The sequence below is a fragment of the Artemia sp. Qi Xiang Cuo genome, chromosome 10 (assembly GCF_049724085.1).
Source record: "Artemia sp. Qi Xiang Cuo chromosome 10, ASM4972408v1, whole genome shotgun sequence".
Lineage (NCBI taxonomy): Eukaryota > Metazoa > Arthropoda > Branchiopoda > Anostraca > Artemiidae > Artemia > Artemia sp. Qi Xiang Cuo.
The window spans coordinates 55,515,862-55,587,950 of record NC_142803.1 but is presented as its reverse complement, the minus strand read 5'-3'; the positions used below and the strand labels follow the sequence as shown (position 1 = coordinate 55,587,950).

At 35.7% G+C, this 72,089-nt stretch overlaps 3 protein-coding genes across 4 annotated transcripts; 1 reads left to right on the top strand and 2 right to left on the bottom strand.

Annotated features, from left to right (window-relative positions):
• Positions 1 to 28,205: 28,205 nt before the first annotated feature.
• LOC148947912 (uncharacterized) lies at positions 28,206 to 29,833 on the bottom strand. The gene has a single exon (XM_089095136.1). It carries the CDS (start codon positions 29,831 to 29,833, stop codon positions 28,292 to 28,294), a length of 1,542 nt encoding a protein of 513 aa, XP_088951262.1. The 3' UTR covers positions 28,206 to 28,291.
• On the bottom strand, positions 29,777 to 49,940 carry LOC148947911 (transcription and mRNA export factor ENY2-like). 2 transcript variants are annotated; one of them, XM_089095138.1, is made up of 4 exons: positions 49,875 to 49,940; positions 40,645 to 40,710; positions 32,921 to 33,066; positions 29,777 to 29,915 (listed from the first exon to the last, which is right to left on the bottom strand). In XM_089095138.1, exons 1-4 carry the CDS (start codon positions 49,883 to 49,885, stop codon positions 29,839 to 29,841), a joined length of 300 nt encoding a protein of 99 aa, XP_088951264.1. In that variant the 5' UTR covers positions 49,886 to 49,940; the 3' UTR covers positions 29,777 to 29,838. The 2 variants fall into 2 exon arrangements, with proteins under 2 accessions (XP_088951264.1, XP_088951263.1); XM_089095137.1 differs by lacking the exon at positions 49,875 to 49,940 and adding an exon at positions 49,703 to 49,799.
• An 18,759-nt stretch (positions 49,941 to 68,699) lies between these two features.
• LOC148947910 (uncharacterized) lies at positions 68,700 to 69,323 on the top strand. Its single transcript, XM_089096042.1, has one exon. The coding sequence runs from the start codon at positions 68,700 to 68,702 to the stop codon at positions 69,321 to 69,323; it is 624 nt and encodes a 207-aa protein (XP_088952168.1).
• Positions 69,324 to 72,089: the final 2,766 nt, after the last annotated feature.

Genomic DNA, 72,089 nt, shown 5'->3' with positions numbered 1-72,089 from the left:
ACGTTAGACTGTCGTTTTCAACAACCATGCAAATTTTCTCAGGCTCGCAGCTTTTGATGGGTAGTACTACTCTTGGATTTTGAATCAGCATAAAAAGCCAATTTTTTTTATGTAGCTATTATTATCAAAATTCTGTTTTCAAGAGAAAATGAAAATTGAGCCGGGTCGCTTTTTATTTACAGCTCGTCACCATGAACTGTTTGACAAAAAAAGATTCTAAGGTGCCCTAATTTTAAAATGATAGGGCACCAAAAGGTATCCTATTATTGTAACAGCAATATTTCTGGCCAATCCAAATTTCAACAGGATATATCATTCTTACCTTTCACCGACATACTTTTTCATTTGAGTTTTCTTTCATGATCAAGGAAGGGATTGTCACTTCCCTTTATCTTTTGGTGAAAACACCAAAAAGGGTATTTTCGAAAATCTTCCAGAATCGGCAACCCTGATAGACAGTTTTATACGTCACTTGTGGAGTCGTTTCCCCAAAATGTCTGCTTAAAAATCTTAGATACCCCTGGCCAAATATCCGTAAAACCCTGAGCTCAACAATGCGTAAAAAAAACCTACCTTTCTTTGAAGATTTATATATGAATCATTCTGTTTAAAATGAACAGTTCTTAATAAGCTTTGGCCCACATCCTTGGGGTTTCACGGATTTGGCTGGTTTTGGTGACATTCTTTTTTGATATTATGTAAAAGAAAACTTTCCGACAAAGGATTTTTTTTAACAAAAGTAAAGACCATATTAAATTTAAGATCAGAAGAAATAGAAATCTACAATAGCCCAAACTCAAAACGATCAGAAAGAACTATAAAAGAATGAATGAAACTAAAAACGAACAGAAATTAAATAAACAATCATAGCAAACAAACATACAATATGTACTAATATTAATTAATAAATAAATCTTAAAACAAGCGAAATTTGAACTTTATATGCGGCTCAATATTGAGACGGGGAAAAACAACTAAAAACAAGAGTTTGGGTATTGTCTCCTTCTCTCACCGTAAAAGTGTAAAACCTACGAGGGGGAGGGGGTTCGGCCATGGAGGCACTGCCCATGGTCAGGTCAGTTCCAATGATTTTTGGAATAAAATATGGTTAATAAGTTGTTTGTTTTGGGTAGGAGGGGTCTGGCCATGGAGGAGGACCAAGGGTAAGCTCCCAAAATTTTTGGAACAAAATATAGTTAATGTTTTTTTTTTTGGGGGGGGGGGGTCGGGCCATGGAGGGTGGACCAGGGGTTAGATCCCATGATTTATCATAGATATTTTTTCGGAAGGGGAGATCGGGTCATGGAGGATCAGGAAACAGGTCCCCCCAGGGCATAACATACAACGCTTGCCCCTAGACTCTGGGGGGCTGTGTTGACCATGGAGTTTTGGTTATCTGATCTTTAGACTTATTTTAAACAAATGGCTAACTTTAAAATTTGATCGGATGGATTTGGAGTAAAGACAACAGGGAGCTAGTTGCCCTCGGTCCCCTTTGAATCTTAAAAAGAGAACTAGAACTTTCAATTTCCCATAGAATGAGCCCCTCCGAAGTTTATACAACCACCCCTTCCATAAAAACCTTACTTGCCCCGGGGCATAAGTTAAAACCTTCCCCGTGCTCTGGGGGAGGGGGGGTATATTGACCCATAATCTTTTGTTATCGGATCCTTGGACTATTTCAAAGAAAATGGCAATCCCACTATTTTGATTAGTTGTATTTGGGAGAAGAGGGCGTGTGTCTGGGGAGGGGGGGGGTAAAAATCCCAGATCAGTATTGACTCTTAAAAAGGTAACTAGAACTCTCAATTTCCAATCAAATGAGCCACCTCTGAAGTTCATGCGATCTTCCCTTACATGAAAGTCTTATATACACCCGAGACATAACCTACAACACTTGCCCTTAGGTTCTGGAAGAGGGAGGTTGTCGACCCTGGAGTTTTTTTTATGTATATATAAACTATTTTGAATAAAACGGCTATCTCAAAATTTAAATCGGATGAATTTGGGGAAAAGGGCCTTGGAGGGGGGGGGGGCTAGTTGCCCTCCGATCTCTTTTCACTCTTAAAAAGGGCACTAGAAATTCCGATTTATAATCGAATGAGCCCCTTCAGAAGTTTGTACTACCATCCCTTCCATAAAAACCTTATATGCCCCGGAGACATATTTCACAACACTTGCGCCCGGTTCTGGGGGGCTCTGTTACCCCAAGAGTTTTTATTATATTATCTTTGGTCTATTTTGAACAAAATGGCTATATAAAAAAATTGCATCCGGGTAAAATATGGTTGGTGGGGGGGGGGGGGCGAGTTGCCATCGGATTACTTTTGATGCTTAAAAAGGGAACTAAAACTTTGAATTTCTAATCGTTTAAGTTCACTCCGAAGGTCATATGACCACCTCTTTCACAATAACTTTATATGCACCGGGGATAAAGTTAAAACCCTCCCCGCGAGTTCTTGGGGTAATACCCCCCCAACCCCCCGAACCCTCCCCGGATAATACCCCCGGAACATCTACACATGCAAAATTGAGTAGGCAATGAGAAATAAGACAAATAAAAATAATTTCCTATAGGAATTCTGTCAAATTTCCCCAGTCTAATATTTCCCCTGGAAAGTTCACCAGGGGATGGGCAAATTTATTAAACTTAGACATATCCCAAAAATATCGGGGGGGGGGGGTCATTTTATCTCCAAAAGCATAGTTTTAGGACTTTTCAACTATGCTGAACAAAGTTACCTATCTAAAAAATTTTATAAAACAATCTTGGGGGAAAAGGGCGTGGGAGGGGGGTCAGCTGCTTTCCAATCTTTTCGGTCATTTAAAAAGGACACTAGAACTTTTAATTTCCGTTCAAATGATCCCTGTCCCGATGTTCAAGGACCATTGGTTCGAAACAATTAATCCGTATATGAAAGGGCCTGTCCCTTACTCAACACCTCGCTCTTTACGCTAAAGTTTGACTCTGTCTCACAACTTTATTTTTTTAAACAATAAAAAACTTTAGCGTAAATAGCGAGGCGTTGAGGAGGAGACAGCCCCTTTCATATACGGAATAATTTCTGTTCGTTTAAGTTTTAATGTCGCTCCTTACTTTCAGTTAAAAAAAACTTGTTTTTTTTTAGTTAATTATTAGGTAAAGACGATGGGTGCCTTGAAGATGTTAAAAGTAGAATAGCCAAGGCACAGGGTGTTTTTTTACAATTGAAAAAAGCTTAGAAGTACAGGAAAATAAGTGTACTCACCAAGATTAGAATATTGGAAGGTACAGTGATGACAGTGGTCAAATACGGTTCTGAAGCATGGGCGAAGTTCTGAAGCATTAATTAATTTTGAACTAAATGATGGGTTTGGGGAAAAAGGGCGTGGGGGGCTAAATAACCTTCGATCTCTTTTGACTCTTTAAAAATGAACTAAAACTTTTTATTTTCAATCAAATGAGCCCTCTCTGAAGTTTATACGAGCATCCCTTCTATAAGAACAATATATATCCCCAGAGTATAACTTAGAACGCCTTTCCCTGGGCTAATTGGCCTTCGATCTCTGTTGACTCTACAAAAGTGAACTAGACATTTCAATTTTAAATGAAATGAGCCCTCTCTGAAGTTTATACGATCATCCCTTCTAGAATAACCATATATCCCCCCAGGGCATAAATTACAACGTTTGTCCCCGGGCCCTGGAAATTTTGTCAACCCAGAAGTTTTAATATCTGATGTTTGAACTATTTTGTATTTAATTTGATGTTATTTATGGATTAAATTTTTTTTTGATGAATTTGGGGAAAAGGGCGGGGCGGGGGGGGGAAGTTAACCTCCGATCTATTTTGACTCTTAAAAAGTGAACTTAAACTTACACTTTTCAAACAAATGAGCCCTCTTTGAAGTTTATACGACCATCCCTTCCATAAGAACCATAAATGCCCCCAGGGCATAACTTACAACGCCTGTCCCAGGCCCTGGGGGTTTTTTGACACCAGAGTTTTTGTTATCTAACCTTTTAACTGTTTTTAACAAAAGGGCTACCTCAAAATTTTTATTTGATCCATTTGGGGGGAAAAGGACGTGGGGAGGACTAGCTGCCCCCCGATCCCTTTTGACTCTTGAAAAGTGAACTGCAACTTTCATTTTCTAATCAAATGAGCCCTCTATGAAGTTTATACGAATATCCCTTCCATAACAACCAAATACTCCCAGGGCATAACTTACAACGCCTGTTCCTGGGCTCTGTGGGGTTGTGTCGATACCGGTGTTTTTTTTCAATCAGAACTTTGAACTATTTCTAACAAAATGTCTATTTCAAAATTTTTATTTGATGCATTTGGGGTGAAAGGGGTGGGGAAGTAGGCTAGCTTCCCTTCGATTATTTTTGACTTGGAAAAAGTGAACTAGAACTTTCAATTTCCAATCAAATGAGCCCTCTTTCAAGTTTATACGAGTATCCCTTACATAAGAACCTTACATGCCTCCAGGGCACAGCTTACAACGCCTGCCCTCGGGCTCCAGTGTTTTTTAATCTAAACCTTGAACTATTTCTAACACAATGTCTATCTCAAAACTTTTATCTGATACATTTGGGGAAAAGCGTGCGCGGGGGGGGGGGCTAGTTTCCCGCTTATAAATTTTGTCTTATAAAAATTTATCTATAACTTACAATTTCCAATCAAAAGAGCTTTCGTAGAAGTTTCTAGGAGCATCCCTTCCATAACAATTTTATCTGATGCAATGGCTACCTCAAATCTATCAGATGTATTTGTTGAAAAAGGGATTGGGAGGGGGGCTAGTTGCCGTCCGATAACCTTTGACTCTTAAAAAGAACCTTAGAGATCTCGATTTCCAATTAAATGAGCCCCTTTTGAAGGTTATACGATGACCCTTTCTATGTGAAGTGCCTCTTGGAAAAATAAATGGAGTGTGGGGGAGGCTAGCTGCCCTCCGATCACTTTTTACTCATAAAAAGTAAATTACAACTTTCAATTTTCAACCAAATTTGCCCTCTATAAAGTCTACGTGGGCATCCCTCCCTTGCCAACCATATATGCCCCCAGGGCCACAATTAAAAAGCCCCCCCCCCGAGCCTGGGGGCTATTTTGAAATAAAAGTTTTTGTTATATGACCTCTGAGCTAGTCTTAACAAAATGTCTATCTCATCATTTTCATCTGATGTATTTAGGGCGTGGAGAGGCGGTGGCTAGTTGCTCTCCAACCTCTTTTGAATCTTAAAAAATGAACGAGAACTTTCAATTTCCATTCAAATGACCCCTTTCCGAAGTTTATACGAGCATCCCTTTTGACTATTAAAAAGTGAGCTCGAACTTTCAATTTCCAATCAAATGAGCCCTCTCTGAAGTTTGACTGAGCATCCCTTTCATAAAAACCATATATGCCCCAGGGCATAACTTACGCCTGCCCCCGGGCCCTGGGGGGTTTTGACGACACCTGAGTTTTTGTTATCTGACTTTTGAACAATTTTTAACTTAATGGCTATCTCAGATTTTTATTGGATTTATTTGGGGAAAAAGAGGTGTGGGGCGGGCTAGTTGCCCTCCAATCTCTTTTGACTCTAAAAACTGAGCTAGAACTTTCAATTTCCAATCAAATAAGCCTTCTGAAGTTTTTATGAGCACCCCTTCAATAAGAGCTATATATTCCCCCAGGGCATAACTTACAACGCGTGCCCTCGGGCCCTGGGGGGCTGTGTTCCCCGAAGTTTTCGTTATATGGTCTTCGAACTATTAAAAAAAATGGCTATCTCAAAGTTCTTATCGGATGGGTTTGAGGAAAAAAGGGCTTGGAGGGGGGGGGTGGGGGCTAGGTGCCCTCCAATCTCTTTTGACTCTTAAAAAGTGGAATAGAACATTCAATTTCCAATCCAATGAGCCCTCTTTGAATTTAATAAGAGCATCCCTTCCATAAGAGCCATATATGCCCCCAGGGCATAACTTACAACGCCTACCCCCGGGTCCTGGGGGGCTGTGTCGACACCGGAGTTTTTGATATCTGAACTTTGAACTATGTTTAACAAAATTTCTATCTCAAAATTTTCATCTAATATATTTTGGGCGTGGTGAGGCGGGGGCTAGCTGCTCTCCAACCTCTTTTAAATTTTTTAAAAATGAACGTGAACTTTCAATTTCCATTTAAAAGAACCCTCTGTGAATTTTATACGAGCATCCCCTTTAAATATTAGAAAGTGACCTCGAACCTTCAATTTCCAATAAAATGAGCTCTCTCAAAAGTTTTTACGATCATCCCTTTCAAAAGGGTCATATATGCCCCAGGCCATAACTTACAACGCCTGCCTCCGGGCCCTGGAGGATTGTGACGACATCTGAGCTTTTGTTATCTGACTTTTGAGAAATTTTTAACTTAATGGCTATCTCAAAATTTTTATTGGATTTATTTGCGGAAAAAGGGGCGCGGGGGGTAAGTTGCCCTCTAATCTCTTTTGACTCTAAAAACTGAACTAGAACTTTCAATTTCCAATCAAATGAGCCCTCTGAAGTTTTTAGGAGCATCCCTTCAATATGAACCATACATTCCTCCAGGGCATAACTTGTAACGCCTCTCCTCGGGCCCTGGGGGGCTGTGTCTTTCCCGGAGCTTTTGTTATATGGTCTTCGAACTATTTAAAAAATGGCTATCTCAGAGTTCTTATCAGATGGGTTTGAGGAAAAAAGGGTGTGGAGGAAGGGGGAGCTAGGTGCTCTCCAATCTCTTTTGACTCTTAAAAAGTGAACTAGAACTTTCAATTTCCAATGAAATGAGCCCTCTTTGAAGTTAATAAGAGCATCCTTTCCATGAGAACCATATATTCCCCCCGGTCAGAACTTACAACGCCTGCCCCCGGGTCCTGAGGGGTTGTATCGGCCATAGAGTTTTTGTTATCTTATCTTTTAACTCTTTTTAACAAAAAAGCTATCTCAAAATTTTTATCGGACGCATTTGGGTAAAAAAGGGTTTAGGGGGGGGGGGATCTGATTGCCCTCCGATATCTTTTGAAGCTTAAACAGTGAACGAGAACTTTCCATTTCCAATCAAATGAGCCACCTCTGAAGTTTATACGAGCATTCCTTCCATAAGAACCATATATGCCCACAGGGCATGACTTATAACCCTTGCCCTGAAGACTGTGGGGGAGTGTCCTGCTCAAAGAGATAATTTCCAAAACTTTCAACTACGTTGAACAAAATGGCTATCTCAAAATTTTGATTGGATGTCTTTGGGGAAACGGTGGGCGTAAAAGGGATGTTAGTTGCCTTCCAATCACTTTCGACTATTAAAAAGAGAACTCTCCATTTAAATTTCCAAATTTCAATGAGCCCTTTCTGAAGTTTCTGCGACAACGCTTCGCTTTCTATAAAAACCTTATAAGCCCCCAGGGCATAATTTAGAACGCTTGTCCTGAGGGCTGTGGGGGAGTATCCTCCTCAAAAATAATACAGTACTGAGTGGGAATTAAATTTCCTAATTTATGCAGAGCATTTTTAAAAGCTAAACGCTTTCCAGGTAAAACATCATCACAGAGTAGATTAGGTTGCAAAATGTGATATTCTTCGTTTAATTAAAAACGATCAGAATTAATTAGTTCATTATAAATGGGGCTTAAATAGGTTTCTCCCGTGTCTCTATTGAGAGCTACCTTTCAGTGAATGTACTTTTTTGTCTCAACTGCCTCCCTGAGTACTTGGATGAGACCTTTAACAGGGGCAATATTGCAACGGGGCGACGGACTGTATTTAGTACTGTATTGTACTGTAATAGTACTGTATTTTTTATTCAATTACCCTTTCACCGTTACATGGAAAGGGCCGTCAAATTTTAGTTGTTCTTTGTTTTAAGGTTTGAAATTTCTTTTATAGTATCCTTGGATTTTTATTAGCCAGTGTGGTCTCAGAAATTATTTATATTAATTTCGCACTCAGAGAGCACTTTGCCAGAGTTTTAAAGCAGCTTTACAGCAATTTCCCGATCAGTAAAGTGCGTGACAAATTTGTTTAATTGGTAGTACCATAAAGGTTTGCAGCCAAACTGTATCATCTGGCAGCCAGAATGAAAAGTCAGTCAGTAAAATGACTACCCACTAGGTAAAATTGACCACCCCCTCAAAAAATTTGTCTAGAAATGCCTCTACCTCTATGTATATATTTTTATGATTTTCAAGCATTAATTCTGCGTGGACTATTTTAATACAAACAGTACGAACCTCGCCCAAAAAACAGAAAAAAAAACCAGCAAAATATATGGTCAAGTTAGAAATAAACTTCTGATTAACAAAATAAGGCAATGTTGAAAAAGGAGAGGTTATTAAATATTTACAAAATAAATATATCTCATATAAGTAAAGTCACTATCATAAATAGACACGGGTCCAAGCCTTTTGAAATGTGGTGGGGCTCGGAAAATTACCCGGGAGATTCTTTCCTAATCTTAGAAGAGGATCTCTCCCTGTGTGTAGCTATTGACATCTAGGGGTTGCCCATTTCCCACCACCTGATGTACTTCTTAGGGTAGTACGTGCGTCGCACAGTTCTGTCACGCTTGGCCCAGTCGCTCAACGCTTGGTACAGTTTCGCCACGTTATGCGCCACATTATGCACCACCTGGTGTACGTGATTCCTGAAACTGGGTGATTCTTTGATTGTCATAATGACGATTTGGCTTAGCAAATAATGCTTGAGAACATAGAGATCAAACTTTTAACACGCTCGCGAATTAAGGAAAACAAATGTCACCTTTTTTTTACTAATGAGATCATTCATATCTTCCAGGGATGATGGCATTAAATTTTAAGAGTCGTGGAAAGTTAAACGAAGTCTTATTGAACTTCCAATTTTACAATCCACAACAGGTTTATAGCTTAAAGCAAATCCGGCTGCATGAGAACCCGTCTCAAAAGATGCTTTTTGCCCCCACGTTTCAAATACTCGAGCAGTATTTTAAAATTGTGGCGACCAAAGTCGTCAATAAACATGTAAAAAAAAACCATTTCTATGTAATTTTCTTCACATTAAAAAAAAAGATTTAATTTTTTTCCCAAAATATGATTGCATCAAATCATAGGAGTCGTGGAAAGTTAAACGAGGGCTTATTGAACTTCCAATTTTACAATCCACAACAGGTTTATAGCTTAAAGCAAATCCGGCTGCATGAGAACCCGTCTCAAAAGATGCTTTTTGCCCCCACGTTTCAAATACTCGAGCAGTATTTTAAAATTGTGGCGACCAAAGTCGTCAATAAACATGTAAAAAAAACCGTTTCTATGTAATTTTCTTCACATTAAAAAAAAAAGATTAATTTTTTTCCCAAAATAAGATTGCATCAAATCATAGGAGTCGTGGAAAGTTACAAGGTGGCGCAAATCCCAATTGAACAATCCAGTGCCAATTTATGGTTAAAAACGAATTAGCGTGCATGAGGGTCCATCTCAAACTTTCAAAAGGTACTCTTTGCCCAAACAAGATTTACGTTTAAAGTATTTTAGCAGTATTATTATAATTGTGGTGACCAAAGTCTTAATTAAGATTGCCCCCAAAATAGAAATTTACGACTTTTTTCCTTCACAAATACTGTCAAAATTTATAGAGCCGTTTATAAATAAGAAACAATTTAGTTACTGACATGATTTTTTATCCAGGAAGGATTACAGAAAGAAAGTGACCTGAGCGACAGGAGCAGATGAGTATTCCCTCAGCTCTTTTTCTCAAGAGTGCTTTAACTGTCCACATTATGAGTAAAAACAGAGGAGATAGGTCGACAAAACAAACTTCCCCTAACATTTTATTGGAACCAGGTGTTAGGTGCCGATCTGAATTGCTGAAATTGCTATACTTCTAATAATGATGAAGTTACACGATACATCTGAGATGAAAGTACGGAGATTGACTTGAGTTTTACATACTATACCACCTGCCACAAAGCTTTTCAGGGGAAATACGTCTCTTTTAAAATACCTGCAGTTAAATCTTGACGTCTTCAAAATATACTCAGCACAATGACGAATTTTATACAAAAAAAAAAGAAAAGAAACCTACACATGATTTAGCTAGGAGGAACGACGGTCCCCGGGCCCAGCCTCAGAGAAGGGCAGAAAACTAAGTTTTTTTCTATTTTGTTTACTTTTTTTGTGTAGTGATGGTGGGGTGGGTTACAAAACTGACATTGTACTCGGGTGCTGAAAACCTACGCCTCTATGTTGAAATCTCATTAACTCATTGAGTTTCTAACAATTCTTCAGAAATGATTTGGATGCAACTAGATAATTAGTTTAGAGTAGCCCCTCCCTCCATTTTGTTATCAACATCAGATGTTACAAAATATGTCCCCTGGTTATTTACATCATAAATTGCAAAGAATTTACACTGAGAAAACTACTTTTCTCTAAATGCACACCCCCCGATCAGTCTGAACCCCCCCCCCCCCACGTATATCCTGAAAACCTTCCCAACAAATCGTACTATGCATCAGGGAGGAGCACCACCCCCTCCTATCCCCAAATTTTAACGTAAAGCTTTATTGAAACCATTTTAGAATGTGACAAATATAACTATTCAGTAATTGTAAGTCTTTTATTCAATAATTGTCTTTCAAAACAATTCAAGTAAAAATCTGAAACTTGAAACCTCTCAACTGAAACATTCAACATTTCAGTTGAAACATTTCAACTGAAAGAGTTACAATTCTGTCATACAAGAGTTGAGTAACAGCAATCGTTCTTGAAGCAATAACAATCTTGAAGAAAAATTTAAACTCTAGCGCGGGAACCATAGAAGCGGGTGGGGACAGCACCCGCACCTACACTGCATGTAGGGTCTAAATACATTCGTTCAGAATACAGGTGATGATGGAGTAAATGGTGCTAGTGTCGAAAAAACACCAGCGTCATCTAAAATTTGGCATTTCTTGGCATTACTTTCAAACTCAGCAATTGTGTTTTTTTCCAAAAAGTAAGATTACACCTATTTAGCACCTACATTGCACGTAGGGTCTAAATACGTTTGTTCAGAATAAAAGAAATTATGGAGTAAACGGTGCTAGTGCCAAAAAACAACACCAGCGTCATCTAAAGTTTGGCGTTTCTTAGCATTACTTTCAAACTTTGCAAATGTCTTTTCAGAAAGTGAGATCACACTTATTAATACCCTAATTTTGCCTTATTATTACACTGAAAAACGCCAAATGCTAGATAGGAACGGCGATTTTCCGACACTAGCGCCGGTTTCCATTCTTATATCTCACCCCATACTCTTTGGTGCTCTCTTAGAAAGTTGAAAAATAATGACCAATCAGCAATTACTGCTACTAGAATTGTTGTTTTTTTTATGCTAATTCGACATATTGTTACCCATCAAAAGCTACGAGTCAGAAAAAATTTATCTGGTTTCGGAAAAGGGGGAAAACTCCCCCAATAAGTCAAGCTATCTAAATCAAAATAACATCATCAGATTCAGCATATCCAAGAGCCCTACTATGGAGTTTTCAAGCTCCTATGTCCAAAAACGTAGATTTTACATTTTTTTTTGCCCGAAGAAAGATCACGGATACGTGTTTTCTTTCCCAGGGGCGTTCATCGAACCAAAGGTCCTAGAAGATCGGAAGAGGGTTCATCCAAATGTAAATAAAAAGTTCTAACGTCCTTTTTAAGTGACCAAAAGGATTGGAGGACAACATGACCCCTCCCATACCCTCTTACCCCCCAAAAGACATCCGATCAAAATTTAGAAATAGCCATTTGATTCAGCATAGTTGAAAGGTCCAATGAATATACTTGTGAGGATGATATGACTCCTAATAGTCCCTGGGGAACGGGCTATAATTTACACAATTTCCCCATTGTTCACATATAGCATTCGTTATTGGGAAATATACGGACATTTTTTTGGCGGAACAGTCAGAAATTAAATTTGAATAACAAGTTTTTTTTAACTGAAAGTAACGAGCACCATTACAACTTAAAACGAACAGGAATGATTTTATATAAGGGGGGCTGAACTTTAATACTTTAGCTTTAAGAGCGAGGGTCAAGGAAGATACAGCCTCCATCATATATAGGCCGCTCGAAAAAGGGCTAAAAACACCTTTTTTCTCCAGACCAGCCCGTAAGATCTTGGGCCAAGGAAACCGCCCTGGATGCAAAATTTACGTTAAGGGCACAGGCCCCAAAACTGTTCTCTGATTAGCTTGAATCTTCTATAAGAAACTCATTGGTTCAAAACGGGCCCCGGTTTGCACCCTCCCCGAAATAATACCTCAAAATTGAGGTCCAAACAAAGGACACAACACTTTTTTCTGATTGGCTTGGAATTTCCATGGCTCTGTGTCTCGGCTATGAGGAGTAGGGGACTGCGCGTTTCTTATGGAAAGGATATTAGTGGAACCGAAAACGGATGAACAATCTGGTTGTCCCCTGGTGTTGAAATTTACATTCCCCAACCTAATATAAAAAAAAATGATTTGAGATTAAGGTACCCGCAAAAATCGCCCAAAAAGGCTCCAAAAAAAATTCTGATGAGCTTTTTTTTCTGACATGGCTTTCTTAAGGTTTGTGAAAGCAGTAGCTCTTATTTGTGGTAATTTCTACTCGTTTAATTCGCTTTAATTTCTATTCGGTTTTGGATCTATTCATCACTAACAGCAGTACATACTATCTTTGTGGTGAATGTGATTAAGCATTCATTAATTTATTTACTAATGTGATTCCACTTATGCATAATACTACTACTACTAACAACTGACTGCAGGACCAATCCGTATGAGGGCAACACAGCTAGGCAAACTCATTGTCCATCCCAAACTATTCAAAGCCTCCCTCTTTACACCCTCTTAAGAAGTTCTGATTTCCCTTAAATTTTTCCTTACATCCTCCCACCCCCATTCAGGTACTACCGGCTTTTCCTTTAGCCGACAAGGACGATCTTTGGCAATCTGTCATCCTTCATCCGTTGAACGTGTCCTAGCCATCATCCTTTCTCTCATTATAGCCCTAGAAAGCAGAATTGAACCAAATTTTGCTTACATCTGTAAAGTATTTAACATCAATTCTAGAAACTTTTCCGGGTATCTCATTTCTTAGTTAGTTGGGGATTTATGTGTCAACGATACCGATCCAGGGGGGAGCTCTTGGGACTAAAGCTAGTCGTGGGAAAGTGGTCGTTCCCAGGCCTGGAACTTCCGTTCCAGGAAGGTTACATTCTTCGCTCATTTCTAAAGACAGTCCATCTTTCGCCTCCGTCGTAGCTAGTTGTTCTTGTGCTACCTTATTTTCTCTATGTGTATTCTCACGTTATTTAATAAAGACCATGTACCAACGTTTATCGTCTATCTTTGGAATTTACGTAAACCATTACATCTGCCAATATAAAAGGGCATATACAGTCGACGTAAATAGAGGTTTACAGAGTGGTGGCAAGCGGTTAAGACTAGTGGAGCATATATCACTAGGGGAAAACCTCCAAGTGACATTTGAGTGACCGTTATAAGTACTTACGACATCTTACGCTACATACTGGCAACATATTGAAGAGCTATTTCGCCCGCTACCAAAATTGCTTGTGATATTGAACGGCAAATACTACAAAAGACTGATAAAAAGGCATCGAAATGTTATGAGGTATTGAACTTTTTTCTATTCAAAGCGCCTTCTTGAGAAACACTTTCTTTTAAATGAACATTTTGAAATAGGCTGTTACACAATGCCTAATATGGATTTCCTCGCGATAGCTTCTACATACTAATTCAAATTTCTACAACTGAGAGTCTCCGGTTGATTTCTACCTTCACTTAGCCATTCTACGTTTGGTGTGTTTTTTTACATGATTTTATACAGTCGACGTGTGATCTACATTTGACAGTTTCCAAACAAAATTTAACATTGTGAATTCGATAATCGAAAATTAATTCTCAATTGTGACTCCATTTGACGCTAGTGATTTAATTGAGACCAACTGCAATTGGATGTAAGACAGACGACCTTTCGTAAGTGATTTAGCACGACTAAACAACCCAGTAAATTTTATTAGACCCTTCTTGTTAAAGGTGAAGTATATTGCCCAAAACCTGGCGTCCGTAATTAAAGAGCTGTGTTTAAAACAAATATTTAAATTTTTAGAATAACTGCTTTTCAAATTTTAATCTCAATATGTCAGTTTTTATTCCTATTCTCGATCCGGCGGAAACTGGATATAACAAAAAGGTTGCTTTTGATTTTGTAAAACAGTGGAGGGAGATGGCATATTTCCACCTCTTTTATTTGACTCAAATGATCCTGATTTCGATCAAGATGAACTTTATGATTACCTTCAAAAGATCAAGACATGGGTCCCAACAAACCCTCCAACTCCCCTGAGAACCACCCCAATTAATCCTCCAATAGAACAGCCTCAACAGTCCCGAGTAATAGGATCGCTAATTGACCCTTTTTTTTAGTAATAATGCCACTCACAAAGTCAGAAAGTGGAAAATTAATTAAGTTTGTTACAAAATTTGTTACAAAGTTACAAAAATTGAGTTTGTTGCAAAGTTACAAAAATTTCAGTTGTTGTTAAATTGGTCTGATTCAAAAGCTTTGCGTCATTTTTGGCCCATGGTTTGTTTCGATCCTTTTTTGGGAATCTGGATCCCACGATTATAAATTTGTCAAGTTTAAAAGGTGGATTACTTGTAGTATATACCCCAGGCAAAATAGTAGGCAAAATGGTTGCAGAGTTTTTAGGCGTGGCTCAATTTAAGGATGAAAGGGTATATCCATTCTATAGAAGGATGCAAAAATTAGGAAGGTCATTTAGGGTGTCCTTAGAAGCCAGGGATGATGGTGTAGTTCTTGGAAGATTTGCTCTAAATTTATTCAAGGAGTGGACCAGACCGTCCTACAAACGGTATTTGTTGGAGAATAGTGCAGAATTTTTTTTGTTAAGGTGATGCGTATAAGGTTGCAATACAATATGAACAGATAGAACAGATAGTTGGGAAAGAAGTAACGTCTTCTTTTTCCGATGCGCTGACGAATTTCTTCCGAATTTCTTTCTGCGCTGACGAGGGTGAAATTTGGACTCAATGATAATGAGAAGGCACTGCGAGATGGTACTGATTCCTCGCAGGGCGGTTTGGCTACCCAGGAAAAGGGAGCTGGTTTTGAAGTCCCGTGGGATGGTACTGATGCCTCACGGGATGGGTTTTTTGTTGCACTGCGAGATGGTACTGATTCCTCGCAGGGTGGTTTGGCTACCCAGGAAAAGGGCGCTGGTTTTAAGGTCCCGTGGGATGGTACTGATGCCTCACGGGATGGTTTTTTTGTGGCACTGCGAGATGGTACTGATTCCTCGCAGGGTGGTTTGGCTACCCAGGAAAAGGGAGCTGGTTTTAAGGGCCCGTGTGTGGGTACTGTTGCCTCATGGGATTTTTTTTTGTTGTTGCACTTCGAGATATTACGGATTCTTCGCCGTTTAGTTTGGCGACCCAGTAAAATGGCGGGGGTTGTAATGGAACGTGGGAGGTTACTGATGCCGCAGTGAATGGTTTTTTTTTTTTCACTGCGAGATGGTACTGAGTCCTCGCAGGGCGGTTTGGCTACCCAGGAAAAGGGAGCTGGTGTTGAGGTCCCGTGGGATGGTACTGATGCCTCACGGGATGGGTTTTTTGTTGCACTGCGAGATGGTACTGATTCCTCGCAGGGCGGTTTGGCTACCCAGGGAGAGGGAGCTGGTTGTAATATCACGCGAGATGAGGTTGATGCCTCACGGGATGGTTTTAATGCGTAGCGCTAATAGTTATGTAGAGATATCAACAGTAGTACTGCCATTTGTCGAACCACAAGTTAGTAGAGAAAAACCAAATAGGTCTAAACCGAGGCGTTCCACAGCAATAAAACCCCGAGGATTTTATTGGGAATAATATCTTAACGTCATTGCTGCATGGTATGATTTTTAAAGTTTCTGCACTTTCTTTTATTTGTCGCTGGTATTTTCAGGAATAATTAGCCTTTCCCGGTCATTCCTTTTGCCCTAATCCAAAGTTTATACATAATCCCAACTTTCCTTGTCCTTATCAAATTCAGGGGTAAGGGGAACAAGTCTATTTTAAAGTATACAAAGAAAAATGAAGTGTTAAAATATCCAGTTTCTGACTTCTGTTGTTAGTGTGGTTCGTTTATACTATGTAAGTTTTTACTTATGCAAGTATTGTGTAGTGTTTGTATTATGTAATTGTTTACTAGTTCATGCTGTAGAATGTTAGTAGGTGAGAAGTGAATAATTTGGGAAGGCAATGTTTTGAATTCAATTAAAGTTTGAGGGTTTAATGAGAAGGGGATAAGCCAAATTTGGGAAATTTAACTTAAAACAGGGGGAGAATCTGTAAAGTATTTAACATCAATTCGAGAAGCTTTTCCGGGTATCTCATTTCGTAGTTAGTTGGGGATTTATGTGTCAACGATAGCGGTCCAGGGGGGAGCTCTTGGGACTAAAGCTAGTCGTGGGAAAGTGGTCGTTCCCAGGCCTGGAACTTCCGTTCCAGGAAAGTTACATTCTTCGCTCATTTCTAAAGGCAGTCTATCTTTCGCCTCCGTCGTAGCTAGTTGTTCTTGTGCTACCTTATTTTCTCTATGTGTATTCTCACGTTATTTAATAAAGACCATGTACCAACGTTTATCGTCTATCTTTGGAATTTACGTAAACCATTACATCTGCCAATATAAAAGGGCATATACAGTCGACGTAAATAGAGGTTTACACAGCTTAGTGTTTGAAATACAGTAGGCGGTCAGTCAGACAGGTACACAAAACAATCATTAGGCAATTTCTCTGGAAAACATCTAACAAATCCTCCTCCGTCTTTCAGAGCACCCACACTTTGGAACCATAAATGACCACTGTCATCACTGTAGCTTCCAATAGTCTAATCTTGGTTCACAGACTTATCTTCCTATTCTTCCAAACTTTTTTTCAACTGTGAAAAAACACCCTGGGCCTTGGCTGTTTTACTTTTAACATCTTCACTGCGCCCACCGTCTTTAATGCTATTTAGGTAGGCAAAGCCATTCCCCTCATCGATCTTCTTGTTACACAAAATCACCTCTTTACCTTCACTTATTCCCAGTCTTAGTGACTTCGTCTTCTTAACGTTAATTTTACATCTATTTTTGAACCCTGAGCTCTCACTACCTTCAAAAATTCATTCATTTTCCCAACATTTTTATCTAGGACGCTCGAATCATCAGTATAATCCAAGTTTAGGAGAGTTCTATCTCCCCCCTCTCCACATTTGATTCCATACTCTCCCATAGCCTTTACTGTGCTCCTTAGGACACAGTCTGTTAAAATGATCTATGCAAATGGAGATGGAACGCAACCCTGCTTAACTCCAGATTAAATACGAAACCAGCTACTAACCTCATTTCCTACATTAAACGCAGCAATGTTATTCTCTTCCGTAGCACTAATCACTTGAATGTATTTATCTGGTATACCTTACAAGGATAAGACCTTCGCTAAAGCTCTTCTATTGGCTGCATAAAGCGCTTGCTCATAATCTATAAAACTGAGGACTAAATGAGTCTGATGGCTCACACTTCTGAATTATTAATCTAAGAGTGAAAATTTAGTCGCTACATCCTCTCTCCTTCCTAAGACCACACTGTTCTTTTCTGAAAGCTTCACCTACAGCATTTACAACATAAGTCCAAAAATAATCATCATACTAAGCAATTTACTTCCTACAGAAACCAAGCTAATGCCTCTGTATTTACCAAACCCCTTCTTATCACCTTTCTTAAAGAGGTGTTTAAATAAAAAAAAATTTCTAAAATCGTTATGTTCTTTCCCCTTTTCAAAAATCATATTCATAATCTTTAACTTCAAAACCGCCATATTCAAAAACTCATTCACCACACTATCAGCACTTGGGGCCTTATTATTTTTTAGTCCTTTTAGTGCTGTCACTAATTCTTTCTCACATAATATATCGCCCTTCACTTCAAAAGTGTCACAAAGTTTTTCATTCTTTTCTTGTAACTTCATCACGGTATAGCACGTTTTCAAAACGTTCGGCTCATCTCTCTTTAACTGTTTCCTTATCACTAATTTTGGCCCCATTCCTACCTTTAACTGGGATAAGTCCAGAATGACTGTCCTCTCTCAATTTTTTAACATAACAGAGCAATATTTATTGCTCTGGCTGCAACTTCCAGATCTTCAGCAAATTTTTCCATGGTCTCCACTCCACACCTCCTAATTTATATTTTAACACTTTGTCCACTTCCCTTACATTCCTCTTATTTTCATATGATCTATCACTCAGATAATTCTTGTACAAGCGACTTCTCTACTAAACTTAAATTACTTTCACTAGTATTCCCAGCTGCCTTCCTAACTTTCTTCTCTAAGGCACCATCAGTTACTTCATAAACTATTTTCCTGAAATTATTCAATCCATCTTCTACATTGTCAAATTTTAGATTCTCTATTTAGAATCCAACTGTTCCTGAAAAGCTTATCTCAAATTCTCACCCTGGAGTCTACCAACGTCACAACTTCCTGGAAGGTGGCTACCCTTCCTAAATTTCAGTTTTAGATTAACCCAAGACGCTACTAGATGACGATCAACAATCGTTACTCATAGTATTTCGTTTATTTATTCATAGTAATTTCTGCTAACTTTGAGCTTGAACTTTTATACGACCTAATTTCTGTTCGTTTCAGGTTTTAACACGGTTCTTCACTTTTCTTTGAAAAACTTCATTTTTGAAAAATGTTCTTTAGACTATTTTAGTTTAAAATTAATTAAAAAATTTTCTATTACCAAATCAAACCATCTTCCCTTTAGAGTTAGATTTTGTAAAAAAAAAAAAAAAAAAAAAAAAAAAAAAAAAAAAAGTGTCTATTTTATACTTGATAACTTTAATTCAAAAATAGGTCGAAAAAAAGACCAAAATTACTGCCTGGGCTTGGCAAACACATAGACAGAGAACGGAACAGTGTTTTATTGGCATTTATCTATTTTATAAAATGCCAATAAAACAGAATTGCAAAGCATGTGTATGTAATTTATTCATCTCTGAATTGAATTTTATTCTCTTTAAAAGAGTTGAGCCGTGGTCTTTTAAATTTATACAGTGCTTATAATATAAAAACAAATATATAGTGCGTGTTTATTCATCATTAAATCAATTTCTCTTCCCATTAGAACATCCAGATCTCATCTTAAAAGAAAATACCATGTCTGTATGTTTTTTATATAATGCTTACAATATATAAGAAAACAAAACAAAAACATATTGCTGGTATAATTGATTCATCACCTTAAACTACAGCTTGAAGCAATCTAAGGATTTTCAGATCAATGAATCAACTTTTCTTCCCTTTGAAAGAGTTAAACAAGATCTGGTCAAAAAGCTACAACATATGACCTTGATTTATCAACACTTAGTAAAAAAATACTAGTAAAGACTAAAGTAAGACTAAAATAAGACTAGTAAAAAGACTAAAAAGACTAAAGAAAGACTATTAAAAAAATATTTGTTTTCATGTGATTAATTTTCTTTACTTTTGCCTGCTGCCAATTTTTTTTTAATTTAATTTTTTTTTTTTTTTTTTATAGATGTTGTGATTCACTGTAGTTTGATAAAGCTTATTTAGTGAACTCTCCTTTTTTTTCTTGTTTTTTTATAGATGTTGTGATTCACTGTAGTTTGATCAAGATTATTTAGTGAACTCTCCTTTTTTTTTTCTTTTTTTTTTTTCGTTTTATGAAGCAAATGCTTTACATGTTAAAAGTTCAAATGCTTATGTTTATATGTTTAAATATTAATGTTATGTTTATATTGTTTAAATCTTAAGCGTTTAAATGTTTAGTTGATCTTTTCATAATCGCTCATAATTGTGGGGATTTGTAGATTGTTATGTAATTATTTTACTGGTATATGGAAAATAAATATATCTATCTATCTATCTATCTACTTAAAACCAGGGACGTAGCCAGGATTTTTGGGAGGGGGGGGGATTCGCGATTAAATCGGATTTCCTTTCGAGTCTGAGAAAATTTGCCCAGTTTTTCAAAAAGGGAGGAAAGACCCCCAAAACATCAAGTGATCTTAATGAAAATCACACTATCCGATTCAGAGTACACAAGAACCCTACTGTAGAAGTTTCAAGCTTCTATACACAGAAATGTGGAATTTTGCCAGAAGACAGATCACGGATGCGTCTTTATTTGTTGTTATTTTTTCCAGGGGTGATCATATCGAACCAGTAATCGTAGAAGATCGGGAGATGACTCATTTGATCGGAAATAAAAAGGTCTAGTGCCCTTTCTAAGTGACCAAAAATATTGAAGGGCAGCTAGCCCCTCCTCCCCCGCTCATTTTCCCCCAAAGTCACCCGATAAAAATTTTGAGAGGGCCATCTTTTTCAGCATAGTCAAAAAACCTAATAACTATGTCTTTGAGGATGACTTAAGCCCCACAGTCCCCGGGGGAAGGTCAGATATTTATGAGCTTTGTCCATTGTTTACATATAGCATTGGTTATTATACAGACGTTTTCAGGTGTGATTTTTCTAGTAGAGGGAAAGGGGTACGTGGGAGGGTTTTTCCACGGAGGGAAGGGAATTTCCCAAGGAGGTGGAGCCGGATTTCCCAGCATTATTAAAAAAATGATCAGAAATTAAATTAAAAAACAAGTTTTTTCCACTGAAAGTAAGGAGCAACATAAAAACTTAAAACGAACAAAAATTATTAGGTATATAAGGGGGGTCGCCCCCTCGCTCTTTACGCTAAGTTTCCTTTAGTACTTTTACAAGAGCTTTTTATTCTAATTAAATGGCTTTTGTGATTCAGGAGTCACCAAACAGTCCGTGATAACGAAATGTAAGTAATGATCGTCTCGGCTCAATAGTAACCAAAACTCTAAAAACGGAATTTTGATTTCAATAGACACATAAAAAAAACAGCTTATTATGCTGATTCCAAATATATAAGATTTGTCATGTCTAATGCTACCGATCAAAATTTAAGAGCCTCAAAAAAATTGCCTGATTTTTGAAATAGAGGGGAAACACTCCCTAAAATTCACCCACCCCCCCCCCCTAATGATACCCATGAAAAAGTTACGAGCCTGAAAAATTTTGCTCAACTTTTGAAAAAGAGGGGAAACACCCTAAACATCTAGTGATCTTAATGAAAATCACACCATCAGGTTCAGAGTACCCGAGAACCCTACTGTAGAAGTTTCAAGCTCCTATATACAAAAATGTGGATTTTGCTATTTTTGCCAGAAGACAGATCACGGATGCGTATTTATTTATTTTTTTTTTCAGGGGTAATCGTATTCAAGTGATGATCCTAGAAGATCGGGAGAGGGCGCATTCGAACGGAAATTACAAGTTCTAGTGTCTTTTTAAGCGACAAAAAATTGGAGGGCATCTGGCCCCCCTCTAATGCCAACCGATTTCCCAAAGTTATCTGATCCAAATTCTCGGATGGGCATATTGTTTAGCATAGTTAAAAGACCAAATAAATATGTACTTAGGTGTAAAATGACCCCCCCCCCCCACAGTCCGTGGGGAGAGGCCTGTAAGTTATGAAATTTGCCCATTGCTCACGTATAGTACTTGTTATTGGGAAGTATACAGACATTCTTCGAAGGGGGGTATTTTGTTCTTGGAGTGGATTTCCATTGGGAAAATTTTCCTTGGAGGGAAGTTTCCGTGGGGGGAGGGGGAATTTTCCAGGGGAAATTTTAGACTGGAGGAATTTGACGGAATTCCTCCACGAAATTCTTTTTAATTGTCTTACATTCTATCTGCCTACTCAATTGCGCATGTGGAGATGTTCCGGAGGAAATATCCGGGGGCTATTTTGCGCGTATTTTGATTTCTGGAAAAAATATTTCGACGGAAGATGGCATTTCCGCAGTGATCGAGAGCCTTTTTCAAATTAAAGTAGGCTAAGGATAATTTTTCAGATTGAATCGTCCGCAAGAAATTTTGCGGGGAGGGAACTTGACGGGGGGGGGGGGGTGTAATTTACGTTGTATGAAATTTTCACGGAGACATGTCCCGTGAGGGGGGGGGGTATATTTCATGAAAGCTGAGCCGGATTTACGGCATTATTTGAAAAACGAACATAAATTAAATAAAAAAGCAAGTTTTTTTAGTTGAAAGTAAGGAGCAACATTAAAACCCATAACAAACAGAAATTGTTCCGTATATGAAGGGTTTCCCCCTCCTCAATATCTTGCTCTTTACGCTAAAGTTTGACTGTTTGTCCCAATTTTTTAAGAACAGCTACTGAAACACAGGGACAGGGGCCGTTTAATTAGAATAGGAAGCTTTTTTAAAAGTGCTAAAACCTTTAGCGTAAAGAACAAGGTATTGAGGAGGGAAAAACCATTCATATACGGAATAATTTCTGTTCCTTTTGAGTTTTAATGTTGCTCCTTACTTTCAATTAAAACAAATTACTTTTTTGCATTTAATTCATAATCAGAACGAATTTTTCCCTTCGAATGTTAAACCAGATAGCCACCGTATCATCAAATTGGTTGTTAGGTATTTGGTGTTAATTCTTCTACTTTTAGCTTTTATTGAATGTTATTCATCTTTTAATTTTGTCTTGTTGGAACGTTTTTTCACATTGACTCTCCGCGTTTTTTTTTTCTTTTATTTTTTCTTTGTGCCAATTAGTGAGTGACTCGTATTTGGTTATTATGTATTTTGTTTTAATTATTATGCTTTTAGCTTTTATTTAATTTTATTAATCTTTTAATTTTGTTTTTTGTTGTTTTTTTTTTTCACATTGACTCTCCGCGATTTTTTTGTTTCGTTGTACCAATTAGTGAGGGACTCACATTTGATTATTAGGTATTTGGTTTTAATTCTTCTACTTTTAGCTTTTATTGAATTTTATTCATCTTTTAATTTTGTTTTTGTTGGTTTGTTTTTTCACATTGACTCTCCACTTTTTTTTGTTTCTTTGTATCAATTTGTGAGTGACTGGCATTTGGTTGTTAGGTATTTGGTGTTAATTCTTATAATTTTAGCTTTTATTGAATGTTATTCATATTTTAATTTTTTATTGTTGGAACGTTTTTTAAAATTGACTCTCCGCGTTTTTTTTTTCTTTTCTTTTTTACTTGTGCCAATTAGTGAGTGACTCGTATTTGGTTATTAGGTATTTGGTTTTAATTCTTCTGCTTTTAGCTTTTATTGAATTTTATTCATTTTTTAATTTTGTTTTTTTTTGGTTTTTTTTTTCACATTGACTCTCCGCGATTTTTTTGTTTCGTTGTACAAATTAATGAGTGACTCGTATTTGATTGTTGGGTATTTGGTTTTAATTCTTCTACTTTTGGCTTTTACTGAATTTTATTCATCTTTTAATTTTGTTTTTATTGGTTTGTTTTTTCACATTTACTCTCCACTTTTTTTTTTTATTTGTGCCAATTAGTGATTGACTGGCATTTGGTTGTTCGGTATTTGGTTTTAATTCTTCTACTTTTAGCTTTTATTGAATTTTATTCATCTTTTAATTTTATTTTTGTTGGTTCGTTTTTTCACTTTGACTCTACACGTTTTTTTTTGTTTCTTTGTGCCAATTAGTGAGTGACTAGCATTTGGTTGTTCGGTATTTGGTTTTAATTCTTCTACTTTTAGCTCTTATTGAATTTTATTCATTTTTTAATTTTTTTTTTGTTGGTTTGTTTTTTCACATTGACTCTCCGCAATTTTTTTGTTTCTTTGTGCCAATTAGTGATTGGTTGGCATTTGGTTGTTCGGTATTTGGTTTTAATTCTTCTACTTTTAGCTTTTATTGAATTTTATTCATCTTTTAATTTTATTTTTGTTGGTTCGTTTTTTCACTTTGACTCTACACGTTTTTTTTGTTTCTTTGTGCCAATTAGTGAGTGACTAGCATTTGGTTGTTAGGTATTTGGTTTTAATTCTTATACTTTTAGCTCTTATTGAATTTTATTAATTTTTTAATTTTGTTTTTTGTTGGTTTGTTTTTTCACATTGACTCTCCGCGATTTTTTTGTTTCGTTGTACCAATTAATGAGGGACTCGCATTTGATTATTAGGTATTTGGTTTTAATTCTTCTACTTTTAGCTTTTATTGAATTTTATTCATCTTTTAATTTTGTTTTAGTTGGTTTGTTTTTTCACATTGACTCTCCACGTTTTTTTTGTTTCTTTGTATCAATTGGTGAGTGACTGGCATTTGTTTGTTAGGTATTTAGTGTTAATTCTTCTACTTTTATCTTTTATTGAATTTTATTCATCTTTTAATTTTGTCTTGTTGGAACGTTTTTTCACATTGACTCTCCGTGTTTTTTTTTTTTTTTTGTGCCAATTAGTGAGTGACTCGTATTTGGTTCTTAGGTATTTGGTTTTAATTCTTCTACTTTTAGCTTTTATTGAATTTTATTCATCTTTTAATTTTGTTTTAGCTGGTTTGTTTTTTCACATTGACTCTACACGTTTTTTTTTTGTTTATTTGTGCCAATTAGTGTTTGACTGGCATTTGGCTGTTCGGTATTTGGTTTTCATTCTTCTACTTTTAGCTTTTATTGAATTTTATTCATCTTTTAATTTTATTTTTGTTGGTTAGTTTTTTCACATTGACTCTCCGCGTTTTTTTCTTTGTGCCAATTAGTGACTGACTCGCATTTTGTTGTTAGGTTTTTGGTTTTAATTCTTCTACTTTTAGCTTTTATTGAATTTAATTCATCTTTTAATTTTGTTTTTGCTGGTTTGTTTTTTCACATTGACTCTACACGTTTTTTTTTGTTTCTTTGTGCCAATTAGTGATTGACTGGCATTTGGTTGTTCGGTATTTGGTTTTAATTCTTCTACTTTTAGCTTTTATTGAATTTTATTCATCTTTTAATTTTATTTTTGTTGTTTCGTTTTTTCACATTGACTCTCCGAGTTTTGTTTTTGTTTCTTTGTGCCAATTGGCGACTGACTCGCATTTGGTTGTTAGGTTTTTGGTTTTAATTCTTCTACTTTTAGCTTTTATTGAATTTAATTCATCTTTTGATTTTGTTTTTGCTGGTTTGTTTTTTCACATTGACTCTACACGTTTTTTTTTTTTGTTTCTTTGTGCCAATTAGTGAGTGACTGGCATTTGGTTGTTCGGTATTTGGTTTTAATTCTTCTACTTTTAGCTCTTATTGAATTTTATTCATTTTTTAATTTTATTTTTGTTGGTTCGTTTTTTCACATTGACTCTCCGCGTTTTTTTCTTTTTGTTTCTTTGTGCCAATTAGCGAGTGACTCGCATTTGGTTGTTAGGTATTTGGTTTTAATTCTTCTACTTTTTTTATTCATCTTTTAATTTTATTTTTGTTGGTTCGTTTTTTCACATTGACTCTCCGCGTTTTGTTTTTGTTTCTTTGTGCCAATTAGTGACTGACTAGCATTTGGTTGTTAGGTACTTGGTTTAAATTCTTCTACTTTTAGCTTTTATTGAATTTAATTCATCTTTTAATTTTGTTTTTGCTGTCTTGTTTTTTCACATTGACTCTACACGTTTTTTTTTGTTTCTTTGTGCCAATTAGTGAGTGACTGGCATTTGGTTGTTCGGTATTTGGTTTTAATTCTTCTACTTTTAGCTCTTATTGAATTTTATTCATTTCTTAATTTTATTTTTGTTGGTTCGTTTTTTAACATTGACTCTCAGCGTTTTTTTTGTTTCGTTGTACCAATTAGTGAGGGACTCGCATTTGATTATTAGGTATTTGGTTTTAATTCTTCTACTTTTAGCTTTTACTGAATTTTATTCATCTTTTAATTTTGTTTTAGTTGGGTTGTTTTTTCATATTGACTCTCCACATTTTTTTTTTGTTTCTTTGTGCCAATTAGTGATTGACTGGCATTTGGTTGTTCGGTATTTGGTTTTAATGCTTCTACTTTTAGCTTTTATTGAATTTTATTCATCTTTTAATTTTATTTTTGTTGGTTCGTTTTTTCACATTGACTCTCCGCGTTTTGTTTTTGTTTCTTTGTGCCAATTAGTGACTGACTCGCATTTGGTTGTTAGGTTTTTGGTTTTAATTCTTCTACTTTTAGCTTTTATTGAATTTAATTCATCTTTTAATTTTTTTTTGCTGGTTTGTTTTTTCACATTGACTCTCCGAGTTTTGTTTTTGTTTCTTTGTGCCAATTGGTGACTGACTCGCATTTGGTTGTTAGGTTTTAATTCTTCTACTTTTAGCTTTTATTGAATTTAATTCATCTTTTAATTTTGTTTTTGCCGGCTTGTTTTTTCACATTGACTCTACACGTCTTTTTTTTTTTTTCTTTGTGCCAATTAGTGATTGACTGGCATTTGGTTGTTCGGTATTTGGTTTTAATTCTTCTAATTTTATCTCTTATTGAATTTTATTCATTTTTTAATTTTATTTTTGTTGGTTCGTTTTTTTCACATTGACTCTCCGCGTTTTTTTCTTTTTGTTTGTTTGTGCCAATTAGCGAGTGACTCGCATTTGGTTGTTAGGTATTTGGTTTTAATTCTTCTACTTTTTTTATTCATCTTTTAATTTTATTTTTGTTGGTTCGTTTTTCACATTGACTCTCAGCGTTTTGTTTTTGTTTCTTTGTGCCAATTAGTGACTGACTAGCATTTAGTTATTAGGTATTTGGTTTTAATTCTTCTACTTTTAGCTTTTATTGAATTTAATTCATCTTTTAATTTTGTTTTTGCTGGCTTGTTTTTTCACATTGACTCTACACGTTTTTTTTTGTTTCTTTTTACCAATTAGTGAGTGACTCGCCTTTGGTTGTTGGGTATTTGGTTTTAATTCTTCTACTTTTAGCTCTTATTGAATTTTATTCATTTCTTAATTTTATTTTTGTTGGTTTGTTTTTTCACATTGACTCTACACGATTTTTTTTTTCGTTGTACCAATTAATGAGTGACTCGTATTTGATTGTTGGGTATTTTGTTTTAATTATTATACTTTTGGCTTTTACTCAATTTTATTCATCTTTTAATTTTGTTTTAATTGGTTTGTTTTTTCACATTTAATCTCCACATTTTTTTTTGTTTCTTTGTGCCAATTAGTGATTGACTGGCATTTGGTTGTTCGGTATTTGGTTTTCATTCTTATACTTTTAGGTTTTATTGAATTTTATTCATATTTTAATTTTATTTTTGTTGGTTAGTTTTTTCACATTGACTCTCCGCGTTTTGTTTTTGTTTCTTTGTGCCAATTAGCGACTGACTCGCATTTGGTTGTTAGGTTTTAATTCTTCTACTTTTAGCTTTTATTGAATTTAATTCATCTTTTGATTTTCTTTTTGCTGGTTTGCTTTTTCACATTGACTCTACACGTTTTTTTTTTGTTTCTTTGTGCCAATTAGTGTTTGACTGGCATTTGGTTGTTCGGTACTTGGTTTTAATTCTTCTACTTTTAGCTTTTATTGAATTTTATTCATCTTTTAATTTTATTTTTGTTGGTTAGTTTTTTCACATTGACTCTCCGCGTTTTGTTTTTGTTTCTTTGTGCCAATTGGTGACTGACTCGCATTTGGTTGTTAGGTTTTTGGTTTTAATTCTTCTACTTTTAGCTTTTATTGAATTTAATTCATCTTTTAATTTTGTTTTTGCCGGCTTGTTTTTTCACATTGACTCTACACGTTTTTTTTTTAGTTGTACCAATTAGTGAGTGACTCGCATTTGATTGTTGGGTATTTGGTTTTAATTCTTCTAGTTTTGGCGTTTATTGAATTTTATTCATCTTTAAAAAACATTTTTATTAAGTTTTTATTGGTTTGTTTTTTCACATTGACTCTCCACGTTTTTTTTTTGTTTCTTTGTGCCAATTAGTGATTGACTGGCATTTGGTTGTTCGGTATTTGGTTTTAATTCTTCTACTTTTAGCTTTTATTGAATTTTATTCATCTTTTAATTTTATTTTTGTTGGTTCGTTTTTTCACATCGACTCCGCGTTTTTTTTTTTGTTTCTTCGTCTGTTTTTGGCATTTCCTTAAAAAAATTTTGTTCGTGCTGAAGAAGAGAGGCAGTTATCCTTTCGGAATATTTGTTTTACGTTTGTTCAGCATTCACGTATGGCTTTAAAAAAAACTATTTTTGATTGTTTTTTCTTTATATTAGGACAGGCCAATGTGGTTCAAGAAATTATCATAGTCCTTGCATAATTTATTCGCCAGGAAAACAAATTTTCGTCCCTTCAAGAGAGTTAAACCACCGTTATTAATTTATTTATTTTATTAATTTATTGATAATTAATTTATTGAATGCTTATATCACTAAAACAAATACATAGTTTGCATAATTTATTCATCATCAAAACGAATTTTCTTCCCTTCAAAAGAGTTAAGCATAATTTCTTTTTGTTTTCGCTTCGCTGCCCAGCTTGGATGTAAATTCTCTTCCACTTGAACCCCAACAGGCTTCTCAATTTTTCTAAACTTTTCAGTTTTTACTCCCTTACTTTTATCTCGAAAATTCTTAAGCTTAAAATCGTTCCTTCCATCAAGCGTAACAAAAGTCGAATCAGGTTTTTTACTACTCCGACGGTCTACGTCAAATCGATTCACGATAGATTTTTTGCCAGGTGTAGGAGCTTCAGTATCATTATCCACGCTTCCGCCAAGGAAAAACGCATCTGTTGGGACATGGTTCTCCCTTTCACTAAGCCCTACGCCCTTTTTACTTACTATATCATCAATAGTGTCACTATGAAGCTCATCTAAATGCAAGCGTTTTACCGTAAGAGCGCCTTCACTGCGCTCAATAACGGAGTCTTTTGACAAAAGTGATTTCCAGTCAATATTTGTTTTGTCATTACGAGGTGTCTTCTTCTTAATTAGTTTTGCTTTAACAGAATTTTTAAGAATCTCTAATTTCGACTGAAAGCCAATATCACTTTCATCAGAGCCACTAGCAATGTTCTCACATTTCTTTGAAGAATCTTCAACATCAGAATAACTTATTTCAGAGGGCGGTTTGCGAACATAAAGCCCGGCTTCAACTGTTTCCTCGTTACTGCTTGTATCATCACCTTCAGAATCTCCTGAATTTTCAGCATCAGAGTGACTTGTTTCAGATGGCGGCTTGCGAACAAAAAGACCGGCTTCAATTGCTTCCTCGCCACTGCTTACATCATAAGCATCGCTAGCATCCCCCTTACTCTCATTTTTATTTTCTTTTCTGAACTTTATATGCTTTTCAGAAGCGTTTATTTTATCAAGATGGTTTTGTGATGTCAGCTTTATTTTCGGAATCATTTTTTCAATACTTATATTATTGATCAGGTTTTCACTATTTGCATTATTTTCGTTCTTTCCTTTTTTCTTGGAGTAACGAACTCCCAAGGCCTTAACAAGCATAAGAACGCGTTCTTTTTTCACGTTATACCATTCATAAAACAAAGTGACTTTACTCTGAACAAATTTATGTGCAGAAAGCCTCGCCAGAGCCCTCTGTTCGGTCGACATTAATTGCATTTGCTTTTGCAATTCCGATGGCGTTAGCTTTGAACAAAGCGCAAATTTAGAGACTAAGTCTGGATGCACCTTTTTCATCACTTGAAGCTCTTCAACTAATCTTTCAGCACGTCGGTGGTACTTCCCTGCGTCTGCCCCTTTTTTAGAACGCCATTTTGGCAAAGTCTTAGACACTTTGTTAATTACCCATAAGCGAGCTCTATTCACATCTTTTCTCATATTAACTATATAACAATTCACATCTAACTTAGTCAATTCATTTAGGACAATTTCCTTAACATTGTCTTTTTTATTTAAATTACAAGATGGTGCAGGTGGCAAATCGTCAAGAGGAGACCCAGACGCGGCAGCTACATCATCCGTAGTCATTATCCCTATGCACTCGTTTGCTCGATTAAAAAGGCTTTGATCTTATCCAACAGTTCACGCTTGACAGAATCGGGAATACTCGCTAAAATACAAATTCAAGAATAAAAACCAGCCCGAATATATATTTACAGTAACAGTTAGGCATTCAAAGTCTTAGATAAGTCCAAGGTTGATAAATATGGTATTGGAAAAAAACCTTTATCAGGTTACCAAAAACAAGATCGGTTAAATCGGGAAATATTAGTGATTCATCTGCATATTCGCGGCGCAACCAAATTCGCACAATTTTTACGGTGAGAATTAGAGTGACGGTAAAAACGAAGGTAAAAGGGTGAGCCTGCGATTTAGGAACAGAGAGGGAGGGTGGGGATTAAAATCAAAAAAATCTAATTGTCACAGCAAAATTTGCAACGTTGTATAACGATAATGTCAAACACCACTTACTTTATTTGAATAGAACATCCAAATTCAAAATAAAGAAAAAAAAACATACTTGGTCTACCTAAAAGACTTTAGACCCCCCCCCCTTTGAAAGAGAATTTTAAATTAAAAATGATAGTTTGACGTGATTAAAATTTTATGACTTGGTTGTTTGGGACACACTTCGAAAACCTCAAACAGCTCTCTGCATAACTGCACAAGAGGGCAGTCTAAGCTAGACCCCCCTCTTGTGCAGTTGAATGTCTCATTTTCTGAATTTAATGCCTGTTATGGATTGTGACTTAATTTTATCTATATTAATAAATCCTTTAAATTTAATTTAATTATCGTTCTATCCAATATAATTAATTAATAAAATCAACTTACAGCATAAACTAAAATGATTAAATTAAATAATTACGCATCAATTAAATTCTGGATCGCTGCCAGGTTCTTCACATAATAAATGGCCCTTTAAATTCATTTGGTAGTTTGAGGGTGTGTTTCTCAAATCAATTACCCTTAACTACTTGTCATTATTTCTAGCCTAAAATGGCAGGCAACAAGAAATTTAGGCGCTAAAATGCTTATTTTGCATAAAAAGGGCTAGTATTTCAAGCCGTTCTGCATTATTGGCAATACAGATTGCTTATATTTTTTTCTTAATTGTTATTGTTGTTGACTTGGATACTAACAAATAATGTTGTTGATACTAGCAAATAATGAATCCTCATTAATTATAATTCAATTGTGGAACACACATTGAGCCTTGATGTTATTCAGTTGTAGGTGTTTTTTATCCATTGAACTTAAGTTTATCTATATTAGACACATGCTTCGAAGTTAATTTAAATATTGTTTAAGCCACAAGTTAATTAATAGAACTGAATTATAACTTGAATCGAAATAATTAAATTTAAATTACGTCATAACTTAATGTCATCTAGATTTGACTTAGCCAATAAATTTAATTTAAATATTAATCTATACCAAACCATTAAGTTCAATTTGAATTATATCCATTGAACCACTAAGCCCTTAATTAAATTAAGGAGTATGGTCAATTTTTTACAGGAAAACAGCCCTTTAAATTATTAAGCAATTCGAGTCTGAATCTTAACCAATTCGAAATACTAAATGTTTCACTTTAAAAATATTGTGTTTTTTTATTCGTCTTCACAAAGGAATATAGATTTTACATATCCTTCGAATTTAACTTAGAGACTAGTCTATACAAGAAAATGAATTAAATCAAATTCAGGGTCGCTAAAAAAAAAATTCACTTTCTTTAATGATTGTGGCTTTTTTACTTTTTTGGAACTTGATGCTTTCTCAACTGGCTTAAATTAAAATAATTAAACTCAAATTGAATATAATTCACGGCGGTTATCTAATTGCAGGGTTCGGACAGGTCGGATAGTTTCAAATTATAGGCTCTGTCCTATTTTTATAGGATTTCCCGGGCCAAAATATAGGATTCGGAAGTCCTCGGGATCAGAGGTGTGGTAAATGGCGTGAAATGCCTGGTCACGTAAATTCGTCATTGCTTGATGAGGGCCAATATCGAACAGGTATCTGCAACTCTTTCATGCCAGTGTTGTTGGTTGTCTCGTCATATTCTAGTACAAAATATGACTGAATGTCCTTCACAAGCATTTGCTTACAGTATGGATCCAGCGCATCAGTGATCAGATACGTGAGTTTCTTCGCACATAGGGATATTCCATCGGGGATCTTACCCGGGAACATCGCATGGAAGGTTGCGACAATATGGTCTAAAGAGTTACCAGATATGGAACTCTGTACCGTCTAAAGTGCCCATATCAACTCAGCTTTATAAGCGGCATCACGCTCACAAAACATGTTTGTACCAACTAATGGTTTATCCTTGGTTGTTTCATTAACTCGAGATTGTCCGGTCAGGTGAAGCTGTAGTGGATGTAGTTGAGTAGTAACTGCGGCTTTGTGTTCTGCAGATTGTATATGTTGGTTTAGCTGCGCACTTGGTAGGCCCCATACGAAATTACCAAGCATCACCTACAAAATAGCATCCCGCGATTAAAAGGCCATAAAATGAAAAAATGTGGATATGTCCGAAACTGAGCCGTATTCGCATCAGCCTTTTATAGCGCTCGTTCAGCCAGGAAATGCATAAGCCACAAGAAAGAACTCCAGTCTCATTAAGCAGAGACTGCTAGTCTATATACTGATCTTTGCTCATTTCGGACAGGCCCAACACGACAAAAACAAAACATAGGCTACTAAGTCAGCACAACAGCCTAGCCCAGGCAGAAGCAGCTTACTAAGCCCAACACAAAGCATTAGTTAATTTCAAACAGGTCAACAGCTGTAATTAATTACCGATCTACAACGAAAGACACCACAGGGTACAAGCAGTCAAAAGCAAAGAAAAGCACATCTTGGCTTACCTAACGAGCACTGAAAATTGCAAATCATGAGCAATGTTCTTAGCACTCTTCAGCCGAAAATATAGGAATAACAGGATTTTAGCCAAAATATAGGCATTTTATTGGAATGCATTAAAATATAGGAATTTATAGGCGAGTCTGAACCCTGCATTGTGATAGAATATTTTGCACTTCGCAAGATTTAGTCTGATGATCCATCTACAAAAAAAGGTCAAAAATAACTTAAGAAAACAATCACCTCTAGCTTCTTTCGTAATTTCCCCAATCAAAGAGTCGACAGTGACGTTATCTACACCAGTCTTCTGTATCTTCTCCCTGCAGAGGAGTTTCATGCGATCACGCCAGCCACACTCGATCAATCTAGATCTCAACAGGTCTTTGAGTCTGCAATAACAGACACATTAGTTTCATTGCTAATCCAGATAACTCGATTATTCTAGATACCTCAATCTGGATCAATCTAGATAACTAGATCAATCTAGATCTCAACAGGTGTCTAAAACAGCAACCACAGACACATCATCTTTATCAATTTTAACACTAATTTAGATCCGTCTAGAAAACTCAGTCTTGATCAATTTAGATCTCAACCAGTCTCTCAGTCTCTTAGTCTGCAACGACAGGTACATTAATTCTATCATCAATCTCGACAAATCGTTCAATCTATATAACTCAAAAAATTCATATAACTCGATCTCTATTAATCACACATTTAGTTTTATCATTAATTTTATATTGATCAATCTAGATAGCTCAATCTTGATCTCAACAGGTCTTTGAGTCTAAAACCAGAGACACATTAATGGTAATCAATCTAAAAAACTCAATCTCGATCAATCCAGATCTCAACGGGTCTTTAAGTCTGCAACAACAGACACATTATTTTATCAGTAATCTTGATCAATCTAGACAACTCGTTCGATCTTAACTCGATCAACCCCGATAACTCAGACTTGATCAATCTTGATCTCAACAGATCTTTGATTCTGCAACCATAGATGTATTAATTTTATCATCAATCTAGATCAATCTATATCTCAACCGGTCTTTGAGTCTGCAATAAGATACACATTAATTTTACGATCAATATCGATCAAACACTAAATCACCATGACATCTTGGTGCTTTGTCAGAATTTTTTTCCTGGTAGGGGAGGGAGTCAAACGATAAAAAAAATCAATTAAAGGCCAATGTTTTTTGAGGGGATCCATTAGCCAAATTTCCCTTGTCCCCCACCCATCTGCAAATAGGAGTTCCATAGATTCTTTTCGAATTATCAAACATGGAATATAAGTGTTTTTCTTTTTTTAATAAAAGTGAAACTACCATTAGAAGAAAATACATTATTCTATATGAGGGAGGGAAGATGCCCCCCCCCGCCAAGCCCTCTCATGACTTGGTTAAAGATTGAATTGCACTTTATAAGAGTGCAATCAACACCATTAATGTGCTGACACTTTAAGATACAGAGAAGAATACTTAGGGACAGCGGTCACCTCATATTTAGGACGGTTTTGTTCTTTTCAAGATTCGATGCCACTTTTTACTTCCATTAAATAAAAGAACATAGGAAAAAAGCTACCCCAACTTAGCCCTCTTTCTTTTTGCTAAAGTTTAGCTTTGGCATTTCAAAAAAAATAAAAAGGAAATTGGGACGGAGGATAACAACAATTATTTCTCATATTTTTTTGTTTATTCTAAAGGGGGGGGGGGCTGTTTTCACAACAGGAGTCAACAGTTCATTGAAGAAGTATTGTTCCTAGGGGAAATTCCTCAGCGTCTTCCCCCTCTTTGCAGGTAAGCATATGGATATAACCTTCCACTTCACACTCAAAGCACTCGTGTACAAAGAGATGAGTTCATCTATTTGAGGGTTATGAAAACCCTACAGTCCAAGTTAAGGTCAATAGAGGTGACGGTTGACTCTTTCAGGTAATTGCTGATTTCCTTCGTCATAAGTCAATCAGAGTTGTCCTTGATAGTTTAACTTCGAAGGAACAACCTTTGCTATTTGTTTTGCCCCAAGGAGACATTTTATATCTAACTCTCCTGCTGGTGTTTGTAAATGATCCGGCAGGATAGTTTTGTGGAAAGAAATCTCACAATTATGCTTATCCTAAGACAAATCAAGTTGGAATTCTTAATCACATTCCGAATCGCATGGCTATTCAAATTAAACCCTTTTGTACCTTCAGGCTGACCGGGTAATGATTAGGGACTGGGGAGATAATTTGAAAAATAAACTTAAATTTAATTAAATCATTTTTCATGAAATCAAATTTAATAGTTGAAACTAAATTTATTCAAATTCATATTTAGAAATTGCAATTAAAAATCTTAAATTATATCTAAGCAAAACCAGATTTACTGATTTCTAAATGACGATCATCTGCATCTCCTAATCTGTCTCCATCTGCTCCTGATCCAGATTTCAAGTCAATAAAAAAGTCGAAACCGTGACCGTGATTTCTTGTCAGATATTACGTGGGCTGAACACCTTGGTAAAAGGCGATCAGCCTGCTCCAGATACCTAAGAATGGGTTAATCTGTTCCTCAACTGTTAACATCTTGCGTTAAGCCCTTTATTGAGTAGACCTGAGGTATTCTTGCGAGGTGCCCTCCATAAACCATATTGCTCCTCTTTGGCAAATCCTAAGTCAAGTAATCAGAGCAACAAAATCTAGTAAATATGCCACTACCCATTATAGGAGTGCCTTGACGTGGCGTAAACGCTTATGCCTTGCAGAACGAATCTGATTAAATCTATGGCCATAGTAGGCGTACTGTTCATCACATCTACCTGCAGTAAAGAACTCCCACCAGGAATATATAAAAGAGAACTTTGTTCAACATACTGTTGTCATAAGGAATGGCCACCCTGAAGATATTGCACCTCCCCTCGCGCCAAAAAACGAGATACCAGTACAGCTGTACGATGCACTATATTGTAAGTTATTGTGAATATTTGGCAGGAATGAATATGATAGCAAAATAGCCCCAAAATTTCTCACAGTGACAAGTATTTTTTTTTCAAGAGCCCAAAAAAGGAAAGAACTCCTTCCAGCATTGATACTACCCCATTTAATATTGGATCAGGACATACCCTTACATGATCGTTCAGCAATAAGGAAAAACAGTACAAAATCCACGGATCAGCCAAGAGTGGGTGAGGTTGTGATTTACAAGAGCAGATTTTGAAAAAAAAAATACAAAATTATGTTAAAAGAAAAATGACAACTCAATATTGATCAGGGCTCGTCAGAAAGGTACCACAATCCTATGTATAATGCAGTAGAATTGTTCAACGTAACAATAATAAAATGAGTATGTCTCTTGTTGCAGACTCAAAGACCTGCTGAGATTCACACACCAACTTGTTCACACACTAACATTGTCCACACTAACTTTATGAGTTTATTTCTCCATTTTTACGCAGTTATTTTTGTGTAATAAAATTATTTCTTGGTGAAATAAGGGATTATCAAATTGGAGTATTTGTATTTCAGTGTCTGAATGGTCTTGCACCGGATGTTTTTTATGAATATTTTTAAGCCTAATTCGTTTTATCACGATTATTCGACTAGGAGTGCGGATAGTCTTGCATATGAACCACGGAACCCAACGAGAGCAAGTCAAGTGGCCAGACACATGGGCCCGTCAGTTCGTAATTCGTTCGCAGATTCTGTTCGTCCAGCTGAAAGTGTGCCGCAACTTAAAACCTGTATTAAAAATAATTTCTTTTCAGGAATTTGGTTGTGTTAAAGATTCGAGAGAAGGCTTTTTTTTTTTTTTTGTAGATATTTTATTTTTTTATATTTTTTGGCATTATATATTTATAATTATTTTAATTTATTATTATTTTTAAACCCTTTTTTTGTTTTATTTGGTGTGTTGTATTGGCATGCATGATATCCAACCGGTCGCTTTTTAAAGCAAATTCTTGCTTTAGTGCGACGTGTTGTCACATTGAGTTTTTTTTTTTTTAATAAAAATGTATGAACCTGAACCTGAACCTGTAAATTAGCTTGAAATGTTATTTGGCAAGGAATAATTCAGATGGAAATTTGAAGTCCAGGTACTATATTTAAGTAGCGAAAAAATTTGCACCACAGCTTTAGTGCTGATTTCTGCCAATTTATGGGAGAGGCATCATAAACCATAAGACACTGTTCATGGCAGGGAGGTCAAATCCACAAAAAAGAGTTTGATAAGGAGTTTTAACATTCCAATCTAGTTTACACAAAAATACCTACATAAAAATGGAACATAAACTTAGAAAAATTAGTGTGAAGTAATGAAGTATAAGTTAGCACCTTCAGGCTAAGCGATCTGACAGGAGAAGAAATCTCGACTGCAAGGCAAAAAAAAAACATGCAGCATTTCATTCAGTGTGGAATTGAATTTCCATCGTGTTGGTTCTTTAGCATAAGATCAGGTTAGTAAACTGCATTGTTCGATATCAGTTTATTAAATACAAAAAAATAAGATCTTTTAACCGAAAGTAAGGAGCGACATTAAAACTTAAAACGAACAGAAATTATTCCATATATGAAACGGGCTGTCCCCTCCTCAACCCCTTGCTCTTTACGCTAAAGTTTTTTATTGTTTAAAAAAACAAAGTTGTGAGACAGAGTCAAACTTTAGCGTAAAGATCGAGGGGTTGAGGGGGAGGCAGCCCCTTTCATATATGGAATAATTTTTGTTCGTTTTAAGTTTTAATGTCGTTCCTTACTTTCAGTTAAAAAACTTGTTTTTTTATTTAATTTCTTATCATTTTTGAATTAATGCAGATATAGAATTTGACTTATCGTACATGAATAATTAAAATGAAATTTGCATAATAATTATGCTTTTTTGGCTAAAAGGCTGTCTCAAAATTTTAATCGGACGATTTTGAGAAAAAAAGGGGCGGGGCAGTAAACATCCATCCATAATCTTTCTACTGGCAAGAAAATAAAAAAATACACATTTTTGAAGATAGGAGCTTGAAACCTCTACAGTAGTGTTCTCTCATGCGCTGAATCTGATGGTGTGATTTTAATTAAGATTCTATGACTTTTAGGGGGTCCCCCTTTCTCCGAAAATAAGGCAAATTTTCTCAGGCTTTTAATTTTTGATGGGTAAGGCTAAACTTGACGAAACTTGTAAATTCAAAATCAGCATAAAAATCTGATTCTTGTGATGTATCTATTGGTATCAAAATTACGTTTTTTAGAGTTTCAGTTACCATTGAGCCAGGCCACTTCTTCGCCTCCTTCATGGAAAATTCTCTTCTCCCATGGAAAGATCCTCCCACGTAACCCCGCCCCCGGACCCCCCCCCGAAAAAATTCCCCCAGCAAACGTCTGTATACTTCGCAATAACCTATACTATATATAAACAATGAGCAAAGTTCACAACTTGTAACCCTTCCCCGGGGGACTGTGGGGAACTAAGTCGTCCTTAATTCCCCATGGTTAAAAGATTTTTTCGACTATGCTGAATAAAATGGCTATCTTAAAATTTTGATCTGGTGATTTTGCGAAAAAAAATGAGCGTGGGAGGGGGCCTAGTTGCCCGTCTAATTTTTTGGGTCACTTAAAAAGCGCACTAAAAGTTTTAATTTCCGTTCGAATGAGCCCTCTCACGAAATTCTAGGACCACTGGGTCGATACAATCACCCCTAAAAAAAAAAAAACACACATCCATGATCTTTCTTCTGGCAAAAATTACAAAATTCCACATTTTATCAGATAGGAGCTTGGAATCCCTAAAGTAGGGTTCATTGTCATTCATTGATATGCTGAATCTGATTATGTGATTTTCATTAAAATCCTATGACTTTAGGGGGTCTTTTCCCCCTTTTTTTCGAAAATCAGCCAAATTTTCTCAGGCACGTAGCTTTTGATAGGTAAAACTAAACTTAATGAAACATATATAGTTGGAATCAGCAACTAAACATATATAGTTGGAATCTAAAAAACTCCGTTTTTTAGAGTTTCAGTTACTATTGAGCTGGGTTGCTCCTTACTTACAGTTCATTTACACGAATTGTTTGATATTTATCTTTTTATCTTGTCAGTCAATAAATATCTTATTGTTATCTTATATATATTATCATCTTATCAGTTTGATAATAAATTAGAGGCTTTGTCTATTACTTTTGTTGATTAAAAGATTTAAGAGAGAAAAACAGATTTAATTCAAATAAAGCAGTGGAACAACAACAACAAAAAATAAAACAACAAAACTGTAAATAATAATAAATCTGAATATATCAGCTCCATGTCCAGAAGTCTTTTTCAATGAATAAAAACTTTAAGAGAAAGAAACTTTTTTTTTTTTTAAATAAAACCATCTATAAAACGACCACTAACACATAATAGAAAAAAAGAGAAAACGACCACAAAATAAACAAATAAAAAAACTCAATAACTTCAACCCCAATAAATATTTGTTTATTTTGAGGTTGTTTATTCTTTTTTTTCTATTGTGTGTTAGTGGTCGTTTTATAGATGGTTTTATTTTAAAAAAATAAGTTTCTTTTTCCCAATAGTGTTCTTTTCCTTTGAAAAATACTCCTGGACAAGGAGCCAAAATATTCAGATGTTTTCTTTTTTGTATTTTGTTACACTGCTTTATATAGGTTAAACCCGATTTTCTCCCTTAAATTTCTTGTAAATGGAAAAGCAGTGTGGTCTAAGAAACTATTCATTAAAAGATGAATATGGAGGGCTAGAAAGCCGTTTCACCGTCCCTGGTCTGTTCTGGTCAGTAGCCACTTGAATATGGTCGCCTTTGGAAGAAGGTTCATTGAGTAATGAATACAGGGCAGTGATGCAGCAATCCCAAATCGCATGCTGTTTATCCAAGCCTATGATTTATGGTAAAAATCAGGTATTTAGTCTTAAAGGCTGTTACACTGGACAGTTGAATGAAAGACATTTAAATGTTTTGGAATAGTCTGCTCAGTAGCTTCAAGCTTTAAACACAAAGTGAAATAATCAGAAACCTGCTTAGAAATCTTAGAAATCAGAAATCTGCTTAGTTTCAGAAGATGTTTTGTTTAATTAATTTTTCTAATTTAATTTTGCTATGAATATTTCCGGTTCAGGTTAGTAACACTGTCCTATTATTGAAAAACGTTTCAAATCTTGTCGAATTAGTGCTGAAGCGCCAAATATTCTTCTGTCACTAGTCCTTTATTGGCTTTTGGGAGGTACCTCAAATTCCATTTGATTTAAAGTGCGTTCAGGACAAATATACCACTTTTTTCACTCTTATTTACTTTTGCTACAAATCAGGACTAAGATGAATTCTATATTTAAAGTTTTTTTGGTTATACTTTTATCTAAAAACGTAATCTGTCTAAAATTTACATTTTACAGAAAACATGACCTTTGATTGTTGAACTAAAAAGAGCTTGAAACTAGGAGCTAACAAAGAGCTTGTAATTAAGAAACCAACTAAAAAATATAAATCAGAAACCAACAAATAATAAGAAACCAGCAAAAATCTTTTGTGTGAATACAAAAGGAGACTGTTTTTGGACTCCAAGTGCTGTTTTTCCTAAGATAAAGAAACAGATTTTACAAAGATGTAGCAAACTGATACATAAATGCAAAAGGCAGCTTGAAAAAAAAGGTGCATTTTCAGCCCCCCCCCCCTCTTCCCATCATGCAGGGGTATAAAGACAAAGTAATTCACGAAATTCTCAGCTTAAGCTGACTTATTATTCATTATCACCATATCCCTTCTTGTGTAAGCAATGATTTGAAAGCATATGCTCCATCCAGTGTAGAGCTTGAAAGTCTTTTTTTTAAAATCTATTCTCATTTTAAAAGTTAATTTTAGCTAAGACTTACCTTTTTGAAATTGTATAGTTTTTCCAGTGACATACAAGATTAGGATACAAATCAAGGCGTTAAGGAAGCATTGAAAAATTACTGCTACTATTATAAGTTTTACTAAAATATAGCTTACCTATCCTTTTCTCCTTGCTCTACTAATTTCTGATTCAACACTGTCTGCGCCTTTAACTTCAAGTCACTAAAAAAAGAAAATGTTATTTCTCTTTCTTTATTTCAATTTTTCTTTGGAAGGAGTAAAGAAACATTTTCCTGGGGAAAAACAAAGACTGGATAAAACTTAATTTCATCAAATTTCTTTTTCTTCTTCTGATTGGAACTAACCACTAACTAGCCATGGGGGAGGATTTTCCATGGGGGGGGGGGTAAACATTGGCCACCAATCTTTACAATCCAAGACATTAGGCAGGCATGCAAACCCTCTGAGATTTTCACAGGTATGCTCCCTTCTCTGATCTTAGTACCAAAGTAGTTGGTTCCTAGCTATGCTGGAAGTTTATGGGGCAAGTAATTTGGACCAAGAGGACAAACAATATGGATTTTAGAGGTGAATGCTACTTCTGAGCAACAGCCACCTTTCATGATAAAGCTTCTAGATTCAATTAAAATTTGCTTGGTAGGCTCCTACAACTAAGTAGACAATAATCAAAACATTTTGGATCATTGTCCTTTGTAATCCATGCATTATCAGGGTTCAAAGTTTCTTCTCGTTTTTTGCAATTTCTCCTGTATCTTGGGAGAGCTACAGCCATGCAAATAGTTTCTAACACTTATAGATAGTATTACAATCTTATGATGTAGTTTAACAATTATCTGTAGCTTTTTTCAGAATTGCTTAGTAAAAGGTATAGAATAAGATTTTTTCTATCAAGGATGGATATAGATGTGAAAAAGACAGTCAATCACAGTTTTTGATTTAATAGACAAAAAGATAGTTTGGAGTTTTCAATTGATTGGAAGCTACACAGCAACAAAAAAGGTTGATTATTTCATTTTCAACCCCCCAACTTTATGAAAAAAACAGATGTGTACAATGCTCTGGAACTAGTAACTAAGAATTACTTAGAATTAGAGTTGAATCTACCTCTTTAAAGTGACAACATAGATGAAAATATCAAAATATATGGGTGAAAATTAAAATCAGGATAATGAATAAAATAAAAAGAGAAATCTCATATTTTTAAATTGTATTTGAAAATCTTTATCAGCAGAAGGAAAAGAGAGAAAAGCAACCACAATAAAACAAACTACTAAAAAACTAACATATTTGTTTTTCAAAAGAGATATAAAATTAGAATTTACTGTCCTAGGAATAATTTAGAGGCATAATTTATGTTTTAGATACATTCCAAAAAGCTTCTTTCATCTAATTCAACTACTTTTCAAAGAAACGAAAAGCTCCTTGTCTTTATTTTTGCTAAAAAAAACTCATTTGGCCTTGCTTTGGCAACATACTGTTGCAGCAACTTTAGGTTGAGTTTGTTGACAAAAGTGAGCAACTTTAGGTTGAGTTTGCTGACAAAAGTGAGCAACTTTAGGTTGAGTTTGTTGACAAAAGTGAGCAAATTTAGGTTGAGTTTGTGACAAATAAACACTTCTTTATTTACACAAAACGCACCATATTTATATTTTCAGAGAATTTTACAAGTTGAAGTAAAAGTGTTGACAACATTCAAAATATTCAGAAAATTTTGAAGTATGCATATCAAAAATATTCTTTAGAACAAGAAGTTTATGTTCCCCTTTTTAGTTCATTAGTAAAATATGGTTTCTAAATGTTTTTTATATAGTATTTATTTAACTCTTTTTGGTTATAAATTGTGTAATTGACCCTACTTAGTTCTTCAGTCCATAACATTAAAACTACATTAAAATTAATAAAACTACATATTAAAACTACAAAACATTAAACCATTTCATACAAGAAACATTTACAGGAAATATAAAAAGAAAAGCATTTTGTGAATCTGGGCAAGATACTTAACCTTTTATCAGGCTGACCTGAGACAACCCTAAAATTGCAAGGACAATTCTCCCAACACTGATTGTCATTCTGTCAATCATTGTAAATTTTAACATTTATAGAGCACTACACTTAAAAAGAGGACAAATAATCTTTCCTTTTTAATTTTCATTAATCTCTAGTATTTTCATTAATTAATTTGATTTTAGTCAATTTTCATTAATCTAGTAGATTCGATGGCAGTTCATATTTTTTTGGATTTTGTGCAAATCGCGGATATTGGCGAATAACTCGCTTTTATGGTTGTTAGGTATTTGGTTTTAATTCTTTTAATTTTTGGCTTTGATTGAATTTTTTTCATCCTTGAAGTTTTTGGTTTTTTCTTTGGTTTTTTTTTTGGTTCTTTTCACATTGACTCTCTGCGTTTTTTTTGTTTTTTTTTCTCTCTCTTCGGCACTTTCCTTGGATACATCGTTTCGTTTCGCGCTGAAGAAGAGAGGCGTATAAAAACCCCATTTTTGCTCGTTTTTCTTTCTTTAGTAGATTACTGTTATGAAACAACACAGATGCATCCAGTGGCAAGATTTGCCACTTGTTTTCTCTGCTCCTACATGAAAATAGCTTAAAGCAGGTTTTCAAACCTACCTGGGCTCCCTTAAAATGTTTAATTGTATGGTGCCTCCCTTTGATTTTAGAAAATAATACAGACACAAACATTTTAAGTTCTTCTAAATCTATTAAGATTAGATCTTAAAAACAAGGAAAACAAATAATAAATTTATATTATCTTTTAATGAGATCAATGTGCTTGCCTATAATTAGCACAAAGTTTGTCAAAACTTGATGTTGATGAAGAGATGACTGCACAAGCTCTTTTTCTACAACCAAATGAAACCAATATTTTTATTTAATTTCAGCTAGTGCAGAAAATCCTGTTTTTTTTTGCATAAACAAGATTTTACAAATGGTATCAATGATTTATAAGCTTTATTTGACAAAATATTGTATTCACTCTTGATATCTAGCCAAAATTGAATGAGAGATGTATTTTTTAACAATTATCACAGGCTAATTCAGTCAAGTTTCAGTCTTATTACTAGCTAACTCAAATTCGTCATCTTCTTTGTTGACAAATGGATTCAGCATCCATGCATATTTTGTAAAATCAAGATCATCAAAAATTTGAGGAATTAATTAGCATAGTATCCATGTGTTTGACAAATGGATTATTCTTTTCTTTTCTTCTGTATTATCTTGGGTGTATGTATTTAAAGGTTAAAACTTGATAAATTTATTTTTTCTAAATTTGCCTTCCATACCTCGAATTTTCTATGAATGAGTTGCAACAGAATGCAACATATGTATTTTTGGCCTACTGATTAATGAATATACTGATTTATTGAAACAGCTTAATTCTCCTAAAATATCCCCAAAAAATATCAGCTTAATAATTAAACTACCACCCCTCAACATATTTATTTCTTCATTTTAATTTTCTTTGATAAAAATTGCAATTTACACTTTGAGTTCATGTATCCTCCAAATCACTTTGACATGAGATAGCCAGCATTCTTCACAATAGGACAAAAGGGAGGTGTAAGTAGATCCCATATTGTCACACAACTTTGTAAATAATCTGACTTATAATTAACTGTTTTTTATGTAGTTTATAGATATTGTTAGTTTTATCAAAATGCCCTAAATTTCTTCACTCATACTTTTTGATACAACAGCTGCTCTGTGGAGCATGCTGTCTGTCTAGAGAACATGGATGTTTTCATTTTAATTAGTGCTAGAAGGTCAGTTTTGTGTCATTGACTTTGCACCATCTCTACAAAGTCATGCGTCATTTTTCCAAAATATGCCTTTCTCACTAAAAGAAGTGTCAATTATATTCTAATTTTGACTAGATGTGGTTTTGCAAGAGATGAGTTTGCAAAAAAATGTATCTTCAGTTATATTGTTATCTTCAACACATCAAAAATATCCTAATTGTAAGGTGAATTTAATAGTGTGTATCTAAGATATAGAAATTATTTGATTGTCCCTGAACAGAGTATTCAGCAGCAGTGCAAAAGGATTAAGATATTTTGTGTGATTCCATAGTTCTAATTTGATTTGATTTTTTGCCAATCCTGGCAAATGTTTGCCCCTCCCCTTAAATTAATACATGCCTCCCTAGGGAGGCATGCCTTCCAGTTAGGAAAACACTGGCTTAAAGGCAAGAATGCTTTTCCAAGTACTTTTGTTGTGAGTTAATTATTATCCTTAGATTGTGGCTAAATTGTAAGATAATTAAGTATTTTTGGGATTCCTATATCAGAATATTAAAGTGTAAGGTAAAGCAACACTGTATACAAACTTTGAGCCAAATTAGATGAGAGGAAGGGGTCAAAATAAGCATCTAAAATTTTAGCAATCAACAGACAGACAGAGAAAGCAAGTTAAGTAAAATGTTGTAATAAAATTTATCAAGTTTATTTTTACCCATCAAAACTAGAAGTCCAGGAAAATACATTCAATCTAAGACAAGTGCTGGAAGCAAAATAATTGTCTTGGAATAGACTAGAATTTAAGGATTACTTCTGTTTAGATTGAAATGTCAAACAAAAGTTTTCCAGTGAATTTCTAGTGGGCCTTATAATTAAGTTACAAGGGATGTTTTTTAAGTAAGTACCATTTTGCAATTCTGCCACCACAGCACTATGGTTGGCATTCTGCAAATATGTGCTGGTTACCTACATCTCTTGTCTATGCACTGACGCCATTACAGTCTGATTCTTTATTGTATACATTGTTTACTGAGTGTTTAAGATGCCTCCAACAATTGTGAGTCCTGCCGATTGTGATGTACAGTCTGTTATATGATTTCTTAGTGCTAAAGGCGTAAAACCAATAAATATTCATCATGAGATCTGTGAAGTTTACAGACAAAATATTATGAGCAATGGAATGGTAAGGAAATGGGCAAGAGCATTTAAAGATGGCTGCACAAATGTGCATGATGAAGAATGGAGTGGGTGTCCTTTGGTCTTTAATGAAGATTTGGTGCAGAAAGTGGAACAAAAGGTAAGAGAAAACAGACACTTTACAATTTCATCAATGTGCAACTGGTTTCCTCAATATTCTTGTAGTGTTTTGTATTGCATTGTGACTGAGAACTTGAATCACTGGAAATTGTGTTCACACTGGGTTCCAAAACTGTTAATGGATTTGCACAAAACCCAATGTTTAGGCAGTGCATTGACTTTCCTTGAGCAGTACCACAATGAAGGTGAAGATTTTTAAGACCAAATTGTTACTGGTGATGAAACATGGGTGGCCTATGTCACACCAGAATCAAAACAACAATCCATGGAATTGCAAAATTCATCATCACCCAAAAAAGTGAAGTTTAAGCAAACAATTCCTGCCTGGAAAATCATGTGCACAGTTTTTTTTGACAAAAAAGGAGTATTGCTAGTGGAGTTTCTGCCTCGTAATGAGACAATCAATGCACCATCTTATTGTGACCCATTGAACAATCTGCATCATGCAATCCAGAACAAAAGATGTGGCAAGTTGAGTAAGGGTATTATTTTGCAGCATGACAATGCCCATCCACATGTGGCTAATTGGACCAAAGATCTCATCAAATCTTTTAAATGGGAAACTCTAGATCATCCTTGATACAGGCCTGATCTGGCATCCAGCAACTACCAGTTGTTCCTGAAGAAACACCTGGGTGGTCAGCATCTTTAAGACAATAACAAAGTCAAAACAGTTGTGATACAGTGGTTAACAAGTCAGGTGGCAGAATTTTATGAGGAGAGTATTCAAAAACTGGTGCTGTGTTATGACAAGTGCCTCAATATTCATGTATATTATGAAGAAAAGTAGATTAAGGTACAGGCTTCCATGTAAAAATAAAATGATTGCAATATCTTTGCATGTCTTTTTTTAATTCCCAAATGGTACTTACTTAAAAAACATGCCCTATAATAAGAGCATAAAAAAGGCATCAAATGACATTTTTACTATCATTTTAGCTAAATTATAGTGCCACCTATAAATTTACCAGATTGCCAAATATCATCCTTGTAGGCCAGCCATCTAGGGCTAAACAAAAACCAGGACATCCCTAAATGGGGTGGGAGGATGTTGCAAGCAAAGAATAAAGGGAAATGGGAACTTCTTGGGAGGGTGTAAAGTGAGATTTTGAATAGACTGATATGGAGAAGCATGCACAGCTGTGTTGTCCTCAGATTGCTTGGTGTTGCAATGTTGTTGGTAATAGGAGTAGGCCTATGCTATATATAGCCTACAAGTTTGCTGATTTTGCAACTTTGTACTAGCCTATTGCCTATTTTTCATCTTAGGCTATGTCTCAACAATTGATTAAAATTTGCCAATGCAGCAATTTAAATATTTGGAAAGGGTGTACAAAGACAAATTCAGTGTTTTTTTTTTTACCTTCAACCTAGTTAAGTAAGGAAGAATAGGCCTACTTATCCCTAGATATAGGCTATTCTAAAGTTTTAGAAGGCATGATATAATGTGACAATTCACTTATTTTACTACGTATTCAATGAGCAATCCCTGAAATATGGTATATTTTGCTGTTATGCCTGCAGATTACAACTCCCAAATCTAAACATAAATCCCACCTTCTTCTTCTATTTCACAGCAGGTGGGCTTTTCACTTGATACTATTTAGCCCTATTTCTTTTGCTTCACTTTGTGGGCTACAGAGCTACTGGCTTTGTTGTCTCTTATTAATTAGATATTCTCAGATATCTTTCAGTAGATCTTTCAACTCAAGGAGTTCAAATATAAGATGATATATATTGATTTCTGTGCTCTGTGTGCAGGTATAGTTGGCTAGGCTCTTGGCTGATAGTGAGATTTTGTGGTGTTTGAAGCACTTTAACAATTTACAATGCAAGGTATGCTGTGCAGATGTCAGCACATTACATTCAAATAGGCAGTGGTCAATTGTTTCATTATTCATAATACAATACCTGCAAAGAAGACAAGGGAACTGAACCACTTGAATTAGGAAACTGATACAAGAATGCAAGAAAATTTAGTCCATTTGTTCCAGAACAAATCTTATGATAAATTTTAGAAAAATACTTATTGGGAAACGGGGAAAGAGTAGGATTTTTCTTATTAAACATAATATCTGATAGTCTCCATTGGCAAATATCCCTAATGGGGATTGGTCTCCCACTTGACTGGTCAATATTTATCGCATTTTTTGCTATTTCATCAACTTTGTGATTACCCCTTAGGCTAGATTTTCCAATATTGTACTATAGATCAACTCCAATGCCAGCTGAAGCAAGATTATCTATAACACTGATAGAATGACAAGTGTCACTATCTCGCTATAACTGAGGAGCTGAGAACAGTAATTAAAGGCTTGATAGAGAGTCAGAATACACTACAATATCACTTGAATTAGCAATCAAAGGTTTATTTTCCATAAGGTGTTCTAATGCCATGATTATGGCATTTAACTCTGCAGACATTATAGATACACTATTATACAATCTCTCACCCATTGCAATTTTCAGGTGAGGAAGGAAAGCACCACTTGCTACCTTCTCATTCATTTTGGACCGATCAACAAAGATTTAAAAATGGTTTTTATAAGTAATTGTAATACGTTCAGCGATTTTTTTCTTGAGAATATGGATGGGGGTCAAATGTTTATTCGACTTTGAAAAATCAATATTTACTTTGGGAGTTGAGCATTTCAATGGAGCGGATTGGGGGATAATGTACACTAGACTTTGCGGTTACAGGAAACTTTTTCTGAATGTTGGTATACTTATATGTAATACCTTCATAAATGGCTGGATTTCTCAACCAATTATGCAGAGTGTGTGAGCTATTTGATTAAATTTTTCTAAGATATTTTATCAAAAGAAAGCTACCTCTCTTCCTTATTGTTGTTAATCCACTCTCCATAAGAAGAAACTTGGTGCTTGTGGGTTTCCTAAGACCAAATATGAGATGTATTATATCGTTTTGTATTGTTTCAATTTTTTGTATCTGGGTCTTTGCACATGCACCATAGATGATGAGCCCATAGTCAATATGGGGTCTTATATGTGATTTATAAAACTGGAGTAAGGTTTTCTCCTTACTGCCCCAGGGTGTGGAAAGAAGTCTTTTTAGTATATTTGCTTTTCTATAGCATTTTATATTGTGTTTGAAATGTGGAGGTGGAAATTAAGTTTTTGGTCAAACATGAGACCTAGGTAATTAATATGATTATCTTCTGGAATTGTTGTTTTATTTAGAGTTAGTTTTGCATTAACATGGTTTTGCTTCCTGTGAAATTGGATTATTTTTGACTTGGTAGGTGCAATGGGTAAATCTGAATGTTGAGAGAATTTTTCAAATTGGAAAAGTGATTTTTGCAGCTTTGACTGTGCAATCTCAAAGGTGTTGCCAGATGACCATAGCACCAGATCATCAGCATATTTTAGATTTGTGTGGGGGAGGTTCATGTCCCAGAGATATAGGGCAAAGAGGAGGCAGCTGAGGACTGCTCCCTGAGGAAGGCCTTTGGTTATTGTCTTTTGGAGTGAAGAGGCTGAACCTACACAAACAATGAAACTTTGCAATTCTATGAAAGATTTTATAAAAGATACTAGCTTGGGGGGTAGTCCAAGGTTTGCAAGTTTATTTAAAAGGATTTGGTGGTTCACATTGTCATATGCCCCTTCAAAATCTATGAAAGCTGCAACTAGGACATTATTTTTTGAGAATGATTCATTTATTGGATTTGTTAACAATATGAAAGCATCTGTTGAGGAATGGTGGGTAAATTTCTACCAAATCATATTATTGACTTATGCATAAAGTGAATATACCACTTGATCTGTTTTAGGCTAGGCCTATATGCTGATTACAACTATAGTAATTATTTCTATCAGAAATGAATTTCAGCCCCTGCCCCCCTATATGTGCCAATTCAGGGTATATATTTCTACAACCTAACCTAACCCTGAATTGGAATATATAGGGGGGGGGGCTGAAATTCATTTCCAATAGAAATGATTATTATATTTGTAATCAGCATAAAAAAAGGCATCAAATGGTGCATTCACTTAATTCCTAACTCAATAATATGGTTTGGTAGAAATTCACTGAATGGTGTTTCCTGAAACCAGTTTGAGTTTGAGGGATCATAGGCCTATTATTTTTTTCAACAAACCAGAGGAATTGGTAATAAATCATTTTCTCCATTATTTTCCCCATCACAGGAGTAATCATTATGGGCCTATAAGACTCAGGGTTATTTTTCTATAGGATTGGTAGGAGGGACGAACATTTCCAGATATTGGGGAACATAGATGAAGCCAAAGCATGATTATAACAACACCTACTCTGAATTCATGGCTTTTTTAATCTTTTCCTCATTTAAAGCAGTGTTGCCAGAAAGTGAAACAAAAAACAAGCCCGAGCCTTTGAAAAACACGCTAAAATACGCCTGTCCCTTTCGAAACCAAGACTGCCACCATGGTCAGCTCCTAAATTGCTAAAATTGCCCAAAATTGTTCGCTTCATATTAATTTTCGGTGCTGAAGTCCCAAAAAATTTGCACGTGTCGCGGCTTCCGCCGCGACACGCGCATGACCCAAAAAGTGTAGTTGGATTATTTTTAGATTTTTTTTTTTTATCCGGTGATTTCAAAGTTAGCACTAATCTTTTGAAACGAACACGGCAAAAAGATGGTCCTGGTTAAATCAAACTTCACACAAATCTTTCGAAACAAATACGAGAAAATGCGGTTCACACTTTTTGTTAATTTCTTAGCCTTTTACAAATCCTCATCATTTTGTCCATGACAAATAACAAAATTGTATTACGAAATTGCTACAAATTGGAGCACATGCTACAGTGCTACACATGATGAAATAGTGCTAAAATAGTTCTTTCGTGCTAAAGTCAGAAAACGGTTTGCCCCTAATCTAAGCGGGCGTTCAGACGCTGGATTCTGTCTCAGACTCTGCCCTAGTTTCCTGCTTAGAATGGTTGAAAGTCCAAGGTATTTTCAGAAATAGGATACTCACAATCCTAATTGTCACCTAAATAGGTGTTTTCAGTTCTGAAAATGTTGCTTAATAGTTCCTATTTTCAGCTTTCAACCATTCTGAGCGGGAAACACTAGTCTATACACTGCACTAGTCTATACTAGTAACAACCACAAGCCGAAGACATACAATATCGTTGTTTTATTATCGCATAAAAATATTTGGTACAGCTGCAGTACTTTATTTAAAGATAACTTTATAATTAAAGTAAGGCCTGAAAAAGAAACGTGAGAATGGGGTTAATGCAAAAGTCTTCATAATCCAAAAATGAAATAATACGGGCAACTAATAACCGATCATTAAGAAATTAGAAGAAAAGGGCAGGGCACGGCTAACTGAGAGACCACCTACGACAAATCAACACATTTTTTTTATCGTTCAAGTAAAAAAAGAAAAACAAAAAAGACAGTAACTTAGATCCATAAGGCACTAAGGGAGTTAAGACTCAAAGAAGGCTAGGATATTATCTAGATAGACGAAATCAGTTGTTTGATCAGTTTCTTCGACTTCACAAAACTTATAAATATCACCATTGAAAAGTAGCATACGCTTTGTAGGCTCAAACGTTGAGCAACAAGAGCCACATGCTGACAACCACAGGCTGAACAGAAGTATTGAGTTCAACATAGGCGAGAGCATAACGTTTCAGAGTTTGCTCTTAACGATATTCATCATAGAAAAGAACTGTTCCACTATCGCATGGCTAATTGGCAAACTCAACAGGGTCAATAACCACCTGGCTAACTTACAAAAAGGAGATACCCCAACGGCATCAAGATAATGTAGGACAACCATCTAGAACTGAAAGGAGCCTTTGGGGATTGTTCTTCCCCACATAAATGACCAATTAACGTCCAGTAGTTTCCTCCACTGATTCTCCAAGGTACTTAGATCAGTGGTAGCAACAACACTCAATGTCAAGTCTCCACATTGGGGTCGAAACTGAGACAAGTAAATCACAGGGGATAAAAATTTCAGTTTGAGGAGCGAATCCAGAGCAGGAGGCATTAGTTAAAGCACTGCTTTACCGGCAGTTTTCAGGAACACCAAACACCGTATTTTGATCTCGCTCTTCTGAGTTTCTGAAAGTTTGGATTTTACCTGTTCAATCAGGAACTCATGTCCGTAGTCAACTTGATCTGGCAGCAAATAATTGATTTCGAAGTCCATGTTAACCGTCACAGACACTGCAGTTGAACGGAGTATCCTACGCAAGAGACTTAGTATCAAACCCCGCAGCTCTTCAGAAACATGAAATTGGTCAGCGGTTGTTCAGAGTTAGGATAGAAAAACAAAATTGTCAGTGATGAATCCAAGGCCAAAAATATACTCTGGGAAAGTATTGCCATTCTACTATGTTAACCCCTTTCTGATTTCTAAGTCTTGGAATTTTGACAAGACAACATTATACCTTAATTTTGAGTCTTTTTTCTCTGGTTTTAGTTCGAAAATGCAATTCCTGTTATTAGAGTAGAATTTTAAGCCATATCAAAGGTTTATTCCTAAATTTAGGAAATGTATTTCCGCATCTCTGAAACTTCACAAATTTGGATTGAGCAAAGTTGTAACCCTGAAAACACTTTTCTTTTACTTTTTTTTAAAGTAGAAGATATATTTTTCAAGTTTTCACTTTTATATAAAAAAATATTTTTTAAAGGTCATCAAAAGTCAGCACCCTCCATAGGAAACAGGAGTAGAGATGGGTTGGCTACTTCAAAATATTTTCCCAGGACATATTTTAGTCTGTAAACTCATCCAACAAAGTTTCATTTTCGTAACCTAACCGTTTCCCAAGATAGCAAAAAGTAGCTTGTCTGGAATTTTACCATATATAATTTAGACTATTTGTATTTTCACATTATGGTAGGGGGGAGGGTAAAGTGTAGTAAACTTGCAGTTAAAAAGTGTCAATCACAATAGTCTAGAGAAGCACATGTTGAGAAGGAAACATGTTAATAAAACAATTCATAATATGCAAAATCATTGTAGCTAACACATATCGCGTGCATCCCAGATATGCTTTATCCCTTACTCCCCCCCCCTAATGTGCAAATATATAGCCAAATTATATATTCCCAGTGCATTCTGTCACCCATCACTTGTTTTTCTGGTTCTTCTTTTGTCACAGTTGATTAAATTTACTATTACACTGTACGAATTTCAGATATGTATTAGCACATTAAGAGGGGGGGGGAACCTAGCGGTAATGTATAGCAGGGCTACAAGCAAGATATCGGCAACAGTTATTTCTGTATATTATCAAATGTGAATTGTTTTCTTAACATGTTTCCTTCTCTAGGCATATACCATTACAACTAGGCTAATCTACATATTAAAAAGTATAAATTGTTTTCTAACGTGATTTTTTCGCAACAGCCTTAACCTAGCTTATGCCACAAAAAGGGTTGGGCCAGGATATCTGTCAAATATATATAAAAAAAGGATAGATCTGCATTAAATTGAAGTCTTGCCTCAATCCAAACAGCAATGAAATTCCTTGTAGCAATTAGAATGAGAAACTTCACAAGTATATTCCCTTAAATCAGCACTATTCTGCTTGCATCTTAACCTAAGACCTAAAACACAGAGCCATATCAGCCTTGCGGAAATACATTCCCTAGATGGGAAGCAATACAGAATAGATAAAGTTCTATGGGTTATAGGAGGGTTCTTGTCGCTTTGATGTAGAGCCACGGCTGAGCCACAGTGATTTTGGAATTTTTGTACGGTTCCGAACTTTCAGCCAAAATAAGCCCAAAATAAGCCCATTTTTTAAAAAAAGCCAACGTTCCCGCCCCACGCCCAGTCCAAAAATCAGCCCGCCCCTGACGGCTAAAACAAGCCCACGGGGCGGAAAACAAGCCCATCTGGCAACACAGCTTAGTAGATGAAAATGAAATGAACAGTAAACAGTGTTGCCACGGTAAAACAGTGTCTGCTCAAGTGCTACATTTCCACAAATTTTTGTAGTATCAACGATTTCCGGCGCTAGAGTCAATTTTTTTTCCGCGCGTATCGTGGCTTTAGCCGTGACGTGCTCACGGTCCGTTAAAGTGTACTTGAATAGTATAATGTTAATTGTTTATCTTTTTTAATGTGAAAGAATGAAAATTGTATCCTCAGCTATCCAGAGCTGAATGAAAAAATCCATACTCACAACCCGTATTTAAGTGTATTTAGATTATCGTCATCCATAAAGAATGTTATAACACATATTTTGATCTGAGACACATCATTTAATTGCTTTTTATATGTTTGTATTCAGTCCACACTATCCGTTTCCTGGAAAAATGTCCATTTTCGTCCCTTTTCGGTATTTCCTGACTCACTGATCTTCCAGCCCCAACAACTGAAAATTGTACGAAAGTAGTAGTCTCAATTCATAGTTTTCCGTCCTATTTTTCCTAAAAGCAGATAGTCTGGACGCGCTATTGCAAGAAATTAATTTTTATAGTTTCTGGAAGAAGATCCAAATAGGATATCAAGGATTTGCTACAGTTTACTTGCTTCTCACTTGCTTATTTAAATAGCATGCAGCAAACAAAAGCTTGGTTTTCTTGATGCATGAAAACTGAGCTTTCGAAAGCACTACGTCTTCTCTTCTGACATTGACATGGAGAGAATGAAAGGAAAACTTGGATTTATCTTCAAATTTTCCTAAAATTAATTATAAAATAATCTGTCGTTTCACTTTCATCATCAAATTGTAAGCATGATGGCGACTGAGTCTACTTTTGCTTAACATCCTGTGATACTTTTGCCTGATTCGTACGATTTCTTCCAGATTCTTACGATTTCTTCCAGATTCTTACGATTTCTTCCAGACTGACTGATATCTATGTAGCTTCCTCACAACACCATTTTCATTTTTTTTATACACGTAGCACCACACTTGTGTAGTGCTGTTTAGATCTCTTGTACCATAAAGCAAAAAAATTTCCTTTCTATTGAAACTCATAGATTAACAGCTTATAGTACTCACGATTTCTTTCCAGAGACTTTACTTTTAGATAACGGTGTTGGCGAATATCTTCCTTTTGCAGAACCACTGATTTTATTGTTAGGACCTATGTGTGGCTATAGGAAGCTGTATGCCCATCTCTTGAAACAATCCCAACAAAAAGGTGGCCCTCTTTATTTATTTTTTTTTTTCTTAACCTCTCTTTGTCGTTTTTCAAAACCCTCATTATTTTGTCGAATACAAAAAGAAAACATTGTAACACAAAAGTGCTACAATTTGATCATGAAATAGAAAAAAATACTATTTTTAATATAGCACGTGTTACAGTGCTACATGTGATGACATATTGCTACATTTAACACTATCGGGGTACTTGGTGGCAACCTTGTACATAAATAGTACAAAGTAAAAACAGATGACACACATGTTGGACACCTCTATTTTTCAGACTCCCGCGCAGACAAAATGTATGTATTACAGACGTCCAACTAAAACAATTTTATGGCAGAGAAAATACACTCAGTTTTCACCCTTTGTTGATAATTTTATGGTACCAATAAATCTGGTGCTCCTCTTTGTCAATCACCAGTTTCTTCGGCTTCTTGCATGTATTAACATCATCATATATAGCTTAAAGCCCGCAGATACCCAATCTTTTTTGTAACATTGTAAGACAGTGTATATGAAAACCAGTCACGGAAAACCGACTGGCTTTATTTGACTCACAATAACACAACAGTATGGGACAACAGTAAGAGAAGATATCTTGAATCTTCAACTAGATTTAAGAGTAACTGAAAACTACTATCGCTATTGAGTGATACGGCAGCAACATTACTCAGAAGAACCAAAAGATTTTTAAAACAAACTTTATTCAAATTTATGTAAGTACGTATTTTAAATAAATCGTAACTTTATTGGGTTCAAATTTGTAGTTTTTTAAGTTTTCAGATTATTTTGTGTTTTAAATAAAATTAATTGGTTATGAATAACTCCAATAAGTCCAGTTTTGTATGTACAGGCTAAATTAAAAAACAAATCATGAAATTTACTACAACTACTACTACTACTACTAACAACTCATCGCAGCACCAAGCCACCTGAGGTCAACACAGCCACGCACGCTCCTCCTCCATCCCAATCTATTCAAAGCTTCCTCTTTACACCATCCCAGGAAGTTCCCATTTCCTATAAATCTTTCTTTATGACATCCTCCCACCTTAGACGAGGACAACCTGATTTTCGTTTAGCCCTAGACAGTTGGCAAAAAGGAAAATCTTCGGCAATCTGTTATCCTTCATCCACAGAACGTGCCCTAGCTATCTCAACCTTTCTTTCATTATAGTCCTAGAAAGCGCGATTGACCCACAGTTTTCGTACAGCCTACTGTTTGAAATGCCGTCAGTCAGCCGGGTAACCAAAACAGTCCGTAGGCAATTTCTCTGGAAAAAATCTAGCAAATCTTCATCCGACTTTTCGGAACGCCCATGCTTCAGAGCCATATTTGGCCACTGTCATCACTGTAGCTTCCAATATTCTAACCATGGTTTGCAGACTTATCTTCCTATTCTTTCAAATCTTTTTTAACTGCGAAAAAACACCCTGAGCCTTAGCTATTCTACTTTTAACTTCTTCACTGCTCCCATCGTCCTTACTAATAATAATACCAAGGTAAGTGAAGCTACCCACCTGCTCAATCTTTTAGTTACCCAACGTCACCTTTTCATCGTCACTTATTCTGTAAGTAAAATTCATCTGAGTCCCTAGTATCTCTGTCAGTCGGTTCTACAGGGGTAAATACTACTATAACTGATACTCTGAACTTTTTAGTCATAAAATGAACAATTAGTATTCTATTATTAATACCTTCCCAGCCTAAACAAGACTTAGCAGCTTCCTTATTCACAATGAGCCCAACTCCCTGTCTATGTACTCCATCCTTCCTGTGTGAGGAACCCAATTCTATATCACCTAATTTCATGCTGCCAATCCCTGGGATATGAGTTTCTGAAACTCTTAATAAGTCCAGTTTGAACAGTCTTATTTGTCAGTCAAAATATTGATACGATAGCTATTTTTTAATTTCGTAACATTCGAAGTTTTAATTTTCATGTTCTTTAAATCCTTCAAATTATTTTGGCCTCAGGAAAAGCAATGATCCCAGATGCCTGTGCAGGATGGGGATAAACATATGTTCTCAAGTCTACACCGAAGCGCTTAAGCCGGCTTGGAACCCGAAAGCAAGGAGTCCCTGTTACCACTAGTATGAATGTAGGCTTTTTGAAATTCTGAGCCCATCTTGGTCACAACATGGTTTTCAGCACTTGGCGATGCTCCTCTATCAACAAGAGTCGAAATCCTGCACAGACAGTCTCAAGCCTATTAACTCTGACTCATTATATACTCATGCCTATAACTATTATGCTACTACGAGGATGTAACCCATAGTAGATAAATTAGCTAGGAAAAGTTTTTCCAGCCGGAAAATGCCTGTCAAAACAGACCAAGCCCAGAAGAACTATCCATTATTCAGAATCCCGAGCGAATGCTGTGTCGTTTACTAGGCTCTTAGGGGCGCCGTTTGGGGGTAGTAGGGGGCAGTTGCCCCCCCCCAATAATGTGGAGAAAAAAATATTATGCATCCCATGCCCTTTGACTATCCAGATATGGACCCCTATCCCCCCCCCCAATAAAAATACTGGAGACTCGCCCTTGTAGGCTATAATTTCCTCAAAGGGAGCCACTCCTCAAGTTAGAATACAGTTGACCACAAGGCCAACTCTATTCCCCAGACTGAGAACCCCAGTCTCGCAGGTACCCCGAAAGGGTCGAGGAAGCCCTTTGAGGTCCTTAGTCTGCAGTCTACAGTCAAGGATCTTACAGTCTAATTGAACACTTAAAAAGATTTCTATGGATTCGCTGATGTACCAAATAAATGAGTTTTTAAGTTTTACGAGTATTTTTCTTTTGTCATGGGGTTTTGGACGATTCTGATCTCAGGCCGATGCCCCCTTCAGTTTCCTTCCCTTGGCCCTAGTTATCTGCAAAGGATAACACATTTAATCGACAATTTTTTTTAACCAGGAATTTATCAATCATTGTATAACCGTCTCCGAGGTTAAATATGAACCAGCAGAGAAGTTCTAATTGTGGTAAAAATTTGGCTGAACTATAAGCCCATTCTGTTCAAAATATTCCAAAGGTTAAATAACTATTCCTACAGGGTGATAAAAAGTTGATAAGAAATTCTCGTTGCTCCAGGTAGGAATTTTTCCTATTCACTAAAAAGAGTCTAAGAAATTCCCCTATATAAATTGAATGACCCACAATTATAGACCTTTGTCTATTCTTTCTGAATTTCTGCAAATATATGAGAAGGTTCTTCATAAAAGATTGTAGGATTACATTGTGAATCCAGGACTACTAAGTGAAACGCAATTTGGCTTTAGTCAGGGCCTAAATTGTTTGCACGCATCACATACTTTTTCAAACACAATAATAATACCCAAAGACAGAGCAGTAAAATACCTCTTGGTCAAGTTGCAACCGACCCAAGCGCCATAAATATTCTCTAGGCTGCAGTTCTCACTGACAGTTTACAAAAAACCACAAATGAAATGCTCGATTATTCAGTTGTCGGTAAATTTTAGCCCATTTTTTCATATCACCCCAACAAAACCCAGGTAGCACTAGTGGTAGCTCGATTATTAGGTAGCACTTACTGCCCAATAGCATTATTTTATCGTACCCAAAAATTATAAGGAAACTGATCTTATTCATTTTCATGAACTTGTTGCTGTTCGAGAAAGGGAAGAGCAACTAGCTGCTTTGCATTGAAAGATGTCAAATTTGAAGCAAAATTTGGCTTGTCAAGAGCGTCAAAATGTTGCGGTTTGCCCAAGAAATTGCCTTTCAAATGGAGTTTCAAAAGTATTCTACTTTCGACAAGGGCAAGTCCACCTTTTTTTATACTTTAAAACAGCTTTGTCACTAAGTTGATTATATCGTGCCGAATTTTTTTTTGGCATCGAAAGTATATGAACCGTCTTCTGAGCTTATAGGATCACAGTTTCGATTCGGTCACCCTTGGGGAAGAAATCAAAGAAACAAAGTAACATGCATTCGTGATCTTTCTTGTGGTAAAAATGTAAAATTCCGTATTTTGGTATATAGGGCCTTGAAACTTATAAAGTAGGGTTATCTGATATGCTGAATATGATGGTGTAATTCTCATTAAGATCACCTGTTTGTGTCGTTTTCCGTCTTTCAGACATAGAACAAATTTCTACTGGCTCTTAGCTTTTAATGGGTATCATTAAACTTAATGAGCCTTATATTTTTCCAATCAACTTCAATATTCAATTCTCCGTTGAATCTATTGTTATCAAATTTTTTCTTAAAGTTTTGATTACTATTCAGCCGTTTCACTCGGTACTTACAGCCCGTTACCATGAGCTGTTTGATATAACGGAGACTGCGAGTAGTAATTTTCTAATATTCTTTTCATTTTGCTTTTAATTTTTAAGGATAAAAATGAACAATTTTGTATTTTATGCTAATGTTGTTCTAGTGGTTCGTATTGTATGTCAATTATTGGTTTGTATTTTATGACCATTCAATTTTGAGTTGACATTGCAGCTAGCTCTCTGTTAAAAGGTCATCCTGTGTAGTTTTGCTTCAGATTAAAAATACCAGTTACCTTAATAATGAATTTTCGTTGTGCCTTTGCGACTTAAATTTTTCAAGGGTATGTTCCAACAGTATTTTTATCATGAAAAACAAAGACATGTTGCGAAGCAAAAATTTAGATTCAAAAGAGTTGAAACCCAAGCCTTTAAAAAAGCTGTTAGAAAAAGCCCTCTTGAAATTAATTTTATTCTTTATTCCCCAACAAAAAAAAACATTTGTCCCTGTTTATGTTGAATACAAGAGGAATTTGGTTGTATTCGCGAAGAGCCAAAGTCAAGGAGGTTTTTCGTAGAGGCAAATGCACATCAAAATCTGATCGTTATTATCTATAACTTTGAAGCCAATCAATGAAAATAACTGCCTAGTTTTTTTTTGTGAGAAGCCAGAAGTGAACGGTGCCATCAGAGGGGTCACATCCTCCTTTTGTAGCACTGATAATATAGAAGTAAACTACTGCATGGTATCACACCGAAAATAGTGATTTAGCTAAAAATTAGAAGACAGAGGAGATGTCAGAAAAACCAGGGAACAACTTTTCCCTAAGTCCTAACTATAGAAAATCCTTCACATTTCCAGCTCAATGAGTTGATGTCTTTGATATCAATGAGTTGATATCAATTCTAAGGGAAAAAACCATTTACATCTTATTTTTGTTTGTTTTCAGGCTTAATCCTATCTTTGCTCGTTTTTTTACCGTGTCAGGATTTTATTTTAAGAGGTTATATATTCTAAGGAGCTAACTTTAAGCATTATTTATACAGTTCTTTTCTCCATAATTAACTACAGCAATGAAACAATAGATTCCACGATGCTTTCAAAAGCGTGTGCCCACTTAATGAACTTTTTGAAATAAGCAGATTTAATTAATATTGTCATATTAAGAGTTATTTATTAACATTTAAAAATGCGTATGTTTTATCTTCTATAAAATTTGCCTATAATAAATACATATCAACTTTATAATATTGCTGTTTCTTTGCTCCAATTTCTTTACTGTTTAAGTTCCACTGTTTTATTACTCTTTAAGCTTCAATTTCTTTGTAAATGAAGGATTTATAACATATCAAGAGGTAGTTGTAATGCTAGTAATACTGTTCCTTTATCTGTGCCAAAAAACATAGTAAATAAAACGAGACACTCAACCCAATTTGATTAGATTTAATTAATGTTAATGAAAGCGTCTACGGGCATAGGAAAAATGCCTTTCTTTTAGATTCACGAAATTTTCTGTTAATTATATAACAATTCAATAAGAGCTATCTATTTTGTCAATTGTTATCGTCTTCCAAAGATCCAAAAAGCAATATTGTATGTGTTTTTTTTGCAGTAGGGCAACAATAAGTGGCTTATTGACGTCAAACAATACAGCCTAAATGTATTGCAAGGTATATTCAATGATGGTTAACATTTGCAGCAATTAGAATTTTGAAGTCGCCCCGTCGCCAAAACAAAGTTAATGTTAACTTTGGGGCTCTTATAAATACGAGTTTTTCTTTGCCAAATATATCCGATAGGTCAAGAACTGATTCAGCTTCAATACTAGCTGTAAGGATACTTACTTATTCAAGCTAATACTCTCTAAATTGTTCACATAATTGCCGTAGTTCTAAAAGTTGGTTGTCACACAAGTACAATACATGGCCATATTCAAAGATTCAATTTCTAGTTTGTGCTTATTTTTATTCTATGAACTGTCCATTCTTTTTTGTGTAAATTAAATTAAAACAAAGTTTTTCCAATTGAAAATTAGGACCAGAATTAAAACTAAAACAGAACAGGAATTATTCCATGAACAAGAGGGGGGGGGGGTGAAACTTTGCGCTTTACCTTGCTCCTCGATACCTCGCTATTTATTATAGTTGTTTTTGGTCCTTTTAAAAGAGCTTTTTATCCTAATTACATACCCTTTCGGTTCCTAGCCGAGTGGATTGGTGCGCTAGATTTAGGATCCTTTGTCCGAGAGGGTGAGGGTTCGAATCCTAGTGTATCTAATTATTTGGTTTGGGACAGGGTTTAGTGGCGTGACTCTGTAAGCTCAGTCAGAGTTGACCAAGTTCCAAATGGGTACCTGGAGAAATCTGGGGAAGGTAAACAGGAAAGGCGTGCGAAAGCACAGGAGGGCTGGCCTTCATCCCCCCTTGCACTTTCTGGCTGAAAGGCTTTGACCCGTAGATCAGCACCGCCCGGTTGGACCTTAAGGTTCTAGTGCCACATCCTTTATCTTATTTTACCTTACCCTTTGGGTTTCAGGAGTCGCTCTTAAAAAGTTGGGACAAAAAGTCAAACTCACTTATATATGAAATAATTTCCCGTTGTTTTCAGTTTAGGGCTACTCCTTATTCATTTTTATTAAGTTTCTGATCATTTTTCAAATAATGCCGGTAAATCTGGTTTTCTCTCCATGAAAAATTCATTTCATTCACGGGAAACTTGTTCTTGAAAAGTTATCCCATGTAAACTACCACCCCCCGTAAAATTCCCTCCAGACAATTATATTCTCTCTGAAAATCCCCCCCCCTTAAAATTTCTTGCGGACGATTCCCATTGAAAAATTCTTGCTTTCATTTGAATAAGACTTAATTTACTTAAAAATACTTTGTTTGGTGAAGCTTTAAGCAGGGATTCTAACCTTGATAATGTTATAATAACCCAAAGCAAACCGTAGAAACAATTATAATACATCCAAGGAAGCTGCCTAAGACCCAAGGAACCGCCCAAGGAAACCACTTGTAAAAATGTGGGAAAACCATCATAACCTGAATAAATTGTAAAGATAGCAAAGTATGACTTTTGCAGTAACGAAGTATTAAATTTCTTTGTGTAAGGATTTTGAACAATTGTACCCTTGTCAACAAGGACCAATAAAATGTAAATACAAATAGCGGACTGCCGTTTCAAACTCAAGGGGTCAACGACAAGTATATTACGCGATTTGAATCACATGACCAAAAAACAGGGTTTTTTAATAGAGAAAGTGGAAACCAATCTTTGAACAAAGAAGTATCATTAGGATGACATCAAACTGGTCTCTGACCAATGACAGGAAACAAGAACAAAATAGACAGAACTTAAAATAGAGATTGAGGAACGGAAACAGGGTAGTCTTTTTTTGGAAATCGAACGAAGAGTAAGTGTTTACTTTGTAATAACGATAAGCTACCACTGTCTGTCTGAAACTCTCCTTGGGGATAAAATTTTGAAGATAAAGGTTAAAATAAGAAGATAAACCTCAAAAAGGCTTTCTGTCACTTGGAGATAATTTTAATACGTATATAAGAGAAATTGATGATTTTGGGACTTACAATTTCATTCGTATTTTCACCTAAACAAGGTTTGAGCCATCTGGACAAAACAGCATTTTTTTAAGGTTAGAATAAGCCAAAGTAAATTTCTTCCCAGAAATTTAAGCTTTGAATAACTGAGAATTTAAAGAAGGAAGGAAACCTCAACCAAGAAAAGAAAGCTAGTAGCCATTTGGGCTCTCCCTTTTTCAGCCTAGAGTCCCTTGAGGCTTAGCTTGACTTTATAAAGACCTTATATCCAAAATTGGAATTATCGGACAATAACATAAATTAACACCCCCCCCCTTGTGCAACCCTCAGACGTTTATACGAAGAGGAACACCGTTCCCTTTTTATCACTCTTTCATTTCGTTAACCCGTACTGCTTGTTTATACAAAAGTAACCTTAATGTTTATACAGGAAAGGTCAGGGGAAAAAGGGGAACAATATTACCAGCTTAAGAATTTCTAAGCCTTTATGTCCAGATATTTTCAATTAAGTTTCCCCGCTAAAATTAAAGCTTAATAAAGGTCAAAGGAATACACAATCCTATCAAGATATAATAAAGGAATCTCTTGGTTTAGGTTAATGAAAATTGGAATTAAAAGCAAATACGGTTATTCTTAGTTTACCTCAAAAATAGCTTGAACTAAATGATTTTATAACCCAGAACTCAAGCCTTGACTAGCTGTTCAAGTGCAACCCTTTTAAGTTGAAATATTTGTTAGCTTAGGATTAAGTTAATCTTTTTCTTTTCGGTATACATCGGTGGGTGTGAACAAGTAGATCTTTTGACCTTAGAAGAGGTTTGGAAATAGTCAACATAGATAGAATTAGAAAATTTTTCATTTTATCTTATTTTATAAATATATTCAGTTGTCACTGAATTCTGAGTACTGATTCTTATCCAACGCCTCAGTCTATATCAAGCTACCTAATTTATTAGCCCTGTTAAGTAGAGGCAACCTTACAACTGGTAGCAGCGGTACTCAAGTTCGGTACAACTTTCGTTTAAGTGGGGGAGGATCAACTAAATTCATAAAATTTGGAAAAATTTAGTCCTCGGTTCCTCACAAGAAGGTGTGTGTTCAGTTTTCCAAACCTATCCAAGACAGAAAAGTTTGAAAAAGTGTTCATTAAAGGAAATTTTAACCTAAGGGGGAAGCTCAGACAGACTTTTATCTTTTATCTTCCTAAGATTCTTTCTTTCTTCTTCTCTTTCCTTTTGCTACAAGTTTTAGTATCCGCGTCTGTAATTTACCTAAATAGGGTCATAGGTTAATCATCCTCAAGAGTGTGTAATTGTAATACTAAACTTGAGGGTAAATTTAAACCATGGTACTGAGAAAATTCTCATACAATTTATAAGTAGACCCATTTTAGCGACTTAAAAGCACTATAAGGAATCAAAACGTTTCCAACGCTAAGAATTGAAAGGAATAGATCCACCATGAGTTCCAATGAAAACAAAATTAAAGAATTAGAAATTGCACTACGACAAGCGCAAGAGGAGAGAATAAGAGTAGAGGAGGACGCACAAGCTAAAATAAACGCCCTACAGGAGAGATATGGAGACGCTCCAGTCACAAACAGGCTTCAAAACCTATTTGTGGAGCAAGCGCCCCCCATCTCGTTACTAACATATCCAAATGAAATCCATTCATGGATTATCACATTAAACAAATACAGAGAGTTTAGGAAAGATGATATTGCTATGATAAATCAAGCTATCTTTATACAAGAGGAGAGATACAAAGATTCGCAACAAGTTTAGATATTCCCAAAATAAGAGATTTAGACCATTTAGAAAAACTTCTAAAGAGCCTTTACATGAAAAACCAGCTGCACAAAAACTACAAGAGCTGCTCTCTGAAAAACAAAGGTCATCTGAGTTAGTACACCAATTTTACTCCCGGATCAGGGGAAAGGCGATAGATTATGGAACAAATTCTCCCGGTATAAGAGCAAACGACATTACGATGAGTATTTTTAAGGGTGGCATGCTCCCTTCCATTGGAAGGAGAGTGTTAGAACAATCTAAGGCATTGGACGACCAAAATGAATTATTAACACTTGCAAAAAGATTCGAAGCAATAGATTTAAAATATAGGGAGGCCCCAGATATGTCCCTGGGAGCAGCAGTAGTAGATTCAAGAGACAGAAATTCAGCTAAAGGACCTGGAGTTAACTACAGAGTAGAATATAAAAACAAGGGCAATTATAAGGGAAAATGCTTTAATTGTGGGAGACTGGGACACATGAAAGTGGATTGCAAAGTCCCAAGGTGTACGAATTGTGGAAAACCCGGACATTATCGTAAAGATTGTTGGCAAAGTCTAGCATGTATAAGGTGCCAAGAATTCGGGCATAGTACAGACAAATGTATGGCACCAAATCCTATTGAAAAAAAAAACTAATCAGGCAGGACTTAGAGGAGGTAAGTCCTAAGCCTGAAAATAAAATCAAAAACCCTCCTACAAACCAAAATTAAGATATTTATTTTAGTGCGTTACAGGAAAATTAAACTGAACAAAGTTTTTTCCCATTCGTTTGAACTCTCAAGATAGCAGACCAAAAGTTCTCAAAATGTTTCGTAGATAGCAGGTGTCAATGAAGCTTGTTAAAGGAGGAAATATTTCAAAATTTGCAGTAGAGGCTCGTAGACGCCTCAAACCATCCTCCTGAATCGTGAAATCTTCAAGTGGAGAGACTTTACAACTAATAGGAGAGATAAATGTAGCATTCTGCATTACAGGTGAGGCAAACGGAATGAAATATTATTTTGGAATTTTTAGTCGTCCCAGACTTGAAATTCGACGTATTTATAGGATATGATCTGTTAAACAAACTGGATTGTACGTTAAATTTAAAATATAATAAAATTTCTTTAGGAAATACAGGTACGGAGGAAATAAATTCCCTTGCGTTTTTCACGGAAGAAATTTCGGGAAGGGGATTGACATATGTAGCGAAACAGGTCTCTATTCAGGCCAATTGTTTCAAAATCATTAAGGCCAAATTGTCAAATCACTCAGCACCCTTTGTAGCTCACGGCAACACTATAATGTTTACCCCGAATATTCAGACACAACTACACTTATCTCCGTCGCTATGTGAAACTTATAACAATGCAATAAAAAATTGTTTATTTTAATACGAGCGATGAACCTCTAAACTTACTACGAGGTAAAACCGTTGGTTCATATGAGGTTATAAACAATGAATATTTAACGGATGCGACTTTTTTCGCAGCAGGAGTAATAGAAAGTAAAGAAGAATCCCTCTCTATAGAGGAGGATAAAATAGGATAGGAAGACAGCAAATTTTTGAAGAGAATTAAAACGGGTCCGTTAAGTTCTGACTGAAAACAAATAGTAGAGACAGTTTTACTAAAACTGAAACGAGCCTTTCCAACTGGACCTTATGATGTAGGGCAAAATAGCCTCCGGGATATAACGTACAAATAGACCTAAAAATACCTATTAAATATATTAAACAATTTCCTTTACCATATTTAATGACTGAGTGTTTACAGAAACACATAAATGAAATGGTGAGAGTAGGAATAATTGAGATAAGACGTTCTGAATATACAGCTCCAATATTTAGTATAGGAAAACCAGGAAAGGATGGGAAAATTCCACTAAAAAATCTGCGGGATGAAAGTAATAGTCGGTTCCTCATAGATTTAAGAGCAATAAACAAGGTGATAAAAGACTCATAGGGGGTTATTCGAAGATTCTCAGAGGTCGTCTCTGATCTATCTAAGAAAACCGAATTATTTCAACTATTGACATTAGAAATGGATTTAGTCACTATAACTTAGGTGAAGAAAGCCAAAAATATTTTAGTTTCTCAAATAAGGGGATTTCTTATGTATTTAAACGCGTGCCACAAGGATCAGTTTACTCACCCCTCGCTTTTTTTGAACTTTTAAATCACGCTAATGGACCAGAATTTTTTTCATTTTTATCAAGTTATGTAGATGACATGACAATACTTACGTAAGGGAACTATGATGAACATTTGAGACATATCGAACTAACTTTAAAACAGGCTATAGAATTTAATCTAAGCCTTAATATTGATAACTCTCAATTCTTTTCAGAGGAATGTTACTTTTTAGGGTTTCAAGTCTCCACAAAAGGAGTAAAACCACAAGCACAAAAATTAGAAGCTATAAAAAAAATTAGAACCAACAAGTGACGTGACAGAAATTAGCTAATTCTTAGGCGTAACTGGCTATTAGAGAGGTTTCAATCATAATTAAGCAAAATTAGCCGAACCTTTCATTCGACTAACCAGAAAAAACGTTCTTTTTATATTTGGTCCAGAACAAAGCGTAGCCTTTGAAAAATTAAAAATAGAATTATTATATGCAAATAGAATTTTTTTAGAATTTCCAGATAAGGACAAGGAATTTTATCTTTTCACAGATGCCTTAGAAAAAAGTATTGCTTCAATCTTAATGCAACAATGCGAAACAACAGATAGATTTCAAACAGTGGCAACCTATTTAAAGGTTCTTAGTGGCGCAGCCTCTAGGTTTGATAACCACAACAGGAAACTTTTTGCCTTAGTACAAAGTCTAAAGCACTTCCAAAAGGGATATTTAGGGGCCGCGAGAGCTCACATATTTGTAGACTGTGCTGTACTAACATATCTTAAAAGATCAAAGGATCTTCACTCAAAATTATATAGAATCGCGGTTCTATTAGACAACGATTTGTATACATATCACCACATTAACACCAGTAGAAACCCTGTAGACTATTTGAGTCGCCCTAGCTCACAATTTGTTGAGGTAAATAGATCAATTAATCTTGATGAGTTAGAAGTAGAATATTTAGCCTTATTAGGTGACAAGGAACCGATTGATTTTTTTGGGATTAGTAAGGAAGAGATGAGAGGATTTCAATTAGAGGACCCTGAAATTAAGGTAGCAATTGATGAAATATTAAGGCTAGAAAATACACTCTTAGGCTTAAATTCTCCTCAGGATACAGATAAAAATAATGAAAAGTCTAAGGAGGGTAGAAATGAACAGTCGAGCCAAACTGGTTTGACCAGGCCCTGTGAGGGATATGAGTCAAATACAGGTAGCTCAAACATTCCCAGAGCTATCATACCATTGAAAGGAGATGAATTCAGTAGTAATACTGAAAAGGAGTTTCCTTCTATAAGGGGGAACAAGTCTGGATACAGGGATAGATGGCTAGCCTCCGGGGCTATCCACGGCAAACTGAAAGAGGTAAAAGTAAAGGTCAGTACGCATGCGTGTGTTACTGACAGCAGGCCAATTTTTGAGGGGATAGAACTTAAACCTTGTAAAGGACACGTTCTGATGGCGGAACGTGTCAAGACCAGAACTAATGTAGAAGTTACTGGCACTAAGGATAATCGGGATGAATCCCAAACATCCATGGATTCAGACTTAGAGAGGGACGAGCCGTTATGGAGATGACAAGCTCGGGTGGTGGACCTTGCAAAGACTAGGACTATAGAAAGAGTCACTAGCATGGATAATTGGGCTGGGTCTGGGATACCCGCAGACCTAGGCACCAAGAGGGGTAAGCCGCAGGAATAATTTCCAAAATTTGACGTTTCGGGCAGAGCTAAAATTAAGAACAGACCAGTAACTTTAAATTTTGGGGAAGGGAATCCTCTTGTTGCGAAACGGTTAGGAGATTTTCAGTTAATTCCAGTGGAAGGATTATTGTATTCAACAGACGATTCAGAAAAAAGGAAAGAGATGCATCAATTACAATTTATCATACCAAAAAAAACTAATTAGAGGAATCATTAATCTAATGCATACGAGCCTTTTCCTAGGAGCACACATGATGGCTGTAAAAACTTGGAATAGGTTAAACCAAAGTTGTTTTTTTGAAAATATGTGCTGCCAGGTTGAGGAAGCAGTAAAGAATAGTGATGTATGTTTGAGGAGGAATAAAGTTAGCAACATATATCCTAAATTGAGAAAAAGTATTTTCCCTGACCACCCATTCCATATCTGGTCAATGGATACCACGGGACAATTACAACTTTGCGCTAATGGTGAGTAATATATAATTATTGCGGTAAAGCATTTTACTAAGCACACGGTGATAGCGCCAGCCAAAGACCTCAGGTCAAAATCAGTGATCGAATTTATAATAAAGGAAATCATATCCCATTTTGGAAATATGGATTTCCTACTGTCTGATAATGCCACATACTTTACAAGTAAACCCTTTAATGAAATGGCCAAAGAATTAGGATTCAAAATTATACATTCATCGCCAAGAAACTCCCAATCTAATGGATTAGCAGAAAATAGAGTAAAATGTGTAAAAAGAATACTAACTCACTACCACGATGAGATACATAGAGGAAATTGGAGTGAATTCTCACCATTCATACAATTAGCATTAAACACTAGTATAGATGCTAGCAGAAAATATACACCCTTTTTTCTACTACATGGTTTCGAAGCGAAATCAGTATTTGATAACATTGTTTCTAATCCGAGGGAGGGTTTCTATTCAGAAGATGAATGGGTATCTAACCTCGTTCAAGAAGCATTTGTCAGCCGACAAATATGTATGAACGAATTAAAAAGGGACCGAAAAGGTCAAGCGGCACAATACAACAAAAGAATATTGGAAATCGAAATCTTCCCTAATAATTTAGTGTATGTCATCCAAGAAAGTACATCAAAAAATTATTCATATAGGGGATCTTATCTAGTGTTATCGGAATTATATAAAAACATCTTTTTGCTACGGGAGTTAAAAACTTGTAAACGCAGGAGTAGAAAGGCCTCATGAGCTCGTGACATTACCACGTGGTTTATGGTCCTAATATGGGCATAGAGTCATTAGGGAGAACACGTGGTTAATGGGGTCAATGACCTAAATTGCCAAGGTCGATGTTGTTGTTGTTGTTTTGTGCACGCTCTCAGTGAATGTCAAGGTCGATGTTGTTGTTGTTGTAAGTGCACGCTCTCAGCGAATGTCAAGGTCGATGTTGTTGTTGTTGTAAGTGCACGCTCTCAGCGAATGTCAAGGTGTCCAGAAATAGGAAATACTATTTGTTGTTGTTGTTGTTTTGGGCACGCTCGAGGCGAATGTTATGAGTACCCCAAATATGGGCATAGAGTCCCTAGGGAGAACACGTGGTTAATGGGGTCAATGACCTAAATTTCCAAGGGTGTTGTTGTTTTGGGCAAGTGCACGCTCTCAGCGAATGTCAAGGTCAATTTATTTGTTGTTGTTGTTGTTGCAAGTGCACGCTCTCAGCAAATGTCATGGTGTCCAGAAATAGGAAACAGTATTTGTTGTTGTTGTTGTTTTGGGCACGCTCTCAGCGAATGTCATGAGTGTCTAGAAATAGGAAACAGTATTTGTTGTTGTTGTTGTTCTGGGCACGCTCTCAGCGAATGTTATGAGTTTCCAAAACCTAAATTTCCAAGGGTGTTGTTGTTTTGGGAAAGTGCACGCTCTCAGCGAATGTCAAGGTCAATTTATTTGTTGTTGTTGTTGTTGTAAGTGCACGCTCTCAGCGAATGTCTCGGTCAATTTATTTGTTGTTGTTGTTGTTGTAAGTGCACGCTCTCAGCGAATGTCAAGGTGTCCAGAAATAGGAAACAGTATTTGTTGTTGTTGTTGTTTTGTGCATGCTCTCAGCAAATGTCAAGGAGTCCAGAAATAGGAAACAGTAATTGTTGTTGTTGTTGTTTTGGGCACGCTCTCAGCAAATGTTATGAGTTTCCAGAAATAGAAAACAGTTAGAGTTGTTGTTGTTGTTGTTTTGGGCACGCTCTCAGCGAATGTTATGAGTTTCCAGAAATAGGAAACAGTTAGGTGTTTCACATTGATGGTTGTTTCTTGGACGGTTATGTGTGTTGGTCAATTTATTTGATGTTTTTCATGGATGTCAACATCAATTTATGTCTGTTTTATGGTTTTTGTCAGTGAGAATGAAAAAACAGGAACTTTCTCACTTTGATGGATTATTGAGTCTAATGGGGACCGGAGTCAATGACCTCTTTCTCCAGGTGTGTTTTTGGCACGCTCGAGGCGAATGTTATGATCCAGGAAAGAGTATTTGTTGTTTTTGGTCAAGTGCCCACTAGGGAAGAATGTTATGATCCAGGAAAGAGTATTGGTTGTTTTTGGCCCGCTAGGGGAGAATGTTATGATCCAGGAAACAGTATTTGTTGTTTTTGGCCAAGTGCGCGCTAGGGGAGAATGATATGATCCAGGAAAGAGTATTTGTTGTTGTTGTATTCTCGAGGCAAATATTATGACCCAGGAAAGAGTATTTGTTGTTGTTGTTGTATGCTCGAGGCAAATGTTATGAGTTTCCAGAAATAGAAAACAGTTAGATCACGTGTTTCCTTCTCAGCCAATCAGAGGGCTTGTTTACATATTAGCGGCGGAGTGAATATAAGGAAAGGATTTTTGCTATAGTTTTATTAGTCTGTGAATAGAATTCACTAAGTTTTTAGTTAGCAGTGTAATAACATGATTGAACAAGTTGAGTTAGAAATATCCTTTTATTGCAACTGTTCTATTTGTAAAGGACATTCTCATGAACCTACGGCATGTTTAGACATCATAGAGACAGAGACAGATGAAAAGAATCTGGAGAAAACGAGAAAAAAAATTATATTTGATATGGAGAAAAATTTATACCACGGGCAAGTATGTTCACTTAAAAGAAGGATTGATATGAGAGAAAAGGAAGATTTAAAGAAGAGACTGGTAAAAGAGGGCTTTCTCTATAGTGTAAAAGACAGCAGTGAAAACCCAATGAAAAATGTATATAAAGCAAGATATAACTCGGATTATGATGATGATTATGTTCTAACAGAAGAGAAAAAGTGGCCCTTTATAAGACAACATAAGAGCTCATTCTACGAAAAGGATTTTAAACAACGGAAACCATGGTGGAAGTGTTCTCATATATGATTTAACGTTAAATCTAATTATTAATATTTATAATGAGTTTTATATTGTAATCACACAATAAATTTGTTTGTATTATTTTAATTTTCATATACTAGATATATATATATATAGAGTGAGGATACCATCAGAGACTTCTATACATGAATAGTTCAGTTTGAATAGATCACTGCCATAGAGTGTCATCAATCCACAGACCAAGTTTTCTATCAAAGATAACAAAAAATAATTCATTCTTTCTAATCTTTATTCTCTTGAAATGTCAATATTCACAATGCTTTTTAAATAAACTATACCTGGTTCAATTATCTGAATGTCTATGTCATCATCCTCCACTACCACTATATCTACGAGAGGGGTGGTATACATTTCAATTTCAACCTCCGGTTCTTCATTTACTACTATATCTAGGAGAGGAGGCACGTCCTCGAATAAATACTCTCGTATTCTTATGTTATTCGTCAAAGAGGGCAAACCATCAAGCAACCGCTCATCATCTACTATACAGAGACGGCCCGAAGGTCCCCTCCGTACCAAATCCTCCGATGTATATGATAATCCATCTTCTAGATAATGGATCACCATTACATCATCAGTAGCATCTACATTACTGTTAAGAAGAAG

Excerpts from the sequence above, each read along its gene's own strand:
- LOC148947910 (XM_089096042.1), top strand. The coding sequence starts at position 68,700 with ATGGATTTCCTACTGTCTGATAATGCCACATACTTTACAAGTAAACCC.
- LOC148947911 (XM_089095137.1), bottom strand. The coding sequence starts at position 49,761 with ATGATTACTCCTGTGATGGGGAAAATAATGGAGAAAATGATTTATTAC. Across the intron at positions 33,067-40,644 it reads GAGCAAGGAGAAAAGGATAG|ACTCAAAGACCTGTTGAGAT; the intron begins GTAAGCTATATT and ends CTGTTATTGCAG. Across the intron at positions 29,916-32,920 it reads AATTACGAAAGAAGCTAGAG|CGAGTATTCCCGATTCTGTC; the intron begins GTGATTGTTTTC and ends TTTGTATTTTAG.
- LOC148947912 (XM_089095136.1), bottom strand. The coding sequence starts at position 29,833 with ATGACTACGGATGATGTAGCTGCCGCGTCTGGGTCTCCTCTTGACGAT.